This window comes from Hyla sarda, chromosome 7 (assembly GCF_029499605.1).
Source record: "Hyla sarda isolate aHylSar1 chromosome 7, aHylSar1.hap1, whole genome shotgun sequence".
Taxonomy (NCBI): domain Eukaryota; kingdom Metazoa; phylum Chordata; class Amphibia; order Anura; family Hylidae; genus Hyla; species Hyla sarda.
This window is the reverse complement of record NC_079195.1, coordinates 218,681,745-218,753,833: the sequence shown is the minus strand read 5'-3', so window position 1 is coordinate 218,753,833 and position 72,089 is coordinate 218,681,745. Positions and strand designations below refer to the sequence as shown.

The window sequence follows — 72,089 nt, the reverse complement described above, 5'->3', positions numbered from 1 at the left end:
TTGTCTGGTTTTCTCGTAAATCATTTTCCCAGGATACCTGAAAGGCCTCATAGTAAAGCTTTATACATCTGCCACCAAAGTGTTTGAGAGACAAAAGTGCTTTTTTTGGGATATTTTTTTTGTTGAAGTTCATGAGTTGGGTACAGAACCTTGGGGAGCATTATGGGTTTGATTTTTTCTTCTGATCCAGGAGAGAGATAAGGTGCCGGCCAGGAGAACATTAGGGATTTGATATTCACCAGTAATGGTTTGACGTTCAGCGAGTAAAGGTCTTTCCAGTTAGGGACAATTTTTATTCCTGAAAAGGTTACGTGTGAGAAAGGACAATTGAAGAGGACATTTTATTTTATCGTTTTTTAAGAAGTTTAGTTCGACCTCAGGGATATTCAAACCTAAAGATTTCTATTGTTCTATTCAGCTATTATGTTGGCCCGGGACAGTGCCCTGGTTTAAAGGGGTTATCCAGGAAAAACTTTTATTTATATATATATATATATACCGTATTTATCGGGGTATACCACGCACCGGCCTATAACAAGCACCCTCATTTTACCAAGGATATTTGGGTAAAAAAAAGTTTTTTACCCAAATATCCATGATAAAATGAGGGTGCGTGTGTGCGCGTGTATACCCCGATATACCCCCAGGAAAGGCAGGGGGAGAGAGGCCGTCGCTGCCCGCTTCTCTCCCCCTGCCTTTCCTGGGGTCTAGAGCGCTGCTGTCGGCCCTTTTCACCCCCTGGTTATCGGCGCCGCTGCCTGTTCTGTCCCCCTGACTATCGGTGCCGGCGCCGATAGCCAGGGAGAGAGAAGCGGCGCCGACAGCCAGGGGGAGAGAAGGGGCAGCGGCACCCATTGCCGGCGCCGCTGCCCTGTTGCCTCCCCCCATCCCCGGTGGCATAATTACCTGAGTCGGGTCCGCGCTGCTCCAGGCCTCCGTCGTGCGTCCCCAGCGTCGTTGCTATGCACGGCGCTCTGACGTCATGCGCCGCGCCGTTCAGCGCATAGCAATGACGCCGGGGACGCACGCCGGAGGCCTGGAGCAGCGCGGACCCGACTCAGGTAATTCTGCCACCGGGGATGGGGGGGGAGGCAATGGGTGCCGCTGCCCCTTCTCTCCCCCTGGCTGTTGGCGCCAGCACCGATAGTCAGGGGGACAGAACGGGCAGCGGCGCCGATAACCAGGGGGTGAAAAGGGCCGACAGCAGCGCTCTAGACCCCAGGAAAGGCATGGGGAGAGAAGCGGGCAGCGACGGCCTCTCTCCCCCTGCCTTTCCTGGGGGTGTATCGGCGTATAACACGCACACAGACTTTAGGCTAAAAATTTTAGCCTAAAAAGTGCGTGTTATACGCCGATAAATACGGTATATATATATATATATATATATATATATATATATATATATATCTCAACTGGCTCCAGAAAGTTAAACAGATTTGTAAATTACTTCTATTAAAAAATCATAATCCTTTCAGTACTTATGAGCTGCTGAAGTCGAGTTGTTCTTTTCTGTCTAAGTGCTCTCTGATGACACGTGTCTCGGGAACCGCCCAGTTTAGAAGCAAATCCCCATAGCAAACCTCTTCTACTCTGTGCAGTTCCCGAGACAAGCAGAGATGTCAGCAGAGAGCACTGTTGCCAGACAGAAAACAACAACAACTCAACTTCAGCAGCTGATAATTATTGAAAGGATTACGTTTTTTTAGAGAAGTAATTTACAGATCTGTTTAACTTTCTGAAGCCAATTGATATATATAAAAAAAAAGTTTTTTCCAGGAATACCCCTTTAAAGAATTCTGCAGACGCTACAGAAACGACAAAAAGTATTGGAGATGAAGGACTCCCTTGTTTATATGGAAACAGCAGAAGGATTGACTACATTGCAGATATTGGCTTCTATAAAGGAAGGACAAGCGGTCATCCCCTGCTTTAGGTTCAGCCCGCCATGTCATAGGTATTCTCTACTTTGGTACCTAAAAAAACAGAAGTAAACAAGAGTGAACATACTGAAACTTGTTTTGTGAGGTTTAAAATTCAATGTCAATTCAGATCTGTCCCTATATTCCCTCGGCCTGGTGCAGAGTCCCAAGCCCATAAAGCGTAAAGCGTGTGGCACTGTACAACACCACTTACCATCATTGGCCTTACAATAAACATCAAGGCTAGTGTTGCGCGCGAATATTCGCAATTAGAATTTATTCGCGAATATCGCATATTCGCGAATTCGCGAATATTCGCGAATATAGCGCTATATATTGGTAATTACGAATATTCGTTTTTTTTTTTCACAGTACACATCACAGTGATCATCCCTCTCTGCTTCCAGCTTATGTGGTGTAAAGAAGGCTCTAATACTACTGTTTGAGACCGGTGTGCGAATTTTCGCATATACGAAAATTAGCATATGCGAATTTTCGATTTTCAAATTTTTGTATATGCGAATTTTCGTACTTGCGAATATTCGCATATGTGAAAATAAAACGGGAATATTACGAATATGCGAATATCCGCGAATATGACGAATATTCCTCCATATATTCGCGAATTCGGATATGGCCTATGCCGCTCAACACTAATCAAGTAGTGTTGCTCACGAATATTCGCAAATCGAATATTATTCGCAAATATCGCATATTCGCGAATTTCGCGAATATAGCGCTATATATTCGTAATTACGAATATTCGTTTTTTTTGTTTTGTTTTTTATTTCACAGTACACATCACAGTGATCACCCCTCTCTGCTTCCAGCTTGTGTGGTGTAAAGAAGGCTCTAATACTACTGTGTGAGACTGGCGTGCGAAAATTCGCATATACGAAAATTCGCATATGCGTAAATTCGTATATGCGAATTTCCATCGTGTTCTAATTTTGCATGTTAATATTCGCATATGTTAATTTTCGCACACGCGAATGTTCGTGTATGCGAAAATAAAACTACCGAATATGCGAATATTCACGAATATATGGTGAATATTCGCGAATATATGGACGAATATTCGCGAATATTCACATATTCGGTAGTTTTATTTTCGCATACGCGAACATTCGCGTGTGCGAAAATTAACATATGCGAATATTAACATGCAAAATTAGAACACGATGGAAATTCGCATATACGAATTTACGCATATGCGAATTTTCGTATATGCGAATTTTCGCACGCCAGTCTCACACAGTAGTATTAGAGCCTTCTTTACACCACACAAGCTGGAAGCAGAGAGGGATGATCAATGTGATGTGTACTGTGAAAAAAAAATTACAAAAAAAACCGAATATTCGTAATTACGAATATATAGTGCTATATTCGCGAATGTTAGCGAATTCGCGAATATTCGAGAATTCGCTAATATGCGATATTCGCAAATAAAATTTGCATTGCGAATATTCGCGAGCAACACTAGCCTGAACGCAGGGGTCCCGCCGCTGGGGACCCCCGTGATCTTGCACGCAGCACCCCGTTATAATTAGTGTTGAGCGGCATAGGCCATATTCGAATTCACGAATATTCGCGAATATATGGACGAATATTCGTCATATATTCGCAATATTACCGTTTTTTTCGCATATGCAAAAATCAGCATATTAAAAATTAGCATAAGCGATAATTCGGATATGCGAAAATTAGTATATGCAAATTTTCGTAAATGCGAAAATTCGCACACCAGTCTCACACAGTGGTATTAGAGCCTTCTTTACACCACACAAAGCTGGAAGCAGAGAGGGGTGATCACTGTGATGTGTACTGTAAAAAAAAAAAAAGAAAAAAAATGAATATTCATAATTACGAATATATAGTGCTATATTCACGAATATTCGCGAATTCGCGAATATGCGATATTCGCGAATAAAATACGCATTGCGAATATTTGCGAGCAACACTAGTTATAATCAGTCCCCGGAGCATGTTCGCTCCGGGTCTGATGACTGGCGATCACGAGGCCGGAGCATTGTGACGTCATGGTTCCGCCCCCTCAATGCAAGCCTATGGGAGGGGGCGTCACGCCCCCTCCCATAGGCTTGCATTGAGGGGGCGGAGCATCACACGGGGGCAGAGCCGTGACGTCACAATGCTCCAGCACCGTGATCGCCAGTCATCAGACCCGGAGCGAACATGCACCGGGGACTAATTGTAACAAGGTGCCGCGTGTAAGATCACAGGGGTCCCCAGCGGCGGGACCCCCGCGATCAGGCATCTTACCCCCTATCCTTTGGATAGGGGATAAGATGTCTTAGCGCCGGAGTACCCCTTTAAGGCTACCTGGAAGACGGAGCACTTCAGTATGACGGGGCCCCCAAACAATCCTCCCAAGACAGTCCCCGCTCCCCTCCCACTGAGACTTGCTGCCGGCTAGCCGGGGTGGTCTGACAACTCATGGACCCCCCCCCCCATGCACCCGCACCCATATAGATGCCCTGCCCAAATACAATTAATACATTTTTCAATTCATAAAGAAAATATAGCAAAATAACGAAGTTTTTGGGGGATGTGGGTGTATTTTTCCCAACTTCGTTCTATCCCTAGTATTTTTTAGCAGTAGTGCCACCCGATCATTCCTTTGAAATGTTTTGATTCTTTGCATCCACTCCAGGGAGCCTTTATGTTTCCTAATTTGTAATATGGCAAGGAGTAGAAATTAATGAAGACATTCTCAATACCTCTCAGTAGAGAGGAGGTCACCCCTGAAGGGAGCTGTTTGGAGGAGACGTGGCTATGTGTTTTCCCTTTTTCTGATCGGTGCCATCATTAATTTTGTAGCTTTTGTTGCCACGAGCGTATGAAGTGTTAAACTGACATGTAAATCTCAGCTGATTTTTCATTTAATACGTCTCTAAGCTGTTACCGAACTCGCTGGAGGTGTTGAGCCGCTAATGACTGCACGTGTAACTTTTCCAGTCTTTCAATTTCTGTGTATAGGAGTTTTGTTTGTGATTTTCTCTTCTTTTTCTTAAAAAAGTAAAAGCCTAAACAAAATGACTACATTGGCCCTGATTTACTAAGAGTGTTGTGTAGTTTTTCATAACTACATGCCGGAAAATTTATACGTAAAAAATTCTCATCTTCTGACCCCTATAACTTTTTTATCTTTCCGCATACGGGCCGGTATGAGGGCTCATTTTTTGCGCCGTGTTCTGTTTTATCGGTACTATTTTTGTATTGATCAGAGTTCTTGATCGCTTTTGAGTCATTTTTTTCATGATATAAAAAGTGACCAAAAATATGCTATTTTGGACTTTTGAATTTTTTTGCGCGTACGCCATTGACCGTATATTTTTATAGTTCGAACATTTCCGCACGCGGCAATACCACATGTTTATTTTTATTTACACAGGTTTTCTTTTTATAGGAAAAGGGGGGTGATTCAAACTTTTATTAGGGAAGGTGTTAAATGACCTTTATTAACCCCCATAGGGGGCTATAACACTGCACACACTGATCTTTTACACTGATCCCTGCAAAGCCATAGCTTTGCATGGATCAGTGTTATAGGGGGTTGACTGCTCAAGCCAGTAGTTCAGGCTTGGAGCAATTAAACGCCGATTGGACATGACGGAGCAAGGTAAGGGGGCCTCCGCTCGCGTCCTAGCTGATCGGGACATCGCAACTTTATTGCGATAGTCCCGATCAGCCCGACTGAGCTGCCAGGAAGCTTTTAGTACTAATTTGATCACCACATCTAAAGGGTTAGTAGCGCGCGGCACAACTATTGGTGCCGCACGCTATTAGCCCAGGGTCCTGGCTATCATAAGCCGCCAGGACCGACCTGGCATGATGCGGGGTCACTGCGTGACCCCTTTTTAAATACTGGGGCCGAGCTCAGGGCGTACAGGTACGCTCTGCGTCCTTAAGAGGTTAAAGTAAATGGATTTCAGCGCCGGTCCCCTCCCCCAACTGGTGCCAGAAATTTAAACAGAAATTACTTCTATTTAAAAATCTCAATCCTTCTAGTATTTATCAGTAGTGTTGAGCACGAATCGGCACTTCACGATTTCGCGAGTATTTAGAATATATATTCGGAATGACGAATATTTTTTTTTTCACATGCAAATTTTTATGCGAATAAAGTGAACGAACATAGCGCATATGCGAATTTCGCGAACATGGGATGAATAATCGTCAATATATTTGCAAAATATCTCAAATTCGAATATGGCTCCTGCTGCTCATCACTACTTATCAGCTGCTGTATGCTCCAGAGGAAGTTCTTTTCTTTTTTCATTTCTTTCAAGTCTGACCACAGTGCTCTCTGCTGACACCTCTGTCCATGTCAGGAACTGTACAGAGCAGGAGCAAATCCCCATAGCAAACCTCTCCTGCTCTGGACAGTTCCTGACATGGACAGAGGCGTCAGCAGAGAGCACTGTGGTTAGACTGGAAATAACTGCACAACTTCCTGTGGTGTATACAGCAGCTGATAAGTACTGGAAGGATTAAGATTTTTTAAATATAAGTAATTTACAAATCTGTTTAACTTTCTGGCAAAAAATTAAAAAAATAATATATATATATATAATTTTTTTTTCCCACAGGAGTACCCCTTTAAGCACAAAACAAGGTCAGATCCTTAAGGCGTTAAAGCTGAACACAATGCAGATGGCGCAAGTGACTGATACAAAGCAAGATGGTCACAAAAATATGGCGACACCTATATTTGATTTTGCATCAGAATTTCGCTCCCAATAGCAGCAACTACAGAAATACAGGTAGCATTTTTTGATGTGAAAACCTTCCTGCACAGTGGAAAATCCAAGGTCCTTTACATGGAACAACCACCGGGATCCACTTAAAATGCAAACATAAGAAAAGTATATACTGTATGGTCTAAAGCAGAGCGCCAGAGCATGGAGTGTGAAAACAAATGAAGAGCTTACAAAGGAGGAATCCAGAAGAGTACGGCAGAGCCCTGTACACAAGGAGGCGACAGACAGATGGATTTATGTGCTCATTTATCAAGACGATCTTACAATCTGTTTTCAGCAAGAAGGGAATGAAACAGGAATCCAACCTCTAAACCAGAATTTGGAGAGAAAAGATGTGGAAACTATAAAGCATTACCCGGGTATTCAGACCGAGAGAGAGGAAGGAGACAGTTTTCTTCTGAACTAAAAGCATAAGATGCAAAAAAAAAAAATTTGAAAGTTTTTGGATTGAACGATGCAAAAACGAGTAAAATCTACCATAGGATTCAACTACCTAAAACAGCTAAACAGCCAATGTACTTTAATCAGCTCAGGAACATTGCAGCAGAAGTGGGAATCTTATGTAGTGTTGAGCGGCATAGGCCATATTCGAATTCGCGAATATTCGCGAATATATGGACGAATATTCGTCATATATTCGCGAATATTAGCATATTCGTAACATCCTCGTTTTATTTTCGCATGCACAAAAAAAATGCGAAAATTTGCATAAAAATTAACATACACGAAAATTTGCACGCCCGTTTCACACTGTACTATTAGAGCCTTCGTTACACCAAACAAGCTAGAAGGAGAGAGGGATGATCACTGTGATGTGTACTGTGAAAAAAAAACAAAAAAAAAACGAATATTCGTAATTACGAATATATAGTGCTATATTCGCGAATATTCGCGAATTTGCGATATTCGCGAATAAAATTCGCTTTGCCAATATTTGCGAGCAACAATAATCTTATGTAGAATGGTCTTAAAGTGGTACTTTTTTTTTTTTTAAATCAACTTGTGCCAGAAAGTAAAGCAGATTTGTAAATTACTTCAATTTAAAAAAATCTTTACCCTTCCAATACTTTTTAGCAGCTGTAAGCTACAGAGGAAATGCTTTTCTTTTTGAATTTATTTTTTGTCTTGTCCGCAGTGCTCTCTTCTGACACCTGATGCAAGTATCAGAAACTGTCCAGAGCAGGTGAAAAACCCCATTGCAAATCTATACTACTGTGGACAGTTCCTGACACGGACAGAAGTGTCAGCAGAGAGCACTGTGGACAAGACAAAATAAATTCAAAAAGAACAGAATTTCCTCAGTAGCATACAACTGCTAAAAAGTACAGGAAGGGTAAAGATTTTTTTATAGAAGTAATTTACAAATTTAGTCTAAATCTAGTTTAACTTTCTGGCACCAGTTGAATTATAAAGACCTAAAAAAAAATGTTTTCCACCGGATTAATGGCAAGTCAGATGGATTAGCATGCCATAAAGGAATCTAGTGTTGTTTGAAGATACTGGTTCAATATAGGAATATGACGGCACTTTCGTGGAATCTGAGGTGGTGAATGAGGTAGGGTAAAGCCACATGTAGAAAAAAGATGATACTCAGCACTCACCAGTGATGCACAGTGAAGATGTATTATGCCATAGTGTAGTACAAGGAGGCGTTTCGGGGTGGGAGCCTCCCTCAGCTGTCTGCAGACAGCTGAGGAAGGCTTCCATGCCGAAACGCGTCCTTGTACTACACTATGGCATAATAAATCTTAACTGTGCATCACTGGTGAGTGATGGGTATCTTCTTTCTTCTACCTATTTGAAGATACTGTCAAATAGGACAGGGAGAAATGCAGCCCTGAGCTCACCCACCAACCTTTTTCCCTGCCTAAATGACAATCCACCCTATGTGATACAACCCTTACCTGAGTGATGGTCCATACTCAGTGCATGTGCAGGATGTAGTGAGGTTTAACAAAAAATACACTAGTATGTAGGTCAGGGAGAAAGTCAGAACACAAAGGGTTAACCAAGGAGACCTGACCAGGGAGCAAGACAGGTGAACAGCAACCAGATGAACACACAGTATCAGCAAGATCAAGCAGGCCAAGTCAGAACCAGTAAATCATGCAGTACTAAATCACTAAGCAAAAGGGTAATCTGGGAACAAGCCAGAAGATCAGGAGTACAGGAAGACAGAATAACAAATGCACAGGTAAAAAAAAAAAAAGACAGAAAGGTTAAAACCTCTATCACAGGTGACATAAAGTGAAAGCGTGTGACATAAATAGTCCACCCCAGGAGGGTGTATATAGCAAGGCCATGTTGTCCATGCCTCCTGATAAGCCCAGGCGTTGTCATGACAACAACCAATGCTGCAGCTGAACACAGGAGCGTTTGCAGCTACTACCAGAAGCAGACATGCCCATTATATATACTTTGTATTTCATATAAAGGTTGCCAGATAAATGTAACCTGACTAGATATGTGGAGGCTAACTGAGCCGAATATCCCTGTGGCAGCAAATCAACCAATGGATATCTATTTCTTTCTTCAGTGTCAGTCGTTGGACCTGTAGAAAACAACTTTCTATAAGGCTTTCATTGACAGGTGGAGAATGTGGCAACACAAGGGCGCAACATAATGCTCCCCCTTTGTAAAGCATTGGTACGGCCTCACCTGGAATATGCTGTTCAGTTTTGGTCACAGTTCATAAAAGGGACATTGTGGAGCTGGAGGAGGTGCAGAGACGAGCGACTTAACTAATATGGGGCATGGAACATCTTAGCTATATGAAAAGATTAAAAGAAGTACATTTGTTTAGTCTTGAGAAGAGACTTTTAAGGTGGGGATATGATCGATGCATATAAGTATATAAATGGCCCATACCAAAAATATAGGGAAAAACTGTTCCAGGTTAAACCCCCTCAAAGGACAAGGGGGCACTCCCTCCATCTGCAGAAGAAAAGGTTTGGTCTCAAGGGGCGACACGTCTTCTTTACCATAAGAAATGTGAATTTATGGAGCAGTCTACCTCAGGAACTGGTCACAGCAGAAACAGTTGACAGCTGGCATGAGAGGCTCAGAGGTTTGAAAAGGCATGCTTCTGCACTTCCACATCTGGCCTATAGTTGCCAGTAGCACACTTCGTATATTTAAAGAGCCATTGCATGAATTTTCCCCCACCTATGCACACCTATTCCTATTAAGGGGAATCTGCCCAACATCTTGTGTCCGAACGTTGTTAGTTGCTAATGTTCATTTTGAAGGTGTACTATCCTGGTCCTGGGTATCCTGTGTATCCTGACCTAAGTCTTTTTCCTGGGCTACTATTCTACCTGACCCTTTCAGTACTACACAGTTTCTCTTGTTGCTGATCGGAATGGATGACGTAAACCTATTCCCTCTGCCTCAATCATCTGCTTGTTTTGAACTTCACCTCTTTCTTATCACTGGTACTGCTCTACATTTTCCTGCATGACCACCCCTCAGTACTATCTGGTCCTCTGGGCCGGCAACTACCCATGCCTGCAGAAAAAGTCGAGCTTCTGCATCCTGGAATAAGATAAATGGTGACAATCTAGAGGGTACTTAGAATTTGCTCCCAGGTGTGGCCCAAAGCCAAAACAGTTCGGTATCACAGCAGGTTCACGCCCATTACAGAGATAATATTGTAGTTACCTTGTGAACAAGAGGTACAAGTGAGAAAAGCTCAAAGAGCCAAGTATCTGTGAAGGACATGTGAGTGCGCCTTCTGCCCTGCTGTGATAGAGAGACTGTCATGTTGTCTCAGTGAGTTATAGAAGGTTCAGCCAGTCCCCTGAGGGGATAAGTGATTTACAGTAGTAATGTTTCAGGAAGTTTGTGCCTCCTGGCTAGGAAGACCAGAGGCTGCTTACTGTCATTGTTCTGATTTTTCTGATTTGTGGGATTGTCGTATCCCACAAACTAAATAGATAATATGTTACTCATTACCTAATCCTGTTCATTCATATATAATTTTTATGTTTCTAGCACCTATATTTCTCTCACAAATACCTGTTGCCTTTTGCTCACTTGGTTTGTCATTCTGTACTTTGCAGGGGGTGTGTCCTCACTCTGCATGACTCATCATCCTCCCTGAGTCTGCTGTGCTGGGTCTCTTCATCCAATCACTGCAGGCTGCTCTGTAACCCCCTCCTCTCTGTTTTCATGCTGCAGTCTGATAGGACAGGAGTGAGCCCAGAGGAGTGCTGGTCCCACCCTCACTTCCTGGACTATGCCTGTGCCTCAGCTGGAACAATAGAAAAAAGCAAACAGAGATGGCGCTTGATAGGGCCGTTAACCCAATAGATTAGTTATTAATTGGATAGAAGTAAGGAGCCGCTCACCTTTTAGTGTTGCGCTATCAGGCAACACTGTAAATCACTTTAGGGGTGACACGGTCCAGGAGCCACTTGCTGCCAGTACAGCATAAAACGGTGTGGGATGCAGGTGCAGTGTAGACACAGTTCAGGGTATACCTGGCAGGGAATCACCTCTAAATCCATCTGGGGCATGGAGCAGCACTCTACCGGAATTATGGGACACAGTAGAAGTACAGAGAAGAGGTAATAACTTTAATTCTTCTCAGTGTAGGTAAAAATAGGACAGTACAAGTACACGTAACATTAGGACAACGCGTTTCCAGACCTAAACTCTTCTCTTCCTCAGGTCCAATTGAAAGTGTTACATAGTTCCATAGTTCATAAGGTTGAGAAAAGAGAGACCAGAGTCCATCAAATTCAACCTATAACTCTAATGAGTCCCTACTGAGTTGATCCAGATAAGGGCAAAAAAAAATCCTCATACTCGAGGTAAAAATTCCTTCCTGACTTCAAATATGGCATCAGAATAAATCCCTGACTGACATATTATGGTATCGTAACAGCTGCAGAAGGGGCTACAGTATGGTAACTGGACCACAGATAATACTGTGTTAATACTTATAAAATAATGGTCACTACTTGTCCCAAGTAAAACTATTAAAAGGGTATTCTGGGCATAAAAAAATTTCAATGGCGGAATCAGGTGTTTTCAAAAGAAAAAAGAATTGCATACTCACCTGCCCCAATCCCCCACAGCTGCCATTATGACAGATCCCGGTCCTGCTTCCTCTGACTATGTCTCACTGGATGGAAATGCTTGATCAACCAATTACTGGCTGGGGTACATCACCGCTGTGGTCGTGGTGACTGCCTAGTTGGGGAGGTAGAGAGACAAGAAAAAAATCCCATTAATTTGTAGAGAATGGCATCGGGTCCACATGGATTTGAGAGCAAAAGTTTCTTGCACAGAGTCCATGAGGGAGACATATCAAAACCTGTGAAGAGGATAAGTTGACCAGTTGCCCACAGCAGCCAATCAGATCGCTTCTTTCATTTTTAACAAGACCTCTGAAAGATGAAAGAAGCGATCTGATTGGTTGCTATGGGCAACTGGTCAACTTTTCCTCTGCACACGTTTGAATAAATCTCCCCCAATAACTTTTAAATGGGCGCTGTCATATGAAAAAAAAAATTCTGATAGGTCATGTTCAGGAGACCGATCAGGAGAACGAGCCGAGGAAAGTGCGTGCTTATCGCGTTCCCCTTCTTTCTATGTCACATGACCAGAACAAACTCATAATTTAAGTCTATGGGACCGTCCGAGTCTCATAGGCACATGATGGGGAGAGAAGGAGGTGACTGTACGTTTCTCATCCTGCTCATTCTCGTCATCAGTCGGGACTTAAAGGGGTACTCCCACCCTAGACATCTTATCCGCTATCCAAAGGATAGGGGATAAGATGTCTGATCGCGGGGGTCCCGCCGCTGGGGACCCCCGCAATGTTGCATGCCCTTCATGCCCCGTCCCCTCAATGCAAGTCTATGGGAGGGGGCGTGACGGCCGTTACGCCCCCTCCCATAGACTTGCATTGAGGGGACAGGTGTGACGTCACACGGGGTCGGAGTCCTGACGTCACGGACTTCTGTTCCCGTGGTCACGACCCAGACCCTCCAGCGCTTCCGGACAAGAAACAGGTGGGTGCCGCATGCAACATTGATCAGACATCTTATGCAACATTGATCAGACATTGATCAGACATTGATCAGACATCTTATCCCCAATCCTTTGGATAGGGGATAAGATGTCTAGGGTGGGAGTACCCCTTTAACACACAGGATTTGTAAAAAGTTTTACACTTTTAAAGGGGTACTCCGCTCCTAGACAACTTATCCTCTAGCCAAAGGATAGGGGATAAGATTTCTGATTGTGAAGGTCCCGCTGCGGCAGACACGCCCCCTCCCACAGACATGCATGGAGGGGGTGTGGTGTGATGTCACAAGGGGCGTGGCCGTGACATCACGATCGCAAAATGTTCAGAAAGCTAGAGCACCGGAGTACCCCTTTAAAGGGGTTATCCAGGATTAGAAAAACTGAGATTTTTTTTTTTTCTCCAAAAAAAAGAACCACCCATGTCTTCAGATTGTGTGAGGTATTGCAGCTCAGTTCCATTGAAGTGAATGGAGACAAGTTGTAATACCTATTGCAACCTGAGGACAGATGTGGTGCTGTTATTTGCAGAAATCCGCTTTGTTTTTCTATTCTTGGAAAACCCCTTTAACGTTTTAATCATGGATTTTTCTAGTCAAAATGTTCAGTGAAAAATATAAAATAACAAATATAACTCACTTTTTGCACAGATTGGCCACAGGATGGCGCTTTGTTTTCGAGCTACGAACACCCATGTTTTTCCCCATTCAAAGTTGCGGCTCATTCTGTCTTTTCTTGGTAAAACACATGCCGCCAATTCACTTTCTTCCGTTTAGCAGTGGACGCCATGCTGAGACTCTTAAAGTTGGGATTTTTTTTTCATAGGAAACATTAATGTACGGTATTGATTAGTCCCGACTTGAGATCCACCAGCGAGATTCTTTTTTTTTTTAGGTTATTTTTTCCCCATCTTTTTTCATTTCTGAATGAGCGAGTGAGTAATTTCTGCACTTTGTAAAGTAAAAAAAAATCAAACACAGTCAGCTCCAAAATATAATAAATAATACAAATCCTTTATACCGTATTTTTCGCCCTATAGGACGCACCGGCGTATAAGACGCACCCAATTTATAGGTGCAAAATCTAAAAAAATAAAGATTTTGAACTCAATAGTGGTCTTCAACCTGCGGACCTCCAGATGTTGCAAGACTACAACTCTCAGCATGCCCGGACAGCCGTTGGCTGTCCGGGCATGCTGGGAGTTGTAGTTTTGCAACATCTGGAGGTCCGCAGATTGAAGACCACTGTATAGGAGGTAATTACTCACGTGTCCCCGCCGCTCCGGACCCGTCACCGCTGCCCTGGATGTCGCTCCATCGCTGTCGCCGTGTCCCCGTCGCTCCGGAACGTCTCTGCTGCCGGCCGGGTATCCTCGCTCTCCGTCGCCGCCATCGCGTCGTTACGCACACCGACGCACGTACGCGATGACGTGATGACGAGGAAGGAGAGTGCCGGCCATACAGGGGATCCCTGAACGGAGAAGACACCGAGGAGTCAGGTAAGGTCCCTCCCGGTGTCCTGTAAGCACTAACCCGGCTATTCAGTCGGGCTGCTCGGGACCGCCGCAGTGAAATCGTGGCGGTCCCGAACAGCCCGACTGAACAGCCGGGTTAGTGTCGCTTTCCCTCCAGACGTGGCAGTCAGCTTTGATCGCCGCGTCTGATGGGTTAATACAGGGCATCACCGCGATCGGTGATGTCCTGTATTAGCCGTGGGTCCCGGCCGTTGATGGCCGCAGGGACCGCCGTGAAAGGGGTGTATTCGCCGTATAAGACGCACCAACTTTTTCCCCCCAGTTTTGGGGAAGAAAAAGTGCGTCTTATACGGCGAAAAATACGGTAGTTGCCGTAAATAACAGGAACAAAAGAAAAAATGTATATTGAGGGTTTATTGTTGTTTGGGTTTCGCTGTTTTTTTCTTTAAATGATGACTAAAATATACGATAATAAATAAAAGAGGTGCTTTTATTTGTATATCGGTCACATAGAGTACCAAATTATAGATATTATAGATTATATTCAAACAGATGAGGAAAAAGTGAGCCTGTCATTTTGTTCAGTTCAATTGGACAGTAAGTTTCTCATTTCCTTTAAAGGGGTACTCTGGTGGAAAACATTTTTTGTTTTATTTTATTTTTTAAAATCAGTTGGTGCCAGAAAGTTAAACGGATTTGTAAATTATTTCTATATAACAATCGTAATCCTTCCTTTACTTATCAGCTGCTGTATACTCCAGAGGAAGTTGCGTAGTTCTTTCCAGTCTGACCACAGTGCTCTCTGCTGACACCTCTGTCCATGTTAGGAACTGTCCAGAGCAGGAGAGGTTTGCTATGGGAATTCACTCCTACTCTGGACAGTTCCTAACATGGACAGAGGTGTCAGCAGAGAGCACTGTGGTCAGACTGGAAAGAACTACACAACTTTCTCTGGAGCATACAGCAGCTGATAAATACTGGAAGGGTTAAGATTATTTTTTTTAATAGAAGTAATTTACAAATCTAGACAGAGAAAAAAATGTTGGTTGGGAGCTCTACATAAAACAAAACCTAAACCGAGGATACTGTGATACACATTACCCTATGTGTCAAAAACATACAAGAAAAACCAAATCATTGTAACAGTCCTGCTAGGTTGAGGTTAATAGTGTTGCTCGCGAATATTCACAATTCGAATTTTTATCGCGAATATCGCATATTAGCGAATATTGCGAATATAGCACTATATATTCGTAACTACGAATATTCATTTTTTTGGCGCATATGCGAAAATATATGCGCATACTCGCGAATATTGAGCCCTCCCTTCTTTAAAGGTATAGGGAACTATGACTAGTGCATTATCTCTGGGATTTTTTGCCCATTGAAACCAATAGGCCCATTGTAGTCTATGGGGATCTCATGGACTGTCTCGGCAGCACAGTGGATGGGAGACCACCACTGGCTCGAGTCCTGGGGTGGCAGAGTGTTACAGTGTTGTGGTTAAACTTTACTTTCCTGGAAAAGCTGCTGAGTTGTCCATAGCAACCAATCAGATCGCTTCTTTCATTTTTCAGAGGCCTTTTCAAAAATGAAAGAAGCGATCTGATTGGTTGCTATGGGCAACGGCACAACTCTTCCTCTACACTGCTTTTGATGAATCTCCCCCATAGAGGGAGATTTATCAAAACCTGTCCAGAGGAAAAGTAGCTGAGTTGCCCATAGCAACCAATCAGATCACTTCTTTCATTTTTGAAAAGGCCTCTGAAAAATGAAAGAAGCGATCTGATTGGTTGCTATGGGCAACTCAGCAGCTTTTCCAGGAAAGTAAAGTTTAAATACATAGGAAGAAGAAAGACGCCTGCGCCGGTGAACGTCTCTGCCTGCGGAACACCCTGCTCTGCACCATCCACACGGGGGTTATGTTCAGGACTGTCTTGCTGTACAAGAATGTACCTTGAATAAATAGAAGTCCATCTGAACGGGTGAGTGCACTGGCGTCTTTCTTCTTCCTATGTATTTGCATATGAACGCTCCATTGTCACGCTGCACCCCCGTACATACCCGGTCACTCACTTCCATGAACACTGGCCACATAGGAATATAGGCAGTGCCCAACCCACTCTCTGTTCTCCTACCTGGGAAAGTAAAGTTTAACCACATCACTGTAACACTCTGTGCCACCCCAGGACTCGAGCCAGTGGTGGTCTCCCATCCACTGTGCTGCCGAGACGGTCCGTGAGTTCCCCATAGACCGCAATGGGACTATTGGTTTCAACGGGCAAAAAATCACAGAGTTAATGCTTAAGTCATAGTATACTATGCCATTTAAGAAGGGAGGGCTCAATATTCGCGAATATGCGCAAAAAAATAAATAAAGCGAATATGCGAATTTCGCAAATATATGACGAAAATTCGTCCATATATTCGCGAACAGCTGGGGGCACCCTGCTTGGGAAACACTGGTCTATGTAGAGGACAGGAGCTTCTTTAGGGTCCTGTACAGTACACAGTGTCCTAAAAAAGTAACATGGAGCCGCCCTCACCTGGTGTCCAAAGGAGCAGCTAACCCTGGCACAGGTAAAGTATTCAGAAGAGCATTTATTACCTCCCTGTACTGTAGGGGGCACTACCAGACATCAGTCAGTGCATACGCTTCAGGAATACAGGGGTTTTACCAGCAAAATGCCCATTCTGATTGGTCGGTTCTTCCAGCCATTGACACGTTTCACAGATCTGGACTGTCTGTACATTGTATGTTGAGTCTGGTTTCAACTTACAATGGTCCATTTTATGTTGAAACTATTGTATGTTGAGGCCAATGTAAGTTGAGGGATCACTGTATATAAATATATATATATATATATATATATATATATATATATATGTATAAAAACTGGGCTTGACGCGTTTCTGGGAGCCAGGTCCCCTTTTTCAATAGCTGATGGTGTTAGTGGTATAGATAAGATACCCGGGAAAGTTGTGGCTTTTTCATAGCACATGGAACAAGCATGTCAAGTGAGTAACAGGTTAACTGGCTGGATTGCCCAGGGATATGTTACACCTGGCTATATTATTCAAACCGATAATAATTTAGCTCGGTGTAAAATATCCCTGGGCAATCCAGCCAGGAGGTAACCTGTTACTCACCCGACATCACCTGACATCACTAGTGTTGAGCGGCATAGGCCATATTCGAATTCGCGAATATTCGCGAATATATGGTCGAATATTCGTCATATATTCGCAAATATTCGCATGTTCGCAATATTCTCGTTTTATTTTCGCATATGCGAAATGCGCGTATGCGAAAATTAACATATGTGAATATTAGCATATACAAAATCAGCATCCGCAAAATTCGCGCGCCAGTCAGTCTCACACAGTAGTATTACAGCCTTCTTTACACCACACAAGCTGGAAGCAGAGAGGGGTGATCACTAGTGTTGAGCGGCATAGGCCATATTCGAATTCGCGAATATTCGCGAATATATGGACGAATATTCGTCATATATTCGCCGCGAATATTCGCATATTCGCAATATCCCGTTTTATTTTCGCATGTTCAAACATTCGCGTGTGTGAAAATTAAAGCATAAGCGAAAATTCACATATGTGAAAGTTAGCATATGCAAATTTTCTTATATGCGAAAATTCGCACACCAGTCTCACACTGTAGTATTAGAGACTCCTTTACACCACACAAGCTGAAAGCAGAGAGGGATGATCACTGTGATGTGTACTGTGAAAAAAAAAAAAAAAAAAATATTCGTAATTACGAATATATGGCGCTATATTCGCGAATTCGCGAATATGCTTCATTCGCGAATAAAATTCGCATTGCGAATATTCGCGAGCAACACTAGTGATCACTGTGATGTGTACTGTGAAAAAAAAAAACGAATATTCTTAATTACGAATATATAGCGCTATATTCGCGAAATTCGCGAATTGGCGAATATGCGATATTCGCGAATAATATTCGAATTGCGAATATTCGTGAGCAACACTAGACATCACCTGCTATCTACCTTATGAGATATCCTGAGGTTGGAGCCATCTGCATGGCCATACACAGAACCTGACAACATCGGTAGAGCCGGCCAACCATCTAATGTGAATTCTCCAGAGTTTCCCCAATGGCAGAAGTTGGCTGAACTAAGTCACCGGCCAACCATGATATTTATATATATATATATATATATATATATATATATATATATATATGGACGGACACGGTATAAAGAAGGCTCTAATATTACTGTGTGAGACTGGCGTGCGAATTTTCGCATATGCTAATTTTCATACATGCGAATTTTCGCTTATGCTAATTTTTGCATATGCTAATTTTTGCATATATTACGAATATGCGAATTTTGCGAATATAAGATGAATATTCGTCCATATATTCGCGAAATATCGCGAATTCGAATATGGCCTATGCCGCTCAACACTAATAGGGAATTACTAGCTGATTGGTGGGGATCTTACTGCTGGGATTGGGACCTTCAATGACCACGAGAATGGAGGTCAAGTATTCTCAGAGTGAATGGAGCAGCTTCAACATCTATGTGAACATAACCAATTCCAGCGCACGGCAATGCTCAGAAGTCCAATTCAGAGTGCAGGGAGCGTTGTCCGAGCATGCCCACTGCCACTTCTGTCACTCGGGGGGACATTTGACGACTCAAGATTAGTGTTGAGCGGCATAGGCCATATTCGAATTCGCGATATCTGCGAATATATGGACGAATATTCGTCATATATTCGCGAATATTCGCATATTTGTAATATTATCGTTTTATTTTCGCATACGCGAATGTGAAAATTAGTATACACAAAATTTAACACAGGGGGAATTCGCATATGCGAATATTAGCAAATGTTCGCAATATGCGAAAATTCGCACACCGGTCTCACACAGAAATATTAGAGACTGGAAGCTGGAAGCAGAGAGGGATGATCACTGTGATGTGTACTGTGAAAAAAAAAAAAAAAAACGAATATTCGTAATTACGAATATATAGTGTTATATTCGCGAATATTCGCGAATTCGTGAATATTCGCAAATTCGCGAATATGCAATATTCGCGAATAAAATTCGCATTGCAAATCTTCGTGAGCAACACTACTCAAGATCAGTGGGGGTCTCAGTGGTTAGACCCCCACCAGTTGGCTAGTTATCCCCTCTGTTTTGGACAGGGGATATCTTTCAATATTGGGATAACCCCAGTCCCAGTGAGAACCATATGCCCTAATAGCTGATATGGACAGAGCTTAAAAGGGTATTCCAGGAAAAAAACTTTTCTTTTATATATCAACTGGCTCCAGAAAGTTAAACAGATTTGTAAATTACTTCTATTAAAAAATCTTAATCCTTTCAATAATTATCAGGTGCTGAAGTAGAGTTCTTCTTTTCTGTCTGGCAACAGTGCTCTCTGCTGACATCTCTGTTTGTCTCGGGAACTGCACAGAGTAGAAGAGGTTTGCTATGGGGATTTGCTTCTAAACTGGGCGGTTCCTGAGACAGGTGTCATCAGAGAGCACTTAGACATAAAATAACAACTCAACTTCAGCAGCTCATAAGTACTGAAAGGATTAAGATTTTTAATAGAAATAATTTACAAATCTGTGTAACTTTCTGGAGCCAGTTGATATATATATATATATATATATATATATATATATATATATCAACGTTATAAAAGTTTTTTCCTGGAATGCCCCTTTAAAAGGGTACTCCACAGCTAGACATCATATCCCCTATACTAAGAGTGCAGCAGCCGGCGTTCTGAACAAATGTTGGGTTCTGTCGTAACGCCCCCTCCCATAGACATGAATAGAGGGGGCATGGCATGACGTCACGACCACTTCCGCCGAAACCCTTCAGCACTAGGACAGCGCAAACATGTGGTTTTTTTTCACATAACTTTGGCGCAATACTTTGGCGCAGTGTCTTTTTGAGCCAAAGTTTGGCGCCTCTTCTCCACTGTCATTTTTTACAACTTTCTCAAAATCCCACGGTCCTGTGTGTGATTTTAACTTTAGTCAGTTATTCATCGTTTGCGCCAATCGATCTTTGGCGCAATTTTGCGCCTTTAGTTGTTTTTTTTTTTGGCGCAAATCACCGCCAAGAAATTTTGCACATGGAAAACACACTTAGCAATGTCAGAAAATGTAAAGGCGTCAAAATATATAAAAAACATTTTTGGAGTGAAAGCAGCGACGCCTCCGGGGCTGCGCAATACTATCCTGCAACATAGTTGAGCCAGCATTGGACATGGCCACACAGGTTCAGGAAAGGTAAGCACTAAAGCAGTGGTCTCCAACCTGTGGACCTCCAGATGTTGCAAAACTACAACTCCCAGCATGCCCGGACAGCCAACGGCTGTCCGGGCATACTGGGAATTGTAGTTTTGCAACATCTGGAGGTCCGCAGGTTGAAGACCACTGCACTAAAGTAACAAAAAAAAAAATACTCAAGTTGAAAATAAAATCCATTTCACATGGTGGCTATAAATAGAGATGAGCGAACTTACAGTAAATTCGATTCGTCACGAACTTCTCGGCTCGGCAGTTGATGACTTTTCCTGCATAAATTAGTTCAGCTTTCAGGTGCTCCAGAGGGCTGGAAAAGGGGGATACATTCCTAGGAAAGAGTCTCCTAGGACTGTATCCACCTTTTCCAGCCCACGGGAGCACCTGAAGGCTGAACTAATTTATGCAGGAAAAGTCATCAACTGCCGAGCCGAGAAGTTCGTGACGAATCGAATTTACTGTAAGTTCGCTCATCTCTAATCACAGTGATCATCCCTCTCTGCTTCCAGCTTGTGTGGTGTAAAGAAGGCTCTAATACTACTGTGTCAGACTGGCGCGCAAATTTTTGCATATGCTAATTTTCACATATGCTAATTTTCACATATGCTAATTTTGGCTTATGCAAATTTTGCATATGCAAATTTTCACATATGCAAATTTTCGTATATGCGAAAATAAAACGCACGGATATTACGAATATGCGAATTTAGCGAATATATGATGAATATCCGTCCATATATTTGCGAAATATCGCGAATTCGAATATGGCCTATGCCGCTCAACACTACAAATGATAAATTTGGTGCACGTCCACGAAAACCAAAGTGAAAAAACAAAAGGGTAAAAAGAAACCGTCAACAGGCAAAATTGATAAATACCCCCCATAGTGTTGGATTTTGGGGCGTAAACCCCCATAGATAGCAGCTGACTTCCTAATCCATAATAAGGGGGGGGGGGGGGGGTATCCAAATCAGACATTTAAAAAAAGATGAGATGTTTCCAAAAGCAACCAAAAAAAAATAAAAAATAATCAGCCTCATTATGTTGTAAGTAAATTTACATAAATGCTGGAAAAATGAAGACAAAACGAACAAAGCGGGAGAATTTATACACCGGCGCTGGCTGTGCCATAATTATATGATTTGCGACATACATAATGGCAGCATGTGCGCACCTGTTTAAGAGCTGACAATATTTGACTAAGCCATGGAGTTACCCAGGATGCATCTCTCTCCTTTTTTTTTTCTTTTGCCGCCTGTCACACAAAGTAGATGAAACACAACCTGTTGGGAAGTGGAGGAAGTTTTCATAAAGCAGAAAGTTGACTTTGAAAGCGTCTTTACCTCCTTAGAAAGTCTCCAATCTGTCGATGGCATTAGCATAATTGATGGCGGGTTACGGTTCTGAGGGACCCCCGGCCATTGCCGTGACACTCTAATGATTCCGCATAAATTGGGGTGTTCATTCACAGACGGACTTTGTAGTTACCGGAATTCTTAGCTCCAAAAAAAATGTTTGTTGAAGAAGATTAAAAGAATCCCCTTAACTTCATGATACCGAATGTGCAGATAGGACAACAAAGTATACGGGAAAATCTGTCTGTTTCCTGTATCGGTAAAGAATCCTGTAAGACATTGTGGTTTATAGGGAGGACACAAGGGAAATTGCCGCTCAGTCACCTCCAGCCCTTACCAAATTCTCCCAGTTAGGGTATGTTCACACGGTGGAATCAAGGGATTTTGCCACCCCTTTACCCAGCTCATTGGCTCTGCCCTTTGATACACCCCACCTTACTACTGGGGTGAAACACTGTAACAAACCTCCTCCTCATATAATCTCTTTACTGCTGGGGTGACACACTGTAACAAACCTCCTCCTCATGTGATCTCCTTACTACTGGGGTGACACACTGTAACAAGCCTCCTCCTCATGTAATCTCCTTACTACTGGGGTGACACACTGTTACAAACCCCCTCCTCATGTAATCTCCTTACTACTTGGGTGACACACTGTAACAAACCTCCTCTTCATGTAATCTCCTTACTACTGGGGTGAAACACTGTAACAAACCTCCTCCTCATATAATCTATTTACTACTGGGGTGACACACTGTAACAAACTCACTCCTCATGTAATCTCCTTACTACTGGGGGGGACACACTATAACAAACCTTCACTTCATGTAATCTCCTTACTACTAGGGTGACACACTGTAACAAACCTCCTCCTCATGTAATCTCCTTACTACTGGGGTGACACACTGTAGCAAACCTCCTCCTCATGTAATCTCCTTACTACTGGGGTGACACACTGTAACAAACCTCCTCCTCATGTAATCTCCTTACTACTGGGGTGACAATGTAAAAAACCTCCACCTCATGTGATCTGCTTACTACTGGGGTGACACACTGTAACAAACCTCCTTCTCATGTGATCTCCTTATTACTAGGGTGACACACTGTAACAAGCCTCCTCCTCATGTAATCTCCTTACTACTGGGGTGACACACTGTAACAAACCTCCTCCTCATGTAATCTCCTTACTACTGGGGTGACACACTGTAACAAACCCCCTCCTCATGTAATCTCCTTACTACTGGGGTGACACACTGTAACAAACCTCCTCCTCATGTAATCTCTTTACTACTGGGGTGACACACTGTAACAAAACTTCTCATGTAATCTCCTTACTACTGGGGTGACACACTGTAACAAACCTCCTCCTCAGGTGATCTCCTTACTACTGAGGTGACACACTGTAACAAACCTCCTCCTCATGTAATCTCCTTACTACTGGGGTGAAACACTGTAACAAACCTCCTCCTCATGTAATCTCCTTACTACTGGGGAGACACACTGTAACAAACCTCCTCCTCATGTAATCTCCTTACTACTGGGGTGACACACTGTAATAAACCTCCTCCTTATGTAATCTTCTTACTACTGGGGTGACACACTGTAACAAACCTCCTCCTCATGTAATCTCCTTACTACTGGGGTTGCACACTGTAACAAATTCCCTCCTCATGTAATCTCCTTACTACTGGGGTGACACATTGTAACAAACCCCCTCCTCATGTAATCTTCTTACTACTGAGGTGACACTGTAACAAACCTCCTCCTCATGTAATCTCCTTACTACTAGGGTGACACACTGTAACAAACCTCAACCTCATGTAATCACCTTACTACTGGGTTGACATAGTGTAACAAACCTCCTCCTCATGTAATCTTCTTACTACTGAGGTGACACACTGTAACAAACCTCCTCCTCATGTAATCTCCTTACTACTGGGGTGACACACTGTAACAAACCTCCTCCTCATGTAATCTCCTTGTTACTGGAGTGACACACTGTAACAAACCTCATCCTCATGTAATCTCCAGATTCTGGCATACGCAGAAAGAATAAACATGTCTTTTCAAGGAAATGCATTGCCGTCTATGAGATGAGTAGTCCTAGTGCCCGGCAGATTTTTTCAAAGGGGCGGAATATCCGTTCATTCCACACATTTTCCACACATTCCGCACATTTTCCGGCTGTGTGAACATGTCCTTACTCTTATACAAGTTCAATTCTCATTTGGTCCTGCTGACATGAAAGGGATATGTAACCAATGTGGAGTTGTGCTCAAATACTTAACTATGCATCATGGGGAAAAATGCAGGAACTAAGTTCCCATGCGTACCTGTAGGACTTGAGCCTTGGATGTAACTATGACACTTACCACCTACCTGACTAGAGTTCACCGAGTCAAGGCCATCAAACCAGGATTGGATCCAAACTTCGGGGAGTTTGCGGCTTTTGAATATTGCCAGGTTCAGCTTGCACGAACCTGGCAATGTCAGGGCTGAGTTGTGCTTGCAGCTGACAGCCGCGAGTACAGCTCAGCCCAGCAAGGAAGGAGGTAATTAGTGCTGCAGAACAGCACTAGTTAACTCCTAGGCAGAAGGGTAGGAAAGTGTATACATTATACAGTCACTTATATGGCTGTATAATGTATTCAGCGAAACGAGTGATACTTACCACCTCATAATGATGATGTCACTAGGGCTGAGCTACACAAGAAGAAATGAAGAAGCTAACAGTCTGGAATGAGGTGCGGTAAGTATACCTCTGTTCACATTATGCATTTTTTAGCATGCCTTTTTGTTTTTCAAAAGGCATGTTAAAATGTTTAATGTGAACAGACCCTTTCTGCCATTGTCTTCTCAAACAGCCTTTGGCAGACAGAGGGCGCTGGAAGAACATGCCAGAGCCAGGACCACTCGCAAATGCGAAATGCGGAATTTCCACAGCAGATGTTTCCACTGAGAAAATTCCACCTTGTGCACATTGCAGCAGAATCCTATTGAAAACAATGGGACTCTGCTGCAACAGAATTACTGAGATGAATTTTTCCACTGGTTTCGAGGCAGTAGAAGCAAAAAGCCAACAGAAGCAAGAAGTAGTTAAAAAAAATAAGAGAAAGAAAGGAAGGGAAGGCCCATCAATGTGCAACAATTGTTGACAAAAGGTTAAAGGGGTTTTCAGCATTTTGAAAGAATTTATGTTTCTGGGACAGTAAAAAAAAAGCTATACTTACCTTCCCCTGGTCCCCTGCAGCTCCAGTTCAGTTCCTTATTATTTATTTATTTATTCAATTCCATCTAGCTTTATGTATTTATTTATTTCTTTTTAATTATTTTTTTTAATATCGGTTGGGTCTGTATTTTTCTGAAGTGACACATTTATTATACATATAACACCAGTAAAATTCCACACGTATAAGTCATTTGTGCCTAATCATTTTTCTAGTCACAGTTTCCGCCAATCTTTGTCACTAGACAGCACTCGGACACGTCTGTCAAATTTATATTTTACTATTGCGCCAAATCAGTAAAACACTCACAATTGACAAAAAAGATCGGGCCAGGCTATAGTAAATCTGCCACCTTAATGCGCTGTAATTGTCCGGCAGACATGAGGGGGCGCGATGTCTAACAGACCTGACGAGTTGTGCTAAATCTGTTATTTTCAGTGCGTCACATCTATCACACTTTTGTCTTTTTTTTTTTAGGAGATGAGTTGCTGAATATGACAGAAACAAGTCTTTGCTCTTTAGTTTTTCTCTTTGTAAAAGTTTTCCAGATTTAAAACATTAAAGTGTAAATGCGATCACGCTCTGGAGGCAGGATATCTTCTTAAAGGGGTACTCCGGCACTTAGACATCTCATCCCCTATCCTAATTCCTCCGTGGGTCTCGCAATTCTTATGTGATCTTTGCCCTGGATGTTCCTTTTTAGCAGCATCCAATATGAGTTTTGTCTATGGCTTTTTCCAGGTTGCAGTGCAGCCCGATTACATCATTAGTCAGGTGTTAAAAGGGAGCGTGTCTGTGCTTCAATGGGTGGAGCGACCGCTGGGTGGAAGGGAGATTATTCTTCACAAGGCCGCAGGGAATTGCAGTTTTAGGGTGCGTTCCCACCTAGCGTATACGCAGCGTATTTCACGCTGTTCAAAATTTATGGCAGCAGCGGGAAATACGCTGCGTATTCCTTGCTCACTATACACACAGGGCTTTCTGGTGGCAGCCCTATGCGTGTAGTGAGTTTTGGAGGCGGGGCCGTGCGCCGGCGTGACTGTGACGCCTCCAAAACTCACTGCACACATAGGCCGGTCACCGGAAAGCCCTGTGTGTATAGTGAGCAAGGAATACGCGGCGTATTTCCCGCTGTTGCTGTAAATTTTGCGCAGTGAGAAATATGCTGCGTATACGCCAGGTGGGAACGCACCCTTAAGCACAGCACGCATGGAAAGGAACCTAGCTGTTCTGTAATGGGTGGGGTGGCTGATGTGTGGGAGAGAGATAAATCACCTCTTACCTAGAAACAAGGGATCCTGGGGATTGTTGTTGGAGGGAAGGCACCGAAACAGGAAATAGCCAGTTCACGCAAACAAACCAGCACCGTGATAGGGGACACGGCCAATTACCATCAACATTAGCACAGATGCTTGGTAAGCATGTCCATTACTGTCTGGCTTTGAATTAGTAAAGTCCCCTTTAATAGAGCGTGGATACATTCAGCACCCCAAACCTTTAGTCAGAGGTTCTATCTCATTTTTCAATTACATAAATGACTGCACCAACCATCTTGCAATACAACCCCCAAAGTCGTAATACCGGCCCTTTAACAAGCCAACTTCATCATAAGAAAACCGACACCTCTGAAATATAATGATCCCAGGTTAGAATAACAAGCAAATCATTACGGTCTACAACATCTGCACTAAGTAACAGAGGTGCATAGATTCATTTTCCGCCTAAAGTGCGTTTCCTCACTTGTGTCTGCCTTCCATATGGAGAATGACGCTATTCAATGTGATTGTCTCTCCTTTTTTTTTTTCCATAACTGCAATTTAAATTAAATCCGATTTTCTTTGAAGGTTAAAAAAAAAAAAAAAAAAAAAAAAAAAAAAACCTCCGACCATTAAAAGCGGCAGCTAAACACTAAATTACTACATGAAACCAGCCAACAATAAATTACTACACGAAAAGAAAGGCCATTTCTTCCCAGCAAGGTTAAAACTTACTTCAACTTACAATATATGTTAAAGGACAAGTGTAAGCTTAAAGGGGTACTCCCACCCTAGACATCTTATCCCCTATCCACCGGAACCGGACGGAAGTCCGTGACGTCACGCCCGGACGGAACTCCCGGACGGAAGTCCGTGACGTCACGCCCGTCCCCTCAATGCAAGTCTATGGGAGGGGGCGTGACGGCCTATCCTTTGGATAGGGGATAAGATGTCTAGGGTGGGAGTACCCCTTTAAAGAGGCACTTCGCTGCAAGACATCTTATCCCCTATCCAAAGGGGATAAGATATCTGATCGTGGGGGTCCTGCTGCTGGGGACCCACATTTCTAAACAAACGCCAGGTTCCTGTGGCAGTGGTCATGATGTCACGTCGTGAACCCCTCGTGACATCACACAATGCCCCCTCCCATAGACATGAATGGAGGGGGCGTGGTGTGACATAATGAAGGGCGTGGCTGTGACCTCACAGGCCCTGATTTATTCTTTTATTTTTATTTTTTTGCTCCTCTGCGTGACGCATTTCTTAGCATAAGGCAGCATGCTGACAATGAGAGAACTACACAACTTCCTGTCAGGAGAAAGGTAGGAACCGGGGAGCTGCTGAGACAACACCACACTGACAATGAAAGGACTACACGACTTCCTGTCAGGCGAAAGGTAGGAACCGGGGAGCTACTGAGACAACACCACATTGATAATAATTATTTTTTTTTTTTGCTCCTCTGTGTGATGCATTTCTTAGAATAAGGCAGCATGCTGTAACCACACCATAGTTGTTGCTAAATGTCTCAATAAAGATGTATATGGAGGATGATGTGTCATCTTGTTAGAGAACGAGAAGCCGGAGCTGCTGAGACAACACCACACTGACAATGAGAGGACTAAACAACTTCCTGTCAGGAGAGAGGGCGGAGCAAGGGGGTCAATGAAAGGACAACATAATTACCTGTCAGGAGAAGGGTAGTAGCCAGGGAGTTACTGAGACAACACCAGACTACCAATAAAAAGACTACACAACTTCCTGTCAGAAGAGATTGAGGAGCAAGGGGAGCTTAAGAGACAACAGCACACTGACAATGAGAGAACTACACAATTTCTTGTCAGGAGAAAGGTAGGAACTGGGGAGCTGCTGAGAAAACAGCACACTGACAATGAGAGGACTACACAACTTCCTGTCAGGAGAAAGTAGGAACCGGGGAGCTGCTGAGACAGCACCACATTGATAATAAAAGGACTACACAACTTCCTGTCAGGAGAGAGGGAAGAGCTGGAGAGCTGCTGAGACAACACTACACTGACAATGAGAGGACTACACAACTTTCTGTTGTGTAAATCAAGCAAAAATATTCTGAAGCCAGTACAGTTTTATGATAATAAACTATTAGTTACTTACTATATATCTTACTATATATCTTGGGGTTACAGCTTTATTGAAATACAGTTTTCTTATACGGGAGACATTCCAACTTGTAAAGTTCTCTCCTATTCACAGGATGGGAGATAACAAGCTGATCAGTGGGGTATGATCAGTGGGGTGTAATCAGTGGGGTATGATCAGTGGGGTATGATCAGTGGGGTGTGATCAGTGGGGTGTGATCAGTGGGGTATGATCAGTGGGGTGTGATCAGTGGGGTATGATCAGTGGGGTATGATCAGTGGGGTATGATCAGTGGGATGTGATCAGTGGGGTATGATCAGTGGGGTATGATCAGTGGGGTATGATCAGTGGGATGTGATCAGTGGGGTATGATCAGTGGGGTATGATCAGTGGGGTATGATCAGTGGGGTATGATCAGTGGGGTGTGATCAGTGGGGTGTGATCAGTGGGGTATGATCAGTGGGGTATGATCAGTGGGGTGTGATCAGTGGGGTATGATCAGTGGGATGTGATCAGTGGGGTATGATCAGTGGGGTATGATCAGTGGGGTATGATCAGTGGGGTATGATCAGTGGGGTATGATCAGTGGGGTGTGATCAGTGGGGTATGATCAGTGGGGTATGATCAGTGGGGTATGATCAGTGGGGTATGATCAGTGGGGTGTGATCAGTGGGGTATGATCAGTGGGGTATGATCAGTGGGGTATGATCAGTGGGGTATGATCAGTGGGGTGTGATCAGTGGGGTATGATCAGTTTCTGGAATCCCCCAGTGACTCTGAAGTCCACCGTTTACTTTAAAGAACATTTGACGTCCACTTGTAATTGTCTCGTAGCGTTTTTTGTTGTCACTGCACATATCATGGCTGTTATAAAGATCAGGGGGGTTACTAGTGCAGTAGTTATGCCCCTGTTTGTATGGAACTTCTGTCATAAAATCTGCAGCGTCTTTGCCAAGGGAAAAAATATATTCTAGTGTTTCCTTTTAAGAGTCGTCTTGAATATTATATAAAGCTATTTATTCTCTCATGTTTAATAACGTCATTATAACCTGTATGAATGGACAGAACCCGCAGCCCCGGAACACAAGCAGCTCGGCTCTGTTGATGTTCTTATGAATTATCACAAGTACCGAGTTTAAGCCGAAAAATAATGAAAAACCCCACTAGATGTTGTGTGATTTGCGGCTTAGACGGTATGACTTCCCCACCGCGGTTCTCATACACCTGGTTAGCAGTAGACAATCTCCTCATAAAGGGACGTGTCATTGAAACTGCACCTGATTCCTGATATTTGCATATTTTACTATTTCCGAATGTGTAATCATCAAAACACAATGATGAAAGGCGTCCCGGTGCGATATAAAGTAACGTTTGTGTATAGCAAACTGCATCTGGAGGTGTTTTAACCAAATTAACATCTTTTCGCAGACTTGAGAGACCATTAGAGTAATTGCTGAGCAGGAACAGGCTGATCTGTCAGTGGGAAGAAGCAGAATACACTCGGAGCTGAGTCATATGGCGTAGGCGCTGCTAATGAATCAGACCATGGACAACAGGTCACCTTACGGATGACCCTCGAAGCACTGTGATACAGGCAGAGGGACTCAGAAAGGGACCATGGACAACCAGAAGCCAAATATACTTCGAGCTGAGTCATATGGCATACACAATGCTAATGAATCAGACCATGGCCACCCAGCCACCTTATAGTTGACCCTCACAGCACTATGACAGAGGAGATAAGAACGTAACTATGGACAACCAAAACCACAATACACTTGCGGCTGAGTTATATGGCGTAGCTGCTGCTAATGAATCAGACCATGGACAACAGGTCACCTTACACTTGACCCTCGAAGCACTGTGACATGCGCTGAGGAACTCATAAAGTGACCATGGACAACCATAAGCCAAATACACTTAGAGCTGAGTCATGTGGCATACACACTGCTAATGAATCAGACTATGGCCAACGGGTCAACTTACGCTTGACCCTCAAAGAACCGTGATGCACGTAGCGGAGCTCTAAATGGGACCATGGACAGCCAGAAGCCTTTATATACTTAGAGCTGAGTCATGTGGCATACACACTGCTAATGAATCAGACTATGGCCAACGGGTCAACTTACGCTTGACCCTCAAAGAACCGTGATGCATGTAGCGGAGCTCTAAATGGGACCATGGACAACCAGAAGCCTTTATATAGTTAGAGCTGAGTCATGTGGCATAGACAATGCTAATCAATCAGACCATGGCCAACCAGTCTCCTTATAATTGACCCTCAAAGCAATGAGATACACACAGAGAAGTCCAGAAAAATAATGCACTTGGAGCTGAGTCATGTGGCGTAGGCAATGCTAATGAATATAGTAACATAGTTAGTAACATAGTTCATAAGGTTTAAAAAAGATCATCAAGTTCAACCTATATCCTTAATTAGTCCCTACTGAGTTGATCCGGAGGAAAGAAAAAAACCCTCATACTAGAGGTAAAAATTCCTTCCCGACTCCAATATGGCAATCAGAATAAATGGATCAACCTTCTGTCCCTATAAATCTAGTATCCATAACCTGTAATGTTATTACTGTCCAAAATGCATCCAGGCCCCTTTTGAACTCTTTTACCATGTTCACCATGACCACCTCCACCGGGAGATGACCATGGACAACAAGTCACCTTACTGTTGAGTCTCAAAGCACTGTAATACACACAGAGGAACCCAGCAGGTGACATGGACAACCAGAAGCGAAATATCCTTACAGCTGAGTCATGTGGCATACACGCTTCTAATAAATCAGATCATGGCCAACCATTCATCTTATAATTGACCCTCAAAGCACCATGATACACAGAGAGGAGTCCAGAAAGTGACTATTGACAACCAAAACCAGAATACACTTGCGGCTGAGTTACATGGCGTAGGGGCTGCTAATAAATCCGACCATGGACAACCGGTCTCCTTATAATTGACCCTCATCGTGATTAGTGTTGAGCGGCATAGGCCATATTCGAATTCGCGATATTTTGCGAATATATGGACGAATATTCGTCATATATTCGCTAAATTCGCATATTTGTAATATTCGCGTTTTATTTTCGCATATACGAAAATTAGCATAAACCATAATTAGCATAAGCAAAAATTCGCACACACGAAAAATGGCACATGTGAAAATTAGCATAAGCAAAAATTTGCATATACAAAAATTAGCAGATGCGAAAATTACCATGAACCAAAATTCGCATATGCAAACATTTGCATAAAACATAATTAGTATACACAAAAACGCATATGCGAAAATGAGCAAATGCGAAAATACCATATACCAAAATTCGCGTATGCGTAAATTTGCATAAACCAAAATTCGCATATACAAAAATTAACAAATGCGAAAATTACCATGTACCAAAATTCACATATGCGAAAATTAGCAAATGCGAACAATAATATAAACCAAAATTCGCATCTGCGAAAATTAGCACATGCGAAAATTTACATAAACCAAAATTCGCATATGCGAAAATTCGCACGCCAGTCTCACACAGTAGTATTAGAACCTTCTTTACACCACACAAGCTGGAAGCAGAGAGGGATGATCACTGTGATGTTTACTGTGAAAAAAAATAATAATTAAATAAAAAAAAAATGAAAAAAAAATGAATATTCGTTATTACAAATAAATAGTGCTATATTCGAGAATATTTGCGAGCAACACTAATTGTGATGCGCAGAGAGGAGTTTAAAAAGTGACCCAAGACAACTAAAAGCAGAATACACTTGGAGCCATATAGCGTAGGTGCTGAAGACCATGGACAACAGGTCACCTTACGCTTGACCTTCAAAGCACTATGATTTGCGCAGAGGAGCTCAGAAAGTGACCCATAGACAACCAGAAGCCAAAAACACTTAGAGCTGAGTGATGTGACATACACACAGCTAATGAATCAGACCATGGCCAACCATTCACCTTATAAATTACCCTCTAATGGGTTTTCAAAGGTTGAGACTGTTGTATGAAGATGTAGTATGGTGGACGGTCATCTCCACTATTTTTCTGGCCATCTATGCAACATAATGCGAAGGCAATGGTGATGTATTTTCTGAATGCTGCAGCCATAGCCTTATTGTGTTGTCTAAATATTGCTGCTCCATCTCTATTCTTTCTTCACCACTTCTTCCTAAGCTCCCCTGCACGATGGTGCTTTGATGGTCAACCATAAAGTGACTGTTGTCCATGGTCTAATTCATTAGCATCATGACTCAACTTTTGATGGTCACATTTTGAGCTTCTATGCGCACATTACAGTGCTTTGAGAGTCAACCGTAAGGTGACTGTCACATTCATTAGCAGCGCCAATGCCATATGACTCATTTCTGAGTATATTATGCTTCCAGTGGTCCAAGGTCACTTATTGAGCTCTTCTGTGCATATCATGGTGCTTTGAGGGTCAAGAGTATGGTGACTGGTTATCATGGTCTCATTCATTTGTGCCATGACTAAGCTCTAAGGTTATTGTTACGCCGAGCGCTCCGGGTCCCCGCTCCTCCCCGGAGCGCTCGCTTCACTCTCCCCGCGGCAGCGCTCCGGTCACGTCCTCTGACCCGGGGCGCTGCGATTCCGCTGCCAGCCGGGATGCGATTCGCGATGCGGGTAGCGCCCGCTCGCGATGCGCACCCCGGCTCCCCTACCTGACTCGCTCTCCGTCTGTTCTGTCCCGGCGCGCGCGGCCCCGCTCCCTAGGGCGCGCGCGCGCCGGGTCTCTGCGATTTAAAGGGCCACTGCGCCGCTGATTGGCGCAGTGGTTCCAATTAGTGTGTTCACCTGTGCACTTCCCTATATCACCTCACTTCCCCTGCACTCCCTTGCCGGATCTTGTTGCCTTAGTGCCAGTGAAAGCGTTCCTTGTGTGTTCCTTGCCTGTGTTTCCAGACCTTCTGCCGTTGCCCCTGACTACGATCCTTGCTGCCTGCCCCGACCTTCTGCTACGTCCGACCTTGCTTTTTGCCTACTCCCTTGTACCGCGCCTATCTTCAGCAGCCAGAGAGGTGAGCCGTTGCTAGTGGATACGACCTGGTCACTACCGCCGCAGCAAGACCATCCCGCTTTGCGGCGGGCTCTGGTGAAAACCAGTAGTGGCTTAGAACCGGTCCACTAGCACGGTCCACGCCAATCCCTCTCTGGCACAGAGGATCCACTACCTGCCAGCCGGCATCGTGACAGTTATTTTGCTTCCGGTTGTCCATGGTCACTTTTTGAGCTCCTATGCGTGCATCATGGTGTTTCGAGGGTCAACCGTAAGGTGACCGGTTGTCCATGGTCGGATTCATTAGCAGTGCCTACGTCAGATAGCTCAGCTCGAAGTTGTCACGATTCGGCTTCCAGGTAGTGGATCCTCTGTGTCAGCGAGGGATTGGCGTGGACCGTGCTAGTGGACCGGTTCTAAGAGGCTACTGGTGTTCACCAGAGCCCCCCGCAAAGCGGGATGGTCTTGCTGCGGCAGTAGCAACCAGGTCGTATCCACTAGCAACGGCTCAACCTCGCTGACTGCTGAGAAGGCGTGGGACAGAAGGACTAGGCAGAGGCAAGGTCAGACGTAGCAGAAGGTCGGGGGCAGGCGGCAAGGTTCGTAGTCAAGATGGATAGCAGAAGTTCAGGTACACAGGCTTTGGACACACTAAACGCTTTCACTGGCACAAGGCAATAAGATCCGGCAAGGGAGTGCAGGGGCAGTGAGCAGATATAGTCTGGGAGCAGGTGGAAGCCAATTAAGCTAATTGGGCCAGGCACCAATCATTGGTGCACTGGCCCTTTAAGTCTCAGAGAGCTGGCGCGCGCGCGCCCTAGAGAGCGGAGCCGCGCGCCCTAGAGAGCGGAGCCGCGCGCGCCAGCACATGACAGCAGGGGACCGGGACGGGTAAGTGACCTGGGATGCGATTCGCGAGCGGGCGCGTCCCGCTGTGCGAATCGCATCCCCGACGGCCATGACAGTGCAGCGCTCCCGGTCAGCGGGACTGACCGGGGCGCTGCAGGGAGAGAGACGCCGTGAGCGCTCCGGGGAGGAGCGGGGACCCGGAGCGCTAGGCGTAACAGAAGTGTATTCTGCTTTTGGTTGTCCAGGGTCATTTTCTTAGCTCCTCTGTGTGTATCTCAGTGGCCCCATATTTTACAGTTTTTAAGGTTAATGCCGGTCATCGGCATGATCGTCAATGTCTGGAGTTAGTTGTGAGTCCTTGCAGCTGTTAGCTTTAAAGCAAGCTCATCCCTGCGTCCTTAAAGGGGTACTCCGGCCCTAAGACATCTTATCCCCTATCCAAAGGATAGGGGATAAGATGTCTTACCACGGTGGTCCCGCCCCTGGGGACCCCTGCAATTTTACATTCGGCACCCACCTCTTTGAGCTGCGCGCCGCGCTGCCAGCAGCGCGGCGTGCAGCTCAAAGAGGTGGGTGCCGAATGTAAGATTGCGGGGGTCCCCAGCGGCGAGACCACCGCGGTAAGACATCTTATCCCCCATCCCTTGGATAGGGGATAAGATTTCTTAGGGCCGGAGTACCCCTTTAAGGGGTTAAAATACATGAACAACGCAACTGTATGTGTGTTCTTGTTATTAGTTTTGATTATTTTTGTTTATCATTGTTACAATCAGAACAGATTGTGCTGGTAACCAACGCAAAAATCCTGACAAATCTGTATATATATATAAAATAAAGAGAAAGAGAGAGAGAATTCTTGGCTTTTCTATGATCCTTGCACTTTTTGAACTTTGTTACACTGAAAAATAAACCGAGTGCTTAAAACAAGGAAAAAAAAGTCTGTAAAATTGAGAAGCAGTTGGCAAAATAGATTTTTAATTATTAACTGAGTTTGGGAAAATTCTTTCTTTTCCTTTTATTCGTTTTTCGATTTCTTCCTCCTGTGTCTGGCTGAAGGTAAAGTACATTTTTATGTGTCTTATAAAGTAACATATATTTCCAGCTGAAGCCCTTTATCATTTGAACATTTTATGCTTTTATCACCTTAAAGGGATTTTGTAACCTGAGTACACGGTTCACCATTCTGCTGTCCTAAGCAATCCGTACTCATCCCCCCGAAAACATTTCTCTTTCATTTCGGAGTCATTTCAGGTTCTCGGTATATTTTCCTTTACTGTTTAGTTTATTGAGTGCAAGAAATAAGGAGGATACAGATGAAATAGGCAGCTGCAGGATAACTTATTGTGTTCCCCATCTTAGGAGATGCCTCGGAGATCAATGAAGACTAATAGAGGTCACCTACAAACCGAGAACACCAGGGATCAGGGACCAGGGATCAACCGATTATTGGATTGGCCGATATTATCGGCCGATATTCATGATTTTGGACGTTATCGGTATAGGCAATTGCCTTGCCGATAATCCAATAATGCCCCTCCATCTGCACCGCCACCACCCCCCACCCCCACCGCAGTGCACCCACCACCGCCCCCCCCACCACTCCGCACCGCCCCGGCCAGAGACCGCTGCCGCCGCTGCCCCATTTCCTCCCCCATCCCCGGTTTTATAATTACCTGTTCCCGGGGTCCGCGCTACTTCTGGCTTCTGCGGCGTCCTGTGTTACGTTGTGCGCTGTGCAATGATGAATCATGTCCTCAACGCGACGTCTCCGTCAGCGCGCACAGTGACAGCTCAGGACGCTGCAGGAGCCAGAAGAAGTGCGGACCCCGGGAACAGGTAATTATAAAACCGGGAATGGGGAGGCAATGGGGCAGCGGCGGTGGTTGGACTAAGGACAGGCAGGGGGAGAGAAGCGGGCAGCGGCGGTCTCTGGCCAGAGGATAGGGGGGGTTGGACTCTGGAGGACCCCAGGACAGGCAGGGGGAGAGATGCGGGTGGCGGCGGCGGTCTCTGGCACCGCAAAAGCCGCTGCAGTTCATTGATTTAAAGTGCCCGCTTTAAATCAATGATCTGCAGCGGCGCCGCCGGGGGAAGGAGAATAAATAGCCGATAACTTATACCGGAATATCGGTATAAATTATCGGCTTTCGGCCTTAACCTCCATAGATTATCGGTATCGGCCCTAAAAAAAATCGATATTGGTTGATCCCTACTTGGGACCTGCCATGATCTCCTCGGCTACATGTCCAGGTTATCACAGGGTTAAGACAGAATTCAATCTACAGGGAGTATGATGCCATCCCAGAAGAGTAACATTGAGCCCCCCGTGATTTGTTATCCAGGACATAAGGTCCTGGTTTATGTTTCCACCTCTGCTCTTCCATGTTTGCTAAGAATGAAGTTCTTCGGAAGACAAGATTCATTCCTTGCTACCTAATACCTAAAAAGATGGGGACAGCAAGAACTAGGTTATATCTCCCCAAGGGTCCAAAGAAGCCACATGAACTTATACTATAGCAGGTCCTAACCAAGGTGCCATAATACACCAACAGGGGTGCCGCCACGCAGCAGTGGGCAAATAGGGCAGTGTTTGGCTGAGTTTTTTGGAATTTCCCTCCTGAAGGGAAGTGTCAGTGTCACGAGAAGCCGGTGTACAGAGAGGACGCTGGAGTCCACATTACTGCAGCAAGTACTTCCCACAACTTTGGACACTTCCATGAGAGGACCCTCAGTTCAGCTGGAGTCCTGGACCCTCTGTAAGCCAACTGCTCATAGGTAACACTGAACGGGGAGGATTGAGGCATTTGTGGTGGGAAGATGGAGGAAATAGTGCTTAACTGTGCATTAGGAAACTGAACTTCTCGCTCTGTCTCCATAGTATCCTTTCCCAGCATTGTAGAATTACATTACACTGAGGTCTCGTGCTGGAGACAGGTGCTATGAAGACAGTGGAAAGTTTCCCAATATAGAAGTAAAAGCAGGGAAAAGTGGGGGCAATGGCACCTCCACTGGATTTAAAATGAAGGTAATTTAGAAAAATTACACTATACTATACACTGTAAGGGTTTGTATACCTTTTTACCCCTGCACTATGGATGTTTACTCAAAGTTCTCAGTAAAAGACTTGGACAGTGCTTTAGTTTGTGCTTTTCATATAGTTAAAAACTGTATTGGAGGATCAGGTATCTTTTAAGAGCCATAACTCTTTTATTTTTTCATCTACAGAGCCATATGAGGGCTTGTTTTTTGTATTTTTTAGTTTTTTTCACAAACAATTGCATTTTGTTATGACACTTTTAATTTTACGATCAAATGTACAGTGAAGCAAAAAGAAAATCGTCCGCAGTGTGGCTACTCTCTTTAGCCCTGCACCACTTCCTTCCTGTTCAACGGAGGATTTTATATTAAAAGTGGATCCTGCATTTTACCCAGTCAGAGGCTATATGCCCAGCAGAGGTGAGTAGAGTAAGGCTAGGTTTCCACTTGTTTTTGGAAAACTGCCACTGCAGTTTTTGAGCCAAAGCCAGAAATGTATTCAAAAGGAATAGGACACATAAAGGCAGGACTTACACTTCTCTTTCCTTATGGATCCACTTCTGAATTTGGTTCAAAAACTGCAGTGACAGTTTTCCAAAAACTGACAGAAAAAAAAAAATTAATAAGTGTAAACCTAGCCTTCGTGTGTTAGGGTCCCATCAAGCAAGGCCACCTCTACGTGGTGGATGGGGACACATTTTGATCAAAAATTGTGCTAAGAGCCTCAATTTTTTTGACAAAGTGCGCAGCCGCGAACTTCTTTTTGTATACTGCACTATAGTTATTTTTCATAAAACATGTACACTGTAAGGGTTTTGCATATTTTCTCTCTGTACTGTGGATGTTTACTCAAAGTTCTACATACAAATAATGAACAGTGCAAAAGTTTGTGTGTTATTAGTTTAGTTTTAATATATATTTAAAATGCATTTCAGGAATGTGTATCACTTATTTGTTAATTTTTTGGCTTATTCTGCAGTCATATATTGCAAATGCAATTGTGGCAACTACCACTACTGACTGTGTGCAATTGTGGCAACTACCACTACTGACTGTGTATAGATCAGTTTGTGACGCCAGGGCACCGTTAACCTACACGATACCTTGAAAGACTTGACTGACTGAAGAAGATATTTTCCCCAAGAGTTTTACTTACCCCCAGGCTTTGACAATCACCTGTGCATGTTTGTTTTTTCTGAGATTGGCGTGGCTGTCATATTTTGTAGTTTTCTTCTCCCTAGGCTTCTACTCACAGAACCTTAGCTCACTAGCTGGAACACACTCTCCTTTACTCTGACTCTGAATGGACTTACACTCCAACTGAACTCTCCCCCCCCCCCCACATTACATTAGGGCAAGGTTTGGGGTCCCCCATTGGGGTCTCCGAGTCACCTGATCACTCTTCTATAATCCTTTAAAGGTACAGAGCATAAATTAATACATAACATAACTGAAAAAAAATATCACAGTATAACAGGTCAGACAATGGACAGCAGAGATGCCCGAGGACAGCCCTTGGTGTCACCAATACACCCTAATGCTTGAATGGTCAGTTAACCCCTGATGAAAAAGAAAATAGAAGAGCTGCAAAAGGCAGTAAAGCAGGTCACCACTTCATTGAGATGACAAAACCACATTTTAAAGTACATTCGTCCAATAGTTTGCAATTAACTATAATAGAGTCAAATACTAATAATAATCAATGCGACTTCCAAAACCATCATCAATTTACATCACTTAAAGATGGAGAGCAAAAAGTCAAACAATAAATCTCCAGGTACAAATCTATATGGAAAAAGCAAATGGATTGTTGCAGCGGACCATGAGGTTAGCTAATGACAATGCAAAGTCATCGATTGAGCACTAAGAGGTAGTGGAGCACGATTATTACTAGGAAGCCAGAAATGTCGGCCTGAGAGGCGAGCGTCATCCTGGAGCTTTAAATAGAAGAACCTGATTTCCTTCCTTGTGTAAGTTTACTTGTCCAATTGATTGATACAGATTGATCAACCGATATTGTTTACTTAGACAATACGTTTCCTTCCTGTTGGACATTATGTTATTTGCCTTTTAACTACAAACGTTGTAGCAGAGCTGAGTCTGTCGTTTAGAACTTCAAAGTAGAAGGCCAGGACTTTGGGAACTAAAACTCTTCTATGTATTTCAGATCTATTAAAATATTTCCAAGCATAGGTTCTCACTCGTAACTGGTCAAACTGACCCTTGACTACCGCATAATAGAGTTACACAAATTAGGTAAAACAGCCAGCTCAGCTGTCTCAGTCTCCTGACCGTCTGCAGCAAACAGGCCAGAGAGGACTAAACAGTATAGCAGTGGTCTTCAAACTGAGGATCTCCAGCTGTTGCTAAATTACAACTCCCAGTATGCCAGACAGCCAGACATGATGCTGCCCCCACCATGACTCGCTGTAGGGATGATAAAGAACAGGGATTCGCTTGAAACGCGTCCAGATAACCAGTCCCAGTTACACTATAGTGTGAACAATTGGTTTACATTGATTTACAAATAAAGTGCTTGATCAAGTTTCTTTTTTTTTCCTGAGGAATGGTATTGGGTAGGTGATGGGCAGTGCCTGGGTTCTCCCAGACATGATGCTGCCCCCTCCATGATCACTGTAGGGATGGTATTGGGTAGGTGATGGGCAGTGCCTGGGTTCTCCCAGACATGATGCTGCCCCCTCCATGATCACTGTAGGGATGGTATTGGGTAGGTGATCGGCAGTGACTGGTTTCCCCCAGACATGATGCTGCCCCCACCATGATCACTGTAGAGATGGTATTGGGCAGGTGATGGGCAGTGCCTGGTTTCCTCCAGACATGATGCTGCCCCCACCATGATCACTGTAGGGACGGTATTGGGCAGGTGATGGGTAGTGATTGGTTTCCCCCAGACATGATGCAGCCCCCACCATACTTCACTGTAGAGATGGTATTGGGCAGGTGATGGGCAGTGCCTGGTTTCCTCCAGACATGATGCTGCCCCCACCATGATCACTGTAGGGATGGTATTGGGCAGGTGATGGGCAGTGCCTGGTTTCCCCCAGACATGATGCAGCCCCCACCATGATCACTGTAGGGACGGTATTGGGTAGGTGAAGGGCAGTGCCTGGTTTCCCCCAGACATGATGCAGCCCCCACCATGATCACTGTAGGGATGGTATTGGGCAGGTGATGGGCAGTGCCTGGTTTCCTCCACACATGATGTTGCCCCCACCATGATCACTGTAGGGATGGTATTGGGCAGGTGATGGGCAGTGCCTGGTTTCCTCCAGACATGATGCTGTCCCCACCATGATCACTGTAGGGATGGTATTGGGCAGGTGATGGGCAGTGCCTGGTTTCCTCCAGACATGATGCTGCCCCCACCATGATCACTGTAGGGATGGTATTGGGCAGGTGATGGGCAGTGCCTGGTTTCCCCCAGACATGATGCTGCCCCCACCATGATAACTGTAGGGATGGTATTGGGCAGGTGATGGGCAGTGCCTGGCTTCCTCCAGACATGATGCTGCCCCCACCATGATCACTGTAGGGATGGTATTGGGCAGGAGATGAGCAGTACCTGGTTTCCCCCAGACATGATGCTGCCCCCACCATGATCACTGTAGGGATGGTATTGGGCAGGTGATGGGCAGTGCCTGGTTTCCCCCAGACATGATGCTGCCCCCACCATGATTACTGTAGGGATGGTATTGGGCAGGTGATGGGCAGTGCCTGGCTTCCTCCAGACATGATGCTGCCCCCACCATGATCACTGTAGGGATGGTATTGGGCAGGTGATGGGCAGTGCCTGGTTTCCCCCAGACATGATGTTGCCCCCACCATGATCACTGTAGGGATGGTATTGGGCAGTGCCTGGTTTCCTCCAAACATGATGCTGCCCCCACCATGATCACTGTAGGGATGGTATTGGGCAGGTGATGGGCAGTGCCTGGTCTCCTCCAGACATGATGTTGCCCCCACCATGATCACTGTAGGGATGGTATTGGCCAGGTGAGGAGAAGTGCCTGATTTCCTCCAGATTTGAAGCTTATAATTGAGGCCAGAAATGTAAATCTTGGTTTCATCAGACGAGATAATCTTGTTTCTCACAGTCCGAGAGTCCTTATAGGGCTTTTTTTTTTTTTTTTTTAGTAAACCCCTTTTTTTTGTAAACCTTTCATATGGCTTTTACTAAGAAGAGGCTTCTATTTGTCCACTCTGTAGTAATGGGTGACATATAAGCTTCTCACATCTGCACACAGGATCTTTGGAGCTCAGCCGAAGTGACCATTGGGTTCTTGGTCATCTCTCCTACCAATCACGTGATTAGTTTGGTGGGGGCAGCAGCTGTAGGAAGAGTTTTGGTTGTTCCAATCTTCTCCCATATAAGAATTATGGAGGCCGCTGCGCTCTTTCAGTGCAGCAGCAATATTTCTGTCCACTTCTCTAAATCAGATACAATTCCGTCTGTGAGTTTTACAGGCAGTTATTTCCCCCCTCATGGCTTGGTTTTTGCTCTGATATACATTGTCGTCTGTGGGACCGTACATACAGTAGACAGGGCTGTGTCTTCCTAAATCCTGTCCAATGAGCTGAATTTACCCCAGGTGACTCCGATCGAGGTGGAGAAACATCTCAGAGATGATCAAGAGAAATGGGAAGAGTCTGAATACTTATGTCCATGTGAATTTTTTTTATTTCTAATACATTTGCTAATTTTTTATGGGTACTGAGTTCAGAATGATGGGGGCAAAATAGATCTTTTTTATTCTAGGCGGCAGCATAATAAGATATAAAACAAAGTGAAAGGGTCTGAAAGGTTTCTGAATGCATTGAGGATGTAGTGGTCCCATTTCTGCAATCACCCAACCAGATATCAATAATCTGTCCAGCCGCAGTCCCTTAATCCATAGCTTTGGTTAGCGTTGAGGTTCTCGGTTGGTAACATGGGGATTTATCACCTGGATAATGTTAAAGGAAATATGTCTTACTAAAAAAACATATCCCCTTTCCGCAGGGGAATACATTTTAGATCGTGGGGTAAGGGGTAGTATGACTACTGGGCCCCACCATGATCTCCTGTATGGAGCCCCGTCTCCCCACGGGAGCGGAGCGTCACGACCCCCGTCCGAAGCGGAGACACACTCCCTCCATATATCTCTATGGGAAAGCAGTTTTGCTATCTTCAGCTCTCCCATAGAGATACAGTATATGGAGTGGACGTGGCGGCCCCTGCTTTCGGTGGGGGTCATGACACGTGGCTTCCGGGAAGAGCCGGGGCTCCATACAGGAGATTGCGGGGGCCCCAGCTGTCAGACCCCTCGCAATCTAAAACCTATCCCCTATTCTGTGAATAGGGGCTATGTTTTTTAGTATGAGACTCAGGTGGAGAATCAGACCAAAGACCAATTGGATGTAAAGTGAAGTGGTGGGTTGTTCAAGAGGGTAGTTAGACGCGCCAAGGTTTAGAAATAAAGATGTAGCAGAGCTGAGGATGCCGTACAATAGGACAAAGTAAAATGGACAAACAAGCCAGGTCTATCTGGGGTTAAAGGTTCTTGTCTGTTCATGGCTCCATCCTTTCTTTTCTAGGTGACTGTGTGACCCATGCTGCCCGACATCCATGGCAGCCACATTGTGAGATTCACAAAGGTAGAGGCTGGTAAGTACTTGAAAATGAATTACCGTATTTTTAGTCCTATAGGACGCACCGGCGCATAAGAGGCACCCAATTTTTAGGGGCAAAATCTAAAAAAATTAAGATTTTGAACTCAATAGTGGTCTTCAACCTGCGAACCTCCAAATGTTGCAAAACTACAACTCCCAGCATGCCCGGACAGCCGTTGGCAGGAAGAGGTGATACTCACGTGTCCCTGCCGCTCCGGACCCGTCACCGCTGCCCTGGATGTCGCTCCATCGCTGTCGCCGTGTCCCCGTCGCTCTGGAACGTCTCTGCTGCCGGCCGGGTATCCTCGCTCTCCGTCGCCGCCATCACGTCGTTACGCACGCCGACGACGAGGAAGGAGAGCGCCGGCCATACAGGGGATCCCTGAACGGAGAAGACACCGAGGAGGCAGGTAAGGTCCCCCCCGGTGTCCTGTAAGCACTAACCCGGCTATTCAGTCGGGCTGTTCGGGACCGCCACGGTGAAATCGCGGCGGTCCCAAACAGCCCGACTGAACAGCCGGGTTAGTGTCACTTTCCCTTCAGACGCGGCGGTCAGCTTTGATCGCCGCGTCTGAAGGGTTAATACAGGGCATCACCGCGATCGGTGATGTCCTGTATTAGCCGCGGGTCCCGGCCGTTGATGGCCGCAGGGACCGCCGCGATAGGGGTGTATTCGCCGTATAAGACGCACCGACTTTTCCCCCCCAGTTTTGGGGAAGAAAAAGTGCGTCTTATACGGCGAAAAATACGGTACATGAATAACTCATTCATTTCAATTGACACCATGTAATGCCTCACTTGTCCTGCGGAGGCACTGCTGGAAAATAACATTATTCCTGCCAGACTGCTTTGCAGATTTTATCTCACTGAGATTATTCAACCAGCTTCAGAGAGCCTAAAAAAACTGATTGTTAAAAGCAGACGACCTCTTCAGCTACTGTATAAATAATGTATATACCAGTGTTTAATATAGAAATACAGTAAAACAAATCCATAAAATGTGCATATAATGCCAATATCATACTTTCTTTTCAAAGACGTGACATTCCTGCTGCTTAGAAATTGGCAAATCCAATGAAGTCTCATTAATCTCAGCTAATTGTGACCTTGTGTCTCTTTGCCTTTATTTTTTTCATATTTTTATTCTTTAGATATATATATATATATATATATATATATATATATATATATATATATATATATATTGACTCTTTTCAGTCCGCGCTAAACAGGGACACAAAGAAGATGTCTACAATATAGGACACTCTTTACCCGGCATCTTGGGAAATGAAAAGCTTGTAGCTTGTTAAAAATTCTTTGTGGTAAAAGTCCTTTCTGTAAATGATAATAGAAAAGGGAAAAAAATAAAAAAGCTTTCGATTCTTTGTGAAATATAAAAAAAAATAAAAAAATAAAATAATAGCGACATCCGTAGACAGGCTTCGTTCGTTATTTTTATTCTTTAGGAAGAAGAAGAAAAAAAAAAACGTTCTCCATCTTCAGATCACTAAACTCGCCCCTGTTATTTGAAGTTCTCCACTCTGGTATTGAGGAGCAATTCCATCCTTGAAGGAACGGCCTTATTTTTCAAAAACATCTTTTTATTTCCTTTTTGAAATCGTTTTCGAATTAAGGATCGGGTCTCAAAAACTCCCCTTTTTTTCTCACTTTTATTTTTTTCGTTTTCTTAGATTTTTTTTTTTTTTTTTTTTGTGTCTCTGGGTCAATAAACCTTTTTCCCCAAAGTGCACTTGACGTTCTTTTTCCTGCCTCTTTAAGGACTGCTCATTTTCTGTTCTTAGCATTAAAGCCGCCGGCTCTAGGATTTCCTTCTTAGAGACTCCACATTCTTACTACTTAGAAATTAGCAAATCCAAAGCAGTCTCATAAGTCTCATGGGAACTGAACCCATAGCCCATCCTTTCCCTCTCACCAACCAAAATTTAATTGTCTAAATATCATTCATTAGCTTTATAGAGGAGTTTCCCCTTTTCGGTTGTCACATGCATGAAGTGAGTGAGACAGAGTAAATGGCCTTTTACAGCCATTAACTCTGTCTCTGTCCAAATTCCTCTCAGAAAGCAGCCCCCACCCTCCTGAGAGACACAGACCATGTGGTTTCTGCCCTGCACTGACAAGTCATGCTCTCTTTAGTGCTGAGAACTGGGAAGTGTGCGTATGGTCTCAGCCAATCAGACACTGAATCTCTCTCTGCTTCTCAAAGCAGGAGGGTGGGGGCTGCTCTGAGAGAGTGATCTGGCTGGCAGGGCAGAGCTGCAATGATTGCTGGGAGATGTAGGCAAGGGGAGGAAAGGATGGCAAAGAATATCAAGCAGCTGGAGAAGACAACAGGGGCCACAGGAGACACACATATTAGGCAGAATGGTTTTCAGGGAACATAATATAAATATATATATATATATATATATATATCCATATATATATATATATATATATATATATATATATATATATATATATATATAAATACCTCAGCTAATTGTAACCTTGTTTCTCTTTTCCTTTATTTTTATATTACATTTTTTCACATTAACATATACTGTATATATATATATATATATATATATATATATATATATATATATATATGTATTTATTTTTTATTATCTAATGATTCTTTTGTGGCATGCTACAGAAATGAAAATCTTGTAGCTTGATTAAAAAAAATGAACTAAACTCAATCCCCCCCCCCCCCCCCGTTGTTTGAAGTATTGAGGAGCGATCCCTTATTTTTCAAAAAAAAAAAAATTGAAATCATTTTTGAATCAATGATCAGGTTTCACAAACTCCCTTTTTTTTCTCCATTCTCTTACATTTTTTTTTAAATTTTTTTATTTTTTTCGTCTCCCGGTCGATAGTGTTCTATAAATGAACTTTTTCCCCCTAAAGTGCACTTGACGTTCGTTTTTTTTCTTTCTCCTGCCTCTTCGGGGACTGCTCATTGTCTGTTCTTAGCATTAAAGCAGCCGGCTCTAGGATTTGATTAAAAAACTTTATCACTGTGTTAAGCCAGCAGCTTCCTGTCGTGTCTGTTATGCGGTGGTTACATGTTATTCTTGTCGTTAAACAGTTTAAAGCGAATTACAGTACTTGAGTTTCTGCTGGCGCAGCCAATAGTCGGCGTTGCTTAGGAGCTGGGGGTTCAGACTTCTTTCAAACTGCAGTGCAAAGGAATTATTGAAATGAGGAGAATAAAGTCTGCTTCTGTTTAAGCTAAAATAAAAAAAAGAAAATAAAAGACTTTTTTTTTTAATTTTTTTTTTTTTTTTTTACCTCTTATCTGGGTCTCGGCTTTTGTTCTGTTTTATGCATCTGTTGAAAAAAAATCCCTCAGTCCGTACTGCGCTCAAGTAATTCTGAAGAACGTTCCCTCTTCAGACTGGGGTTTTTTTGAAATCTAGATCGAGTGGAAATGTAGACTAGAACGTGCCGCTTCTTATGATAATTAGAGAGGAGCGAACTTACAGTAAATTCGATTCGTCACGAACTTCTCGGCTCGGCAGTTGATGACTTTTCCTGCGTAAATTAGTTCAGCCTTCAGGTGCTCCGGTGGGCTGGAAAAGGTGGATACAGTCCTAGGAAAGAGTCTCCTAGGACTGTATCCACCTTTTCCAGCCCACCGGAGCACCTGAAGGCTGAACTAATTTATGCAGGAAAAGTCATCAACTGCTGAGCCGAGAAGTTTGTGACGAATCAAATTTACTGTAAGTTCGCTCATCTCTAATTATAATGAAGGGTGTGTGCATTTTTAGCATCCTTTTTTTTATAAATGTAGAATGGGAAAAGACGCTTTCTGGCAGTGGGTTTCCAAACAGGGAGCCCTGTACCTATTTAAAAGGGTATTCCAGGGAAAAACTTTTTTTTATATCAACTGGCTCCAGAAAGCTAAGCAGATTTGTTAATTACTTCTATTAAAAAATCTTAATCCTTTCAATAATTCTCAGCTGCTGAAGTTGAGTTGTTGTTTTCTGTTTGTTAACAGTGCTCTCTGCTGACATCTCTGCTTGCCTCAGGAACTGCACAGAGTAGAAGAGGTTTGCTATGGGGATTTGCTTCTACTCTGGACAGTTCCCGAGACAGGTGTCATCAGAGGGCACTTAGAAAAGAACAACTCAACTTCAGCAGCTTATAAGTTCTGAAAGGATTAAGATTTTTTTAATAGAAGAAGTTTACAAATCTGTTTAACTTTCTGGGGCCAGTTGAGATATATATATATATATATATATATATATATATATATATATATATAAACATTTTCTGGATAACCCCTTTAATTTATGGCATCTTGAGCCCATACTTTGTCTTGCTAAGAGACTTGAAATACTTGTCATGCATAAGATGTCTCTCTATACACAGTAGTTACTTTTATTAACCTTTACTTTATAGCTGGCTATAGTATTATTGCATTAGAATGTGAACGATCAAAGAATGTTTATTAATCCACATTTATCTTGGCCACAGAGAGGCTTATAATCTAATTCCGCTACCTCAGAGTTGGATTTAAATTAATTTACTGAAGCCGGAGAACTGACCTGTAACGTTCTAAAAAAAAAAAAAAAAAAAACATAAAAAAGAAATGTAAAAGTGAGGCAACATGGCCAGAACTGAGCTAAACAACACAGCGATAAGGGGTGCTTAGAAAGTTATACAGATTTGCAAATCACTTTTATTTAAAAATCTTAATCCTTCCAGAACTTATTAGCTGCTGTTTGCTTCAGAGGAAGTTGTGTAGTTCTTTCCAGTCTGACCACAGTGCTCTCTGCTGCCACCACTGTCCGTGTCAGAAACTGTCCAGAGCAGCAGCAAATCCCCACAGCAAACATCTCCTGCTCTGGACAGTTCCTGACATGGACAGAGGTGTCAGCAGAGAGCACTGTGGCCACAGATTGGAAAGAAATTCAAAAAGAAAATAACTTCCTCTGGAGCATACAGCAGCTGGTAAGTACTGGAAGGGATAAGATTTTTATATAGAAGTAATTTAGTCATTAAACAATGAATGGAGAGGGACCTGCCTGCATGGGCTCACAATCTACAAGGAGAGAGAAGAGAAACAGTGGGTGAGGGGGTCGTTTGGTCATCTGTGAGTAGGTGGGGACGCAGCCGTTCATAGTGCAGGGACAGCAGGGTTTTTGAAGGTCAAAGGCTTTCATGTAGAGATGGGAGATGGGTCTTCAGGTTGCTCTTGAAGGTCTTGATGGTGGGTGAGAGCCGGATGTGTCAGAGTAGAGAGTTCCAGTGTAAGGGGAAAGCACAGAAGAAGTCTTGAAGGCGATTATATAGGGTGCAGGTGAGGGGAGAGCACAGGCGGAGGTCTTCAGATGATCGGAGATTATGTGAGGTATGGTATTAGGAGACCAGGTCAGAGATGTGTGGGGGCAAGTTGGTCATGAACAGGAATTTGAGGCCTAATATACCGTATTTTTCGCCCTATAGGAGGCACCGGCGTATAAGACGCACCCAATTTATAGGTTCAAAATCTAAAAAAATTAAGATTCTGAACCCAACAGTGGTCTCCAACCTGCGGACCTCCAGATGTTGCAAAACTGCAACTCCAAGCATGCCCGGACAGCCAACGGCAGGTTGAAGACCACTGGATAGGAGGTAATACTCACGTGTCCCCGCCGCTCCGGACTCGTCAACGCTGCCCTGGATGTCGCTCCATCGCTGTGTCCCCGTGGTGTCCCCGACTCTCCGGACGTCTTCTTCCCCGGGATCCACGCTCTCCGTCGCCGTCATCACGTCGCTACACACGCTGCTCATATTGGATGACGGGACGGCGTGCGCGACGATGTGATGACGTCAAAGGAGAGCGCCGGACAAGCAGGGGATCCCGGCACGGAGCAGACACCGAGGAGGCAGGTAAGGTCCTGTAAGCTGTTCAGGACCGCCCACCGCGATTTCACCACGGCGGTCCAGAACAGCCCGACTGAGCAGCCGGGTTAGTATCCCTTTTCCTTCAGACGCGGCGGTCAGCTTTGATCGCAGCGTCTGAAGGGTTAATACAGGGCATCACCGCGATCGGTGATGTCCTGTATTAGCCGCGGGTCCCGGCCGTTGATGGCCGCAGGGACCGCCGCGATAGGTGTGTATTCACCGTATAAGACGCACCAACTTTCCCCCCCCCCCAGTTTTGGGGAAGAAAAAGTGCGTCTTATACGGTGAAAAATACGGTACCTTTGTACAGTACAATTAAAATTATATAAGTAAAAATAAAACATTTTGCATAGAGGGAATGTCTCTTGTATTTAACCCCTTCCCCGCTCAATGATTTACTCCATATATCCTTCTCAGGGATCAGGGAGTGACAATGGGGCTGCTTTGCCTAGGCCTCAAGCAGTAAAATGGAACATTTACAAAAGCAAAGCTGACAAGTAAGGTGAGGAAAATAGGAAACATCAGATGTACGTGTGTGCTCCAGTTTATATGTATTGCATATATATATATATATATATATATATATATATATATATATAAAACCAAAGAATAAGTTGGCCAGCACTATTAATTCCAAACTATTGTAACGACCTGGCTTGCAGGTGCAGGCTGCTGGGCTAAATATACAGCAACAGGAGAATACAGCAGCACACTGCTAGCACAAAGATATAGATGAAACATGAGTATATAGATAAAACATGAGTATATAGATAGAACATGAAAAGCTATACAGCTGTAATGCAATAAATGAAGATATGAAACTATGAAATTATGAGGTACTTAGCTTGCAAATTTGGCGCTAAATAGCGTGGACCGTCCCACCACGGTATATACTCCTGTTTTATCTATATACTCATGTTTCATCTATATCTTTGTGCTAGCAGTGTGCTGCTGTATTCTCCTGTTGCTGTATATTTAGCCCAGCAGCCTGCACCTGTAAGCCAGGTCTATCCATTAGTTTGGAATCAATAGTGCTGGCCAACTTATTCTTTGGTTGTATTACACATATGGGGGAGTGGCTACCTCCATGTTGGCTCCTGCACCCCACCCACCTCTATTAGGTGTATATAAGGTGCCTTGGATGTTTCAGACCTTGCATGCCTGCTGTACTGTTCACACAGAGGCATATTCACAGTGTAGGGTCCGTCCCAGAATGAGGTCACCTTACCGTGGTGGGACGGTCCACGCTATTTGGCGACAAATTTGCAAGCTAAGTACCTCATAATTTCATAGTTTCATATCTTCATTTATTGCATTACAGCTGTATAGCTTTTCATGTTCTATCTATATACTCATGTTTCATCTATATCTTTGTGCTAGCAGTGTGCTGCTGTATTCTCCTGTTGCTGTATATTTAGCCCAGCAGCCTGCACCTGTAAGCCAGGTTTTTACAATAGTTTGGATCAATAGTGCTGTCCAATTTATCCTTTGGTTGTATTACACATACGGGGGAGTGGCTACCTCCATGTTGGCTCCTGCACCCCACCCACCTCTATTAGGTGTATATAAGGTGCCTTGGATGTTTCAGGCCTTGCAATGCCTCCTGATCTATTCACACAGAGGCATATTCATAGTGTAGGGTCCGTCCCAGAATGAGGTCACCTTACCGTGGTGGGACGGTCAACACTATTTGGCGCCAAATTTGCAAGCTAAGTACCTCATAATTTCATAGTTTCATATCTTCATGTATTGCATTACAGCTGTATAGCTTTTCATGTTCTATCTATATAATCATGTTTTATCTATATACTCATTGTTACACATTGGTCCCTGCTCCTCCCCAGAGCGCTCGCGGTGTTCCTCTCTCTGCGGCGCCCCGGTCAGACCCGCTGACCGGGAGCGCTGCACTGACATTGCCGGCGGGGATGCGATTCGCATAGCGGGACGCGCCCGCTCGCGAATCGCATCCCAAGTCACTTACCTGTCCCGGCCCCCGGCTGTCATGTCCTGGCGCGCGCGGCTCCGCTCCTTAGGGCGCGTGCCCGCCAGCTCTCTAAGATTTAAAGGGCCAGTGCACCAATGATTGGTGCCTGGTCCAATTAGCCTAATTAGCTTCCACCTGCTCCCTGTGTATATTACCTCACTTCTCCTGCACTCCCTTGCCGGATCATGTTGCCTTGTGCCAGTGATAGCGTTTAGTGTTGTCCAAAGCCTGTGTTTCCAGATCTTCTGCTATCCACATTGACTACGAACCTTGCCGTCTGCCCCGACCTTCTGCTACGTCTGACCTTGCCTCTGCCTAGTCCTTCTGTCCCACGCCTTCTCAGCAGTCAGCGAGGTTGAGCCTTTGCCAGTGGATACGACCTGGTTGCTACCGCCGCAGCAAGACCATCCCGCTTTGCGGCGGGCTCTGGTGAATACCAGTAGCATCTTAGAACCGGTCCACCGACACGGTCCACGCTAATCCCTCGCTGACACAGAGGATCCACATCCAGCTAGCCGAATCGTGACACTCATCAGTAACATCTCTGACAGTACTAGAGGAAATACTCACCGAAATCCAGAACAATTCTAAATCCTTGAGTGATCTTACTAAACAAATGGGTGGTGTTTTCGTGGACATTTCTCTGATCAGAGTAGACTTAGTGAAAATAAGAAAAGTGAAGGGGAGAAAAAAGGAGGCTATGCAAGTGGATCGGTCTCGCCTGACCCAGGAAGAGAGGACTCGCCGTAGGGAAGAAAATCTTTGTCTGTACTGCGCCAGTACCGAACATTTCTTGGTGGATTTCCCTATTCGTCCTCCACGTCTGGGAAACGCACGCACCCAGCTCACGTGGGTGTGGCGTCTCTTGGTACGAAGTCTGCTTCTCCACGTCTCACGGTGCCCGTGCGGATTTCTCCTTCTGCCAACTCCTCCCTCTCAGCCGTGGCCTGCTTCGACTCTGGTGCCTCTGGAAATTTTATTCTGGACTCTTTGGTGAATAAGTTCTGCATCCCGGTGACCCGTCTCGTCAAGCCGCTCTACATTTCCTCGGTCAACGGAGTTAAATTGGATTGCACCGTGCGTTACCGCACAAAACCCCTCTTAATGTGCATTGGACCCCATCACGAAAAGATTGAATTGTTCGTCCTTCCCAACTGCACCTCTGAAGTCCTCCTCGGTCTGCCATGGCTCCAGCATCATTCTCCCACCCTTGACTGGACCATCGGGGAGATCAAGAATTGGGGCCCTGCTTGCCGCAAGAAATGCCTCACCCCTGCTCCCAGTCCCGTCTGTCGGGCCTCAGTGTCTCCTCCTGTGCCTGGTCTCCCCAAGGCCTATTGGGACTGTGCCGTGCCTCCTCATAGCCCCCGTCCTGGTGACACCCTGCCCCGTGCCAAGCTTCACCCTCTGCCCTCCCTCCCCACTCCCACTCCTGCTGTACTGCCTGCCTTTGAGGAAACCCTTTAATCACTCCCAGTGTCCTCGTCCCATGTGAAGCAATTGCCGGACAAAAAAAGGGGGAGACCTAAGGGGGGGGGGTACTGTTACGCCGAGCGCTCAGGGTCCCTGCTCCTCCCCGGAGCGCTCGCGGTGTTCCTCTCTCTGCGGCGCCCCGGTCAGACCCGCTGACCGGGAGCGCTGCACTGACATTGCCGGCGGGGATGCGATTCGCATAGCGGGACGCGCCCGCTCGCGAATCGCATCCCAAGTCACTTACCTGTCCCGGCCCCCGGCTGTCATGTCCTGGCACGCGCGGCTCCGCTCCTTAGGGCGCGCGGGCGCCAGCTCTCTAAGATTTAAAGGGCCAGTGCACCAATGATTGGTGCCTGGTCCAATTAGCCTAATTAGCTTCCACCTGCTCCCTGTGTATATTACCTCACTTCCCCTGCACTCCCTTGCCGGATCTTGTTGCCTTGTGCCAGTGAAAGCGTTTAGTGTTGTCCAAAGCCTGTGTTTCCAGATCTTCTGCTATCCACATTGACTACGAACCTTGCCGCCTGCCCCGACCTTCTGCTACGTCTGACCTTGCCTCTGCCTAGTCCTTCTGTCCCACGCCTTCTCAGCAGTCAGCGAGGTTGAGCCGTTGCCAGTGGATACGACCTGGTTGCTACCGCCGCAGCAAGACCATACCGCTTTGCGGCGGGCTCTGGTGAATACCAGTAGCATCTTAGAACCGGTCCACCGACACGGTCCACGCCAATCCCTCGCTGACACAGAGGATCCACGTCCAGCTAGCCGAATCGTGACACTCATGTTTTATCTATATACTCATGCTTCATCTACATCTTTGTGCTAGCAGTGTGCTGCTGTATTCTCCTGTTGCTGTGTGTATATATATATATATATATATATATATATATATATAGTGTTGAGCATGAATATTCGAAATTCGCATTTTTACCGTGAAAACTTTGCGATTTCGCAAATATTTAGAATATAGTGATTTATATTCATAATGACGAGTATTCTTTTTTTCTTCACAGTACAAATTACAACAATGATGTGTACTGTGTAAAAAAAAAAAAGAGATCATCCCTGCCTTGAGGTCAAAAGTAGGCTCCAATATTATTTACTGTGTGAGTCGGTGTGGAGCGTGAATATTTCATATATGCGAATATGCAAATATTTGCGAATTTCGGCACTTCCAGAGGACACTGATCCCTTCCTTCTTTTAGGTGAAAGATATAATCGCTCACGCGCACTATGCAAATTGCGACTTTTTGCATGGAAAAAAAGGGAACGAACATAGCGAATATGTGAATTTCGCAAACATAGGACAAATATTCATCCATATATTCGCAAAATATAGCAAATTCAAATATGGCCACTGCCGGCATATGTTTCAAAATACTGTACTTATATATTGTCAGGATCCGGACTGGTATGCGGAGAGGACACTGGTGGTGGATCCTCTGTGTCAGTGGGGTGATGGCGTGGGCCGTACCAGGGGAACGGAATCTATGGGGTTACTGGTTTTCACTAGAGCCTGCCGCAAAGCAGGATGGACTTGCAGCGGCAGGTAACCCCCAGGTCGTTCCACCCGATAGCGACTCAACCCCAATGACAGCTGAGACAGGCGCGGTACACAGGGACAAGGCAAGAGCAAGGTCGGACGTAGCAGAAGGTCAGGGAAGGCAGCAATGGTTCAAAGTCAGGGGCAACGGCAAGGGTCTGGATACACAGGCTTGGGATACACAAAACGCTTTCTCAGAGCACTAGGGCAAAAAAGATCCGTCAAGGACAGGAAGGGGAAGTGGGTTTTTATAAGGAATGGGAGTGATACAACTGATTGGGCCAGGCACCAATTAGTGGTGCACTGGCCCTTGAAATTTCAGAGAGCCAGCGCGCGCGCGTCCTAGAGAGCAGGGCCACGCGCGCCGGGACGTGACAGCCGGGGAACGGGACAGGTGAGACGATTGGGATGCGACCCGCGGGCGGGCGCGTCCCGCTACGTGGATTGCATCCCCGCAGGCAGTAACAGTGCAGCGCTCCCGGTCAGCGGGTCTGACCGGGGCGCTGCAGACGGAAGAACGCCGCGAGCGCTCCGGGGAGGAGCAGGGACCCGGAGCGCTCGGCGTAACATATATATTGTATAAAAATAGATATGCACACATAGATGGAGATAAATAAATATATCAGACTTATAGATTTATAACTATACATATATCTTAAAAGTTTCTTAATGACTCCACTAGAAATTAAGATGTAAAATGAGCCAGATTCCGTTTTATTTCCTCCGCCGCTCACCCATCATTGCGCGCAAAAAAAGACTTTATTGCAAACCAGGATGTTCTTTATCGTTATGACAATGCAGCGCTTTCCATTTTTTATATAATGTGTATTTCATGGGCTGTTTTGCTTACTTGTTTAGTGTTTTTTGGTTCATAGATTTATGGGCTTCTGCCTTTCACTTCTGTTAAGCTATTTCATGGTTATTACATTTAGAGATGGAGAAATAGGAATCTTCATTGTTTCCACTGGAAATTAAATCTGTGATTTCACGCCGTTAAACTACACAAGGCATTCGACTTCGGTGCATTTTTAATGAAGAAATTACTATCTGGATTTCAGATGTTTTATATGTTCTGGATATTCTGGGCTGTTTTCGCTTTATGTAAATTACAAATATAGAACAGGAAACCAACTAGTCACTGCCTCCTCCGAAAACAACATCCTCCTATCCCGATGGCGTGATCATTCTCATTATATATTTGGGTTCCAACCAGTGTCCCTTAAGCTATTGCAAAACTACAACTCATAGCATGCCCGGACAGCTGTTGGCTGTCCGGGCATGCTGGGAGTTGTAGTTTTGCAACAGCAGGAGACACACCTACCCTAAAATCGTAATGACAAAAAAACGAAAAAAGTCATCATCTGCCATTAGATCAGTATGCTGATCCTCCGCTGCTGTAAGCCCATGTTCCCATGTTGGAATTTCTAGTAGTAACCCTGCATCTGTGGCCTTTATTGCCTCAGCGCTTGGCCCATGAAGCTGCTATTCTTGGAGTGTGGAGGTTAACACTACCCTGGCGTCACAAACTGTAATTCAGTCACAGTACCCGGTTATAACACTCTGAAATTCCACCGTGTGCACAGCGCAGCAGAATCCAGTTGAATTCAATGGGATACTGCTGCGCTGTGCACACGGTGGAATTTCCGTGCCAGATGTTTCCGACGGGAAATTCCATTTTCCGTCCGCACAAAGAATGAATGAGTTCACTCTTTGTGCGGAGACTGCACGGAATGCATAGCCGTCTATGAGATTATGCTGGCGCCCCGCAGTGTCCGGAATGTCCGCACGGAGATTCTCCATGCGGACATTCTGGCGTGTGAACATAGCCTAAGTGTTCATGATCTGATTAGATATTGCACTATTTTGATAATTCATTCCCTTGCCCTCTGACCTATACGTACAGGGGGAGACAAATCACTTTCTTCTATAGGATCAACATACTAGTGTTCAGCTGCTGTCATTGGTTAAAAGCTACAAAGGGCAACAGAAGTGAGGAATCCTGCCAATTCAAAAATAAGCTTCGACAGCAGGACATGAAGCAGGATACTCTGGTTAATAGACTTTAAAAGACTCCCAGGTTTTTGCCCTTTAACTTCTGTACAGGAATAGTGCTGGAGCCCCCTGGTTGCATTTACAGAGTAGTCAACGATTGCTAAAGCCCCCAGGTTGCATCTGTGTGGTGGCTAATTGATGGGGGGTGTGTAGTGTTATAACAGGATACTGTAACTAAATTACAGTTTGTGATGCCAGGGTAGTGTTAACCTCCACACTCCAAGAATAGCAGCTTCCTGGGCCAAGCGCTGAGGCAATACAGACCACAGATGCAGGATAACTACTAGATAGATAGAATGACAAATTCACTGGACAAAGAGGAAAGAAGTGAAATAAAAAAAAGAAACTGTGTTTGTTTCATTAATAAGTTTTCACAGGTGATGTCCCAACTACCTCACTGAGTCATTTTTAAGTAATTAGTGATGTTACAAATCTTTGCTAATTTAGTGTAAAGAAAAAACTAGAATCTTGCTGTGACATAAGTATTCATACCCTTTACTCAGAACTAAGGTGAAGCCCCTTTTGGCAGTGATTGTAGTCTCCACAGCAGTGTTTGGTTTCCTCTAGACATGATGCTGCCCCCACCATGATCACTGTAGGGATGGTATTGGGCAGGTGATGGGCAGTGCCTGGTTTCCTCCAGACATGATGCTGCCCCCACCATGATCACTGTAGGGATGGTATTGGGAAGGTGATGGGCAGTGCCTGGTTTCCTCCAGACATGATGCCGCCCCCACCATGATCACTGTAGGGATGGTATTGGGCAGGTGATGGGCAGTACCTGGTTTCCTCCAGACATGATGCTGCCCCCACCATGATCACTGTAGGGATGGTATTGGGCAGATGATGGGCAGTGCCTGGTTTCCTCCAGACATGATGCTGCCCCCACCATGATCACTGTAGGGATGGTATTAGGAAGGTGAGGGGCAGTGCCTGGTTTCCTCCACACATGATGCTGCCCCACCATGATCACTGTATGGATGGTATTGGGAAGGTGATGGGCAGTACCTGGATTCCTCCAGACATGATGCTGCCCCCACCATGATCACTGTAGGGATGGTATTGGGCAGGTAATGGGCAGTACCTGGTTTCCTCAAGACATGATGCTGCCCCCACCATGATCACTGTAGGGATGGTATTGGGCAGGTGATGGGCAGTGCCTGGTTTCCTCCAGACATGATGCTGCCCCCACCATGATCACTGTAGAGATGGTATTGGGCAGGTGATGGGCAGTGCCTGGTTTCCTCCAGACATGATGCTGCCCCCACCATGATCACTGTAGGGATGGTATTGGGCAGATTATGGGCAGTGCCTGGTTTCCTCCAGACATGATGCTGCCCCCACCATGATCACTGTAGAGATGGTATTGGGCAGGTGATGGGCAGTGCCTGGTTTCCTCCAGACATGATGCTGGTCCCACCATGATCACTGTAGAGATGGTAATGGGCAGGTGATGGGCAGTGCCTGGTTTCCCCCAGACATGATTCTGCCCCCACCATGCTTCACTGTAGGGATGGTATTGGGCAGGTTATGGGCAGTGCCTGGTTTCCTCCAGATATGATGCTGCCCCCACCATGATTCACTGTAGGGATGGTATTGGGCAGGTGATGGGCAGTGCCTGGTTTCCTCCAGACATGATGCTGCCCCCACCATGATCACTGTAGAGATGGTAATGGGCAGGTGATGGGCAGTGCCTGGTTTCCCCCAGACATGATGCTGCCCCCACAGTGCTTTATTGTAGGGATGGTATTGGGCTGGTGATGATCAGTGCCTGGTTTCCCCCAAATATGATGCTGCCCCCACCGTGCTTTATTGTAGGGATGGTATTGGGCAGGTGATGGGAAGTGCTTGGTTTCCTCCGGACATGATGCGGCTCCCACCATGATCACTGTAGGGATGGTTTCCTCCAGACATGATGCTGCCCCCACCATGATCTTTGTAGGGATGGTATTGGGCAGGTGATGGGCAGTACCTGGTTTCCTCCAGACATGATGCTGCCCCCACCATGATCACTGTAGGGATGGTATTGGGCAGATGATGGGCAGTGCCTGGTTTCCTCCAGACATGATGCTGCCCCCAACATGATCACTGTAGGGATGGTATTGGGCAGGTGATGGGCAGTGCCTGGTTTCCTCCAGACATGATGCTGCCCCCACCATGCTTTATTGTAGGGATGGTATTGGGCAGGTGATGAGCAGTGCCTGGTTTCCCCCAGACATGATGCTGCCCCCACCATGATCACTGTAGGGATGGTATTGGGCAGGTGATGGGCAGTGCCTGGTTTCCTCCAGACATGATGCGGCCCCTACCATGATCACTGTAGGGATGGTAATGGGCAGGTGATGGGCAGTGCCTGGTTTCCCCCAGACATGATGCTGCCCCCACCATGCTTTATTGTAGGGATGGTATTGGGCAGGTGATGGGAAGTGCCTGGTTTCCTCCAGACATGATGCTGCTTCCACCAAGATCACTGTAGGGATGGTTTCCTCCAGACATGATGCTTCCCCCACCATGATCATTGTAGGGATGGTTTTGGGCAGGTGATGGGCAGTGCCTGGTTTCCTCCAGACATGATGCTGCCCCCACCATGATCACTGTAGGGATGGTATTGGGCCGGTGATGGGCAGTGCCTGGTTTCCCCAAGAAATGATGCTGCCCCCACCATGATCACTGTGGGGATGGTATTGGGCAGGTGATGGGCAGTACCTGGTTTCCCCCAGACATGATGCTGCCCCCACCATGTTCACTGTAGGGATGGTATTGGGCAGGTGATGGGCAGTGACTGGTTTCCTCCAGACATGATGCTGCCCCCACCATAATCACTGTAGGGATTGTATTGGGCAGGTGATGGGCAGTGCCTGGTTTCCCCCAGACATGATGCTGCCCCCACCATGATCACTGTAGGGATGGTATTGAGCAGGTGATGGGCAGTGCCTGGTTTCCTCCAGACATGATGCTGCCCCCACCATGATCACTGTAGGGATGGTATTGGGCAGGTGATGGGCAGTACCTGGTTTCCCCCAGACATGATGCTGCCCCCACCATGATCACTGTAGGGATGGTAATGGGCAGGTGATGGGCAGTGCCTGGTTTCCCCCAGACATGATGCTGCCCCCACCATGCTTTATTGTAGGGATGGTATTGGGCAGGTGATGGGAAGTGCCTGGTTTCCTCCAGACATGATGCTGCTTCCACCATGATCACTGTAGGGATGGTTTCCTCCAGACATGATGCTTCCCCCACCATGATCATTGTAGGGATGGTTTTGGGCAGGTGATGGGCAGTGCCTGGTTTCCTCCAGACATGATGCTGCCCCCACCATGATCACTGTAGGGATGGTATTGGGCCGGTGATGGGCAGTGCCTGGTTTCCCCAAGAAATGATGCTGCCCCCACCATGATCACTGTAGGGATGGTATTGGGCAGGTGATGGGCAGTACCTGGTTTCCCCCAGACATGATGCTGCCCCCACCATGTTCACTGTAGGGATGGTATTGGGCAGGTGATGGGCAGTGCCTGGTTTCCCCCAGACATGATGCTGCCCCCACCATGATCACTGTAGAGATGGTATTGGGCAGGTGATGGGCAGTGCCTGGTTTCCTCCAGACATGATGCTGCCCCCACCATAATCACTGTAGGGATTGTATTGGGCAGGTGATGGGCAGTGCCTGGTTTCCCCCAGACATGATGCTGCCCCCACCATGATCACTGTAGGGATGGTATTGAGCAGGTGATGGGCAGTGCCTGGTTTCCTCCAGACATGATGCTGCCCCCACCATGATCACTGTAGGGATGGTATTGGGCAGGTGATGGGCAGTGCCTGGTTTCCTCCAGACATGATGCTGCCCCCACCATGATCACTGTAGGGATGGTATTGGGCAGGTGATGGGCAGTACCTGGTTTCCTCCAGACATGATGCTGCCCCCACCATGATCACTGTAGGGATGGTATTGGGCAGGTGATGGGCCGTGCCTGATTTCCTCCAGACATGATGCTGCCCCCACCATGATCACTGTAGGGATGGTAATGGGCAGATGATGGGCAGTGCCTGGTTTTCCCCAGACATGATGCTGCCCCCACCATGCTTCAAGGTAGTCTTGTCACCACATCCAGGAGAAGGTTCTACTACAAGGCCGGCTTTTCCTATAGGCAAAATAGGCAGCCGCCTAGAGGGCCCTCTTGATGGGGGCGTCGCTCTGTCTCAGTGTGTCTCCCCAGAAGTAAGGTGATTATATAAGGGGGAGGTTTGTTACAGTGTAGAATGGGACATGGGACGGAGTTTTTTTTTAATACTTTGTCACCCCAGTAGGAAGATGGGGCGTGTTAAAAGGCGGGAAATGGGCGGAGTCAAGGAGCGGCAAAATTAGCTTTTGCCTAGGGTGGCAAAAATCCTTGCACCAGGCCTGTCTACTGGGATGATCGTGGCAGTAATGACTGGGTACAGAATCCTGGCTTCTCCTTGTACAGTCTACGAGATAAATTCTGAAGCCTCCAGAAAACATGAAGGTGAGTCACAGCTCATTGTCTCCTCATTTGTGATTCATGGTTCCTAAAGCCTTTAATGCCCGTATTTCGAGTGTTTGTCCTATATCTGGCGGTGTGAGTGATGAGCGGTGGCCCCACACTTATCCCTTTACAGCTATTGATTAGAAATTTGACTAATGTAGCTAATTTGTACGGCGTAATTTAAGGTTCTCCTATTAAAGAGCACATTCCATCATTTGGCTTTTTTTTTTTTGGGATGACGGGGGGAGATGAAGGCACCTCTTAAACTCGCTGGACATTTTCCATCTCCAGAACAAGACACATATCCCCTAATATGGCTTTTCAGCAATTTCGCAATATACTTGATTAAACCAGTGCCTACTTACTACAGAATCTTAATCAAGGTAATTAAGTGACTTAAGTGTCTCATCTTGCTCTTATTTCTCTGGTGATTTACTTAATAAATTGAGGTATATGACCCATCCATAAAAATGCAATTTAGACCGTGAAGAGATGCGAGCCTTTGTCTGAAGTTTTTTCTTCTCCCTTATGATGGCAGATCACAGGTGCAGTATGGTTAATATATCAAATCTTTCCTGTTAGGTAGAGACGGCCCTGGATATATGGAGCCTGTGCAGAGGATGAGCCGCTCTTGTCCTCACTGACCTGCAGGAGGAGCAACATTGGCCCAACGCAGTCGTAGTATTTTGGGCATCTTTCCCTCCCTTCCCAGCACTACTCTATGGATACTATATGTGCTTGATACTGCATGGGTTCTGCATGGGTGCTGTAGACTTGAGTTAAAGGGTATTCCGCCGAAAAACATTGTATCCCCTATCCAAAAGATAGGGGATAAAATGTCTGATCGCGGGGACCCCTGTGATCTCCGGAACGGCACCCCAGTCATCCGTTCATGGTGCGAACTTCGCTCGGTGCCGGATGACTGGCAACTACAGCTGCCACGCCCCCTCCATTCATGTCTATGAGAGGAGGCGTGACGGCTACTACGTAGCCGTCACGCCCCCTCCCGTAGACATGAATGGAGGGGGTGTGGCGTGACTCCACGAAAACGTAACTTCCAAGCTTCCGTGTTCCGGATGCCGCCGTTGCCTGCCAGGAGATCAGAAAGATCGATTTGGCATGTTATCCCATATCCTTTGGAAAGGGGATAAGATGTATCTGATGGAGTACCCCTTTAAGAGATGGATAGGTGCTGTTTTGGTACTATACATACAGTATGATTTATGTCTGCTGAGTGCTGCATGACTGCTGTGCTGATACCATAGTGGGGCCCATATGGAGTCCACGGCAGTTAAAGGGGTTCTCCGGTGCTTACACATCTTTTCCCCTATCCAAAGGACAGCTGTCCCGCCCCCTCCTGTACGCTTGCATTGAGGGGCGGAGGCGTGACGTCACACGCCGCCGGCCCGGTGGTCGCCTGTAATCAGACCCGGAGCGAACACGCTCCAGGGACTGATTACAAACGGGGTGCCGCGTGCATGATCACGGGGGTCCCCAGCGGCGGGACTCCCGCGATCAGGCATCTTATCCCCTATCCTTTGGAATAGAATTTAAGAGGCTACTACCCTTAAAGGGGTTATTCAGGAAAAAAACTTTTTTTTTATATATCAACTGGCTCCAGAAAGTTAAACAGATTTTTAAATTACATCTATTAAAAAATCTTAATCCTTTCAGTACTTAGGAGCTTCTGAAGTTAAGGTTGTTCTTTTCTGTCTAAGTGCTCTCTGATGACACGTGTCTCGGGAACCGCCCAGTTTAGAAGCAAATCCCCATAGCAAACCTCTTCTAAACCGGGCGGTTCCCGAGACACGTGTCATCAGAGGGCACTTAGACAGAAAAGAACAACCTTAACTTCAGAAGCCCATAAGTACTGAAAGGATTAAGATTTTTTAATAGAAGTAATTTACAAATCTGTTTAACTTTCTGGAGCCAGTTGATATATAAAAAAAAGTTTTTTTCCTGGATAACCCCTTTAAGGGTAGTAGCCTCTTAAATTATATTGTGTTGACATGGATAGCTTTGTGGCTGGCTAACCTCGTAGGTAAAAAAAAATAAAATCTAAGAAAATGGGACAAAAATTACTCAAAAATCGCAGAACTGGCTACTGATACAAGGGCAGATTAAACACCTATGCACCTATAGGTTGCAAAGGTGCAAATACTGATGAACAACCACTCATGAGGGGGGAGGCTGCTCAGTATTATAGCTGCACACAGATAAGGCATATACAGGGTGCTAGTAACATGATAGCGTGTAGTGCACCATGCTGGCTTACAACCTAATTGTGTCACCCATACTATTTAGTCAGGTGGGCTTCCCAGCATCTAATACCTGCACCCATAAACGCACTAACACCCAGGGCTCCCCCAGCATCACAAGGCCGGACCACATCATGGAAAGTATATACTAGGGATGGTAAACATGAAGTATTAGTTGATTTTTTGGCTAAAAATCTCATGTTTGTTGTGTCTAGTATATATTTTTCATACTGGATTCTGTATGAGTGCTAATGTAATGTATGTACACAGTGACCTCACCAGCAGAATAGTGAGTACAGCTCTGGAGTCTGGCCACTAGAGGGAGCATCTTCCTGTGAGTCTGCTGAGTGTGGAGGAAGTCGTTTGCTGGATTGTTTGGTGTGTGTGCGCTCTGAGCTCTGCCGTGTCATCTGTGCCGGACAACGTTCTTCCTTCCCCAGAGGGAGAGCGTGGGTTCAGGCATGAGCGAGGAGAGGAGAACCCCAACACCTGCCCCCCGAATCAGGTCCGCGGGGGGCAGGGGGAGCCAGCGACCAGGTGTGGAGGGACCAGCGTCAGGAAGTGCATCAGAGGTCTCCGGGTTGAGGCGCTCTGCCAGGAGGTGCAGCGATGCATCTCCAGCCACCCCTGAACCCGTAGAGACAAAGAGCAGCCGCAAGGCTGGCCCTGCAAGTTGTGGGACTACAAGTGCAAGAAGTTCCGGAAGCACAGGTACTGTGACAACAAGGCCTGACAATGTGGACTGTGATACTCCTCCTGGAGCAAAGCTAAATGCCCACGGATGTGTGGAGGAGGATTGGGGGATGCCTAGGGCCCGGGAGTCTGGAGTCCCCCATAACTCTCGTGTGGCAGAACACATCCGTGGATATGAGGAAGCAAGGGGCAGCTTGTATAGGCTCCAGGAGGAGGTACGGGAAGCAAAAGCCCTGATGGAAACTGCGGCGAAACGACAGAAAGCTGAGCTGTCAGCCCGGATTAAACAGCTGAAAAATGAAATAAGGATCCTGGAGAAGAAGAGAACTTTTATTTTAGAGAACAGCGGGCCATTTAGGGAAAAACTTTTAAATGAAGACCGCTTTCATACAATGGAGAGAGAGAAGCAGAGACGGCTGAGGGGGCTTCAGCCACGGGTGGAGGAGGAAGGAGACGCTGCGGAGGCCGATAATGTTGAGCCAAATCCACCCGGGGGTCTGCAACATCTGACCCCATACAGTGGGCTCCCTGCAGGGCAAGTGGCGATGTCATTTGGCCGTGGCTCTGGCGGTTCGGGGGATGAGAGCAGCACCAGTCACCAGGGAGGGGCGCTGATGGCCCAGATCCAGCTCCTGGAGTCCCCAGGTCGCCTCCAGGACTTCACGTTTGGGGATGAGTTACCGGAGGAGGCACCTGGGGGAAGGAAAAAGAAGCTAAAGAAGACCAAGCTCCAGGAGCAGGTAACATTTGTATATACCCCCCTCCCTGAGCCCCCCAGACTGGCCGCAGGGTCAGCTCACTGTGTGAACCCCATTTCTCAGCCCAGCCTGAGTTCTGCTGTGGACTCAGTGCAGGAGAGTGGGGAAAGTATGGAGTCTAGTGTGGCGGTGAGCTCCATCGCTGTTTGTAGTAACAGTGGTGGAGCAGACAATGTATCGGCTGTGAGGTCGGACAGTGATATTTGCCCAGCGATGGGCATGGATGGCTCTGGCACATTGGGCTGCTCCCTAATGGGAGGGGGGGGCGGCTTTGTGCCAGAGTCAGCTGCGGGAGCTCCGGTGGCTCTGAACGTTGACACTGCTGTTCCTTTGGAGCAGCGGTGTCATCGTGAAAGAGCTGCTGGGGCCAAGATGTCTTCGCCTCCCAGAAAGACTGGACTAAAACCTTTATTTTGTATTGGCGCCGCTAATCCAGAACAGCGGCGCCCAGGAGCAGAAAACTCCAGTACTGATGAGGCGGAGGGTACCAGTAAAAACAGGGCTGGGGCCGCTAATAAACAGGCTAGGCAGGCTTCCCGGTCCTTGTATAAAGGACTGGTGACCTGTCCTGTGGTGGTGGCTCCAGCTCTGGTACCCAGTGATGCTGATGGTACACTATCTGCACCAGAACGCACCGGTCCAGCCAGTATGAATGAGGAGGTTAATGTTGGAATGAATTGTAGTATGGGCTGTAGCACGGGTGGAGGTATGGGGGGCACATCAGCTAAAACAGGCAATAATGGTGTGAGTATGGATTATGTGGAGGAGGGTGGTGAAGGGGCACAGATTAGTGGTGGGGATGTAGGGCCTGGTCCAGTTGCACCCCCAGCGGTGGCAGCACCGGTACGCAGCTACGCAAATGTCACCGCTGGGGGGAGGGGGGCACCTTCCTCGTCTTCTGGCTCTGGGGGGGGCAATTTGCAGCAGCGTCTCCTGGGGGCCTTAAGGAGAGGGGAGAGATCAATCAATGTAGAGGGTAGGGAGGTTGATCTATCCTTTTGGATAGAAAGACATGGTCTTTCAGCCTTCCGAGAGGAAAGAGGGGGGGATACTGTGTGGTCCCTCCCAACAGCCGGGCCAGGTGGTCTCCGAAGGAATGTGGTCCGGCTGAGGTGGAGAGGCAGTGATACATGTCCTCCAAGATCTAAAGTTGTTGAGCTTCTGCTGAAGTTGGGCTTTAAGGCAGCTGACATCTACGCCTTGATACATCCTTATGGTACCCCTGAGTTCGATATCAGCTTTGTTCGGCCAGAGGGGCTTGAGCTCTTCTGGTCGAATTATGAGCTGGTAAAGAATGAGCCCGGCTGGCGAGACTTTGCCATTCAGGCGGTGTCTCGCCAAAACAATGTCAAGAAGGTGACCGTTTTAACCCGTAACGAATCACTTTCTTGTATTGACATCATGACGTGGCTAGGTCGGTATGGAGAGGTGGTGGAGGTCCCAAAAAAGAACAGGGATGAATATGGCATCTGGTCAGGGGCCTGGACGTTTATGGTCAAGCTTAAGCTTTCAGGAAACACCGTTACCCATATACCATCTGCAACCTTCCTCGGAAGGGATCGTATCCAGATCTTCTACCAGGGTCAGCCGAAGCTCTGTCACAGATGTGGTGACCCCACACATTTTAGTGCCAATTGCACTGTGCAGAAGTGCACTCTGTGTGGGGAAATAGGCCATCTCGCTGCATCTTGTGCAGAGATTAGGTGTCACCTGTGTGGTGACTTAGGTCACCCATTCAGTCGCTGCCCTCGTTCCTTTGTCAACGCGGTTGTTGCCCCAGTGGGGGTAAGCCATGAGGTGAACTCTGCTGGGGGGATGGCTGGCGGGGATGAAGGGGTGCAGGGGCCAGGGAAGAAAAGTAAGCAGAAGACGCCTGCCCAACTGAGGCGTCTCAAGAAGCGTCAAAGGGATAGGGAGATTCGGGAGTCACAGGAGCATCAGCCAGCTGAGGTGGCTTCTGATCCTGTCCCTGCGACCAGTGTTACTGCTGAGGCCCTGGGGGATAGTGAACTGGATGAGGAGACTGGAAGGATCCACAAAGAGGAGGATACTGTCTCCTCGCTGTCCTCCCATGGTGAGAGCGCGGATGAGGACAGAGGGAGATGGGCAGAAACAAAGCGGGGTACTCGGAGGAATAAGAAAAAGGGAGATTTAAAATCTTCTCCCACCCGCCAGATGCCAAAGGAAGGTACAACTGACCCCCCTCTGATTGGTCTCTCCAACCGGTTCCGAGCCCTCCGCGACATTTCCTCTTCGGAGGAGGAGGCTGGGGGTGAGGTTCCGGATGTTGCGGTGGGGCCCACAGGGGACCCTGAGTCCTCTCTCCCTGGGGAACCTATGTCTTCAGGGGGGGGGACTGGCTCAGAGTCAGGGGACGAGGAAAATGTAAATAAAGGGAAAATGGACACATCCATCTCACTAAAAAGGGGTAAACCATCATCTGATGAGGAGGGTGGTGGGGTGGATGGGAAGGATGGTGGGAAAAAGAAAGCTGTCTAACTCAATCACCCTTGATGGCGGCACCCTCTCCGTTGACTCTGGCATCCATTAATGTTGCCAGCATAAAGTCAGATACGGCTCGATTTGCAGCCTATGATTTTTTTGCCCATATTAATGCTGATATTTTATTTTTGCAAGAGACCAGGCTAACAGATATGTCATCTATCTACAAGGCTAAAAGAGAGTGGAGGAATGGGCCCTCCTACTGGTCTCTTGGGGCCGAGCCGTATAGCGGAGTGGCGGTCCTTTTTACCGCAGCGGTAGAATGCCGACGGGTTATCGAGTTAGAAATGGGGAGGTGCCTGATCTTAGATGTCCTCATGAAGGGACAAGAACTTCGCCTTATTAACATCTACGGCCCACAGTCTAAGTGGGACCGGAAGTGTCTCTTTATGAGGATCAAGCCCTATCTTTTTACAAGTCGGCAGGTGGTCTTTGGAGGGGACTTTAATGCTGTCACGAGGCCCCAAGACAGGGGAGGTGCCAGAGACAAGCTGACTTATGATAGCGTCGCCCTTAATAGCATAGCGAGTGAGGCTCGCCTGGTGGATGTCCACATCCGGCACACCCCAGGCCACGCGGGATTCACCTATCATAGGGGTAGTTGTAGGTCTAGGATAGATAGGTTTTTTTTAAAGGAGGAGGCCGTCTCTTCAGCAGTGTCTGTTGTTGAGGTGGAGTTCTCCGATCACTGTTTAATTTTGTTTTCTCTGAATGTCACAGAGACCCCCCGGATGGGCAGAGGCTATTGGAAGCTGAATTCGTCTCTCTTGGAAGAAGCGGAGATAAGACAGTCCTTTGAGGATTTTCTTCAGAGCCAGGTACCATTGCTGGGCCTTTGTAGCAGTAAGTCAGAGTGGTGGGAGATCTTCAAGGAAAGGGTTGCGAGATTCTTCCGCCAGCTCTCGGGCCTCAGAAGCCTAAACAGGTACCGTTTGTACCAGGGCCTGAGGAAGAAACTTGAGAACCTTGTCTCGACTGGAGGTAGTCGTGACGATATCTCCAGAGTGAAGTCCTTGTTGATGAAGTGCCAGTATGACAGACACGCATCTTTGGTTTTTGAGAGGGATTACGGGAAGTACCGCTCGCCCGACCCTTACAGAAACTGCAAGATGTCAGTGAATAGTAAAATAGTCTCAGGACTGATTGATAGTACGGGATCCTTGAAAAGGTCCAGATCAGGGATCCTGGAGGTCGTCAGATCCTTCTACTCGCACCTCTTGGGAAGGAAGGATCTAGATCGAGATAAGGTATCAGCTTTCTTGGCTGAAACCGTCCCTGAACCAGGAGTAGACTCCTCTCTTGACGTTTTGACAGAGATGATCCGGGAAGAGGAAGTCAGGATGGCTATTGATGGGCTTGCCCTCAAGAAGTCACCCGGTCCGGATGGCTTAACATCTGAGTTCTATAAGACCTTTAAGGACACTTTGGTTCCCCTCTTGACTGGGGTTTTTAATGAGTGTCTATCCTCGGGCACTCTGCCAAAGTCAATGAGGAGGTCAGCGCTGATCATCCTGTCAAAGGGTAAAGACCCGTCCCACATTGAGAATTGGCGTCCCATAGCGCTTCTCAATGTGGACCGAAAGATTCTGGCAAAAGTGCTGTTTAACCGGCTGGTGGAGTTTGCACCCCGGCTCCTTTCGGGGGCTCAGCATTGCTCTGTTCCGGGCCGCAGTACATTTAGTGCTGTGCTCAGTGTCCGAGAGGCTGTGGAGCAGGGTAGGGCTGGCCACTGGAAGGGGTACTTGCTGTCCTTGGATCAGGCAAAAGCGTTTGATCGGGTTAACCATGAATACCTCTGGTCTGTTCTTCTGAGATATGGCCTGCCGGGGGGGTTTGTTGATTTTCTTAAGACCTTGTACGCAGGGGCAGAGAGTTTCCCGCTTGTGAATGGTTGGATTGGCCGCTCTTTTGAGGTTGGGTCTGGCGTCCGTCAGGGTTGTCCTTTGAGCCCGTTGCTTTACGTGTTTGCAATTGATCCTTTCCTTAGGAGGATTGATTGTGGACCGTTGGCGGGGGTGAGAATGGACCTGGCGGTGACGGATTTGGCTCTGAGGGCGGTAGCGTATGCTGATGATGTCACCGTGTTTGTCTCCTCACAAGAGGAAGGCCAATGGGTGATGTCAGAGGTGGACCGCTACTCGGAGGCATCCGGGTCCAAGATCAACCGGGATAAGTGCGAGAGTCTCTGGCTGGGAGGGGGAGATCCTGGTTTTGATCTCCCGGACGCCCTTCCAGAGCCCCAGGAATCTGCAAAAGTTCTCGGCATCGAATTTGGCCAAGGGGATTACCCCAAACAAAACTGGGACAGCAGGCTTAAGATCGCCGCTCAGAAGGTGGATCAGTGGAAGGGTTGGTCTTTGACCCTCGGGGAAAGGGTTAACCTGATCAAAACATTCCTGCTCCCTTTACTGATATATCTGGGCAGTGTATGCATGTTGCCAGAACCTCTTTGGACCCGGGTCTACAGTGTGTTCTTCCAGATGTTATGGGGGAACAGACTGAACCTAGTGAAGAGGGAGGTTACTTACCGTACGAGGAGACTAGGGGGGTTGTGTATGGTCAACCCTGTGGTGTTCCTAGTGAATACCTTTCTTAAGACCAATATAGCAAACCTCTGGTCAGAGAGGGCTCCTCCGTGGGTATCCTCCTGTAGGGGATGGTTTTGGCCTTTCTTCCAGGAATGGGAGACAGGAGGGCAAGTGAAGGATCTTCGCACACCACACGGGCATCTCCCGGCTTACACTACCCCGGTTCTGAAGGTTATTCGTCGGTGGGGTCTGGGGATGGGGGAGATTAGGACTCTGTCGAGGAAATTCCTTGACAAGAGGGTCCTGTCTTCTCATTTCCAGAGGCCATTGGCGCTCAAGGACTGCCCAAGTCGGGATCTGGAGGTGGGTTTAGAGCTTTTGAATTCTATCAGGATCCCCTTGAAGTTTTGGGACTTGACTTGGCGCTGCTTCCACGGGAAACTGTGTGTGAGGGACAATCTGAAGTGCAGGAGCTCTGATGACCGGGGATGTCCCCGCGAAGAGTGTGGAGGCATGCTGGAAAGCATGGAGCATTTTCTGCTTCATTGTCCCTTTAACACAGAGGTTTACACCAGGGTGGGCGCTTCCATTGGTTGGCCTTGGCTGGCCAGTCTCTCCTATGCGGAATGGGCCTATGGGGCATTCAGAAACCTTGGAGGCTGGGACCGGTGCACTTTATTCCTAGTCAGCTCAGTGGTTAGGTACTACACGTGGAACGCACGGTGTTTAGTGTCGACGCAGCGTAAAATCCTCCCTGTGGATGTGGTGGTTAGGAACATTCTCGGTGACCTGGTGAAGGTGCGTTCTCTGGAGTACGAGAGGCTGGGTGCTGGCAGGGCCTCTCGTCTATGGAGGGGCTCTGCCTTTAAAGTGCCTTAGCCTGTTGTCTCCCCCTGGTGGTGGGCTGATGCTGGCACATTAGTCTTTTTGTTTTGAGCAGTTGGTTTATGGTAATATAGGGCTTGCAGGCGCTGAACTTGAGCTTTAGGGGTTTGTTGTTTGGCTTATAGTGTTATATGTATTTGTTATTGTATTTATTGTTGTAGTCTATTTGTATACTTATGTATTGTATATATTGTTAGTCTGTGTATATTTTATGTAATGTATATATTGTATATATTGTGTGATGCCACCTGGGGTTTGGGTTTAGTTTAGGTTGGGTGGTGGGTTAAAAAGGGGGGAGGGGGTTTGTATGGGACTTTTATATATACAGAAAATCCTGGACTGGTTCATGGACGTCTGGTAACATGTACTGGGGGCATGGGATGCGGGACCAGCTCAGGGCCAAAAAAAAAAAAAAAAAAAAAAAAAAAAAAAATGTGGTGTTATTTTGTTTGTGTTGGTTTTTATTATTTTGTATATATTATTATTGTTGTTGTTGTTATTCTTTTTGGTATATTACTGGTATTGGGTTTTTGGTATTGCAACTGGGCCAGGAAATTCACATTTAGTATTAGTGTATATAGTTTATTAGTATGGTATGGGTATTATGGGTATTATAGGAATATGTCTTTTGTAAATATTGTATATATTTGTTTGTGTGCAGGAATGAGTGTGTGGTGGACCGGTGTTGTATTTTATGCTATGGTGTTGGTTTTATGATCGTTATATTGATATGTTCTGTCGGATATGATATGTTTATGTTTTGTAATTTTTTTTTATTGTTATGTTTGAAATTTTAATAAAAGATCTACAGGATGTAACTCAGGATCAGTACAGGATAAGTAATGTAATGTATGTACACAGTGACCTCACCAGCAGAATAGTGAGTACAGCTCTGGAGTATAATACAGGATGTAACTCAGGATCAGTACAGGATAAGTAATGTAATGTATGTACACAGTGACCTCACCAGCAGAATAGTGAGTACAGCTCTGGAGTATAATACAGGATATAACTCAGGATCAGTACAGGATAAGTAATGTAATGTATGTACACAGTGACCTCACCAGCAGAATAGTGAGTACAGCTCTGGAGTATAATACAAGATATAACTCAGGATCAGTACAGGATAAGTAATGTAATGTATGTACACAGTGACCTCACCAGCAGAATAGTGAGTACAGCTCTGGAGTATAATACAGGATGTAACTCAGGATCAGTACAGGATAAGTAATGTAATGTATGTACACAGTGACCTCACCAGCAGAATAGTGAGTACAGCTCTGGAGTATAATACAGGATATAACTCAGGATCAGTACAGGATAAGTAATGTAATGTATGTACACAGTGACCTCACCAGCAGAATAGTGAGTACAGCTCTGGGTACAATACAGGATATAACTCAGGATCAGTACAGGATAAGTAATGTAATGTATGTACACAGTGACCTCACCAGCAGAATAGTGAGTAAAGTATCCATACGCCCTACGTCCTTAAGGACTCGGGATGCAGGGTGTATGCATACGCCCTGCGTCCTGAACAGGCTAAATCAACTGGTGCCAGAAAGTTAAACAGATTTGTAAATCACTTCTATTAAAAAATCTTAATCCTTCCATTACTTATCAGCTGCTGTACAGCAGAGGAAGTTCTTCTCTTTTTGAATTTCTTATCTGTCTTTCCACTGCTCTCTGCTGACACCTCTGTCCATGTCAGGAACTGTCCAGAGCAGGAACAATTCCCCATAGCAAACGTCTCCTGCTCATGAACAGTTCCTGACATGGACAGGGGTGTCAGCAGAGAGCACTGTGGTCAGACAGAAAGGAAAGTCAAAAAGAAAAGATCTCCCTCTGTATTATGCAGCAGCTGATAAGTACTGGAAGGATTAAGATTTTTAAATAGAAGTAATTTACAAATATAAAAAAAATCCCAATAAACATAGCTGTTAAAAATAAATATC

At 45.7% G+C, this 72,089-nt stretch overlaps 1 long non-coding RNA gene across 1 annotated transcript; it reads left to right on the top strand.

Annotated features, from left to right (window-relative positions):
* Positions 1–16,037: 16,037 nt before the first annotated feature.
* On the top strand, positions 16,038–49,440 carry LOC130283349 (uncharacterized). The gene is made up of 3 exons (XR_008846667.1): positions 16,038–16,192; positions 42,987–43,056; positions 49,374–49,440. It is a non-coding gene; the product is annotated as an uncharacterized LOC130283349 (long non-coding RNA).
* The last annotated feature ends 22,649 nt before the right edge of the window (positions 49,441–72,089 follow it).